Source organism: Pan troglodytes, chromosome X (genome assembly GCF_028858775.2).
Source record: "Pan troglodytes isolate AG18354 chromosome X, NHGRI_mPanTro3-v2.0_pri, whole genome shotgun sequence".
Taxonomy (NCBI): domain Eukaryota; kingdom Metazoa; phylum Chordata; class Mammalia; order Primates; family Hominidae; genus Pan; species Pan troglodytes.
The window spans coordinates 4406556-4478644 of record NC_072421.2 but is presented as its reverse complement, the minus strand read 5'-3'; the positions used below and the strand labels follow the sequence as shown (position 1 = coordinate 4478644).

The window sequence follows — 72089 nt, the reverse complement described above, 5'->3', positions numbered from 1 at the left end:
CTGCTTCCAAGATGGTGCCTTCTTTCTGCATTCTCACATCCAAGAAGAGAGGAACACTGTGTTCTTAAATGGAAGAAGGGCAAAAAGGGCCAAGAAGACTCCCTCAAGCCCTTTTATAAGAGTACTAATCCCATTTGTGAGGGCAGAGCCTTCATGACCTCATCACCTCTACAGGCCCTGCCTCTTAATACTATTGCATTGTGGATTAATGTTCGACATGAATTTTGGAAGACACAAAAACACTCAAACCATAGTAATTGAAAAAGTTGAGTCCCTGCTTTCAAGAAACTCACCATCTAAAAGGAGTGGATGAAACACGGGTCAAAGATTAGTCTAAAATGGATAAAGGATAAAATATATCTATGCAATGGTTATAATAGGAGCCCCTAAACTTCTCCATCAACTTAAAATCTTTCATGGAAGGAGTCATTTTATTGGTGAAAATGTGGGAAAAGGCATTCAGAGTAGTGAAGAACCAGGCAGTTAAGTGTGACCTGTTTGAGAAAACACAAGAATTTTAATTCTTGAAGCAAAATGAGTCATGAAAATATGTCCACAGGTGAAGTCAGAAAGTAAGCTGAAAGTTTTGGTGGCAAGACTAAGAAATTTGACGCTCACTCTAACATTCATAGAAGCCATTGTAGGCTTCCTAAGAAAAAGAGTGACCAGCTTATCTTGGTTTTCCTGGGGCTCTTTAGTTTTAGAACTGAATGTCCACATCCTCAGAACACCTTAGACCTGAGCAACTGAAGATGACTGGTCACTGTAGGCATAAGAAGATGGTGTCTCTCAATCTCAGAAATGTGTTATAATGACAACCAAGAATAGAATTGGGTTCCAGCTCTGGGATTCTATAGTAGCAATTATGGCAATGTAATGTTTGTATGGACATAAATCAATGGCTGTGGAAACATAAAGAATGGAATCAACTCAAGAGAGATCAAGACAAACCCAACAGAAATTGGAAGCTAAATCAGATGTTTTGAGATGTGAGAGGGAAAGAGAAATGTCAATTATGGCTCACTGTTTCTGGTTTGAGGGAAACAGTGGACATTTACTGAGTGTGCCCAGATAGAGATTACAGGGATATACCTCTGCTTCTCCCCAGACAGCAGCATTAAATGCAGTGGATGTGTACATACAAATCCATTATTAGGGGTTCGAACCCAGAGATAGGAGTAAGGAGCAAGAAGAGTAAGACAAAACATGTGGGAGAATCTATGCACTGATGGCCCTGGGTGCTGCTAGTTGGCCAACCTGCAGGAAAACGCCACTAAGATGCATACAACATGCCTTGGAATTGCACCTTTGGAACGGAAGAAAGCAACAATAAATTATTCACTTGCTTCTTCTATTAGTTAAAGATTGGTGCCATAAGGCATTAACTTCTTGGACTTCCTGGTAGCACATATCTAGACAAGGGCAGTACACAAGGCTCTCCGTGCAGTCTCTTGGCATAATGTCCTTTAACATCAGAACTGCAATAAACTTCCAAGCACAGATGACTCCTATTGACCAAAAAAGACAACAAATAGCAATTACAATGCATGTCAATACATGCTTATCATTCACTGGACCAAGACTTTAATCTCACCAATGACCAGGTGATTGGTTGCACTAATTGATGAGCTGTTTTTACAGTGCTGGGTTCTCTGCTGATTATAAATGTTCAATTAATCAACATTGATGCTGTGTGTGGGAATCTGCTCCACAAGCATTTTCTCTGGTCCATGGACCAGGGCTCTGCAACTTTTTAAGTATAGTTAAAACTCCCAATGCATCCTCCAAGGTAGGACAGGTGTAGAAGGACAAAAAGTAGGTGAAGCTTTCACAGGTTTTGTTGTGTTATTGTGAACAGCAGGAGAAGCAAGTCATAACTTAGGGATCCTTTCTTAAACTTTGGAGAACACTTGAGAGATACACTTTTACATTCAGGATTAAATAGCACCCTTAAATGCAAATGACGTTCAAGTGTAAATTACCTGCATCCATCATGGCCATTGTAGCAATCAGTCAAAACCAACTCTAGCTAATTTAAGCTGAAAGGCATGGATGAAATAATAAAGAACAGGGTTCCTGAACGTCAACACTATTGATATTTGGGCTACACAATTCTTTATTGTAAGAGGCTGTTCTATGCATTATAGGACATTTATCCAGAAGAGGACAGTAGAACACTTTTTCTTCCTACCCGACCAGTTGTGACAAACAAAAAAGTCTTCAGATATTGTCAAATGTCCCCTCAGGAGAAAAATCACCCCAGTTGAGAAATACCAATAGCTCAAAAAATTGCCATGAAAAGGGAGAGGAATTAAGATCAACAAATAGCTGAGCCACAGCCAAAATCAGTGCTAGAGCCATCTGGTTGGTACAGTAATCCAGGTACCAGGATTTATTGCCAAATACCATGGACTACAGCATTGCTAATACCCCACAGTCTTATTATTGCCCTACTCTCACACTACCTCTGCATCTGTGGCTACCTCTGGTCACCTCCACCATGGTCTGTCAAGATTCTCCATCATCCCTTCATATTAGAGTCATCCTGTGAGGGAACAAAATGTTGGTGAAGAGATGGTAGCAGAATGCTTAAGGGGTAGAGAGTTGGGGCATTTAATTTAATGTCTATAGGGTGTGTGAGAGTGTGTGTGTGTGTGTGTGTGTGTGTGTGTGTGTGTGTTTGACATACGAAGATGGGTGAAGAAGCAAGAATGACTAGGGTGAAGATAACACTCACCAGTATGACTTCAGATGTAGGAATAACGTCTTCTGGTAGATACTCATTGGGTGACAAAGAAGGTGGACAGTTTATGCTGTCCTCCATTAAGGAAGCTTGAGCAAACTAATTCAAATAATGCATATCTCTCCTGAGAATGGTGAGGCCTTGCTCAACAACCCTAGGCACCTGTATTGTGACTCTCCCAACATGGCTTGCCAAGGACTCTATGTACCATCCTTTCCCTCCACTGACACCTCCAACACCATAGGGTTTGCCAGATTATTTTACCTACGTGACAGGGTTATTTTCATCAAAGACTGGACAATTTCAGAGCTCTTTTCTACTGTGAGTCCCCATAAACTGGCCACCTTCTTTGTCACCCAGTACATGGGTCAAGGCATAAGATTACAACCTCTGTTTCTGTGTTATTTCCAAAACCCAAAAAAGGGCTACCGGGTTTTGTGCTGCCTTTTACATGGTGAGATATACAAGAAGCAACTATTTGTTTTCTACCTCAGATAGGACACCTGAAAGCCTAAAATTTTTTCCTGATATAGGAGACCCCTGAATCCTTACACACTCCACAACACATTTTACACCAAGGTTCCCAGTATGGTGACCACCTCTTGCACATCCTGCCTGATCAATCTGCTGTCATCAATATAATAATTTGATGTGATCTTCCAATGATCCGATTTCTTTTGTCTTTTTAATGGCAGGGTGTCTTCCCAGGGACCCCAGTATCTCTTCAACTATTAGGTTCCAGTCTTGAAAACAAGCTCAGACCTGGGAACAAAAAAGGGCTTGTGGCTATTGTGGAAAAGAGTGCCTGTTCTCAGCCTCTTTGTTTTCTATCATGATTCCTTTCACTGGCATATGCTGAAAAATTCTTCTGTTAGATATCCACACAATTTGCTCCACACACATGTCCATGCCTGTCTGATCTTCATGCATGTGGCCCTCTGATCTTCATGATGTGTGCCCTGAAGATCAAAAGGAGAAGCAGAGACACAGCCTGAGGGGGCACCTGTTGCCTTGTGGGGAAGCAACCTCTACCTTGTCTTCTATCACAGAGGGACATCCAGCTCTTACTGGTGAAATTGGCTCCTTATGCAGGCTCAGAAATTTCAGGCAAGTCTGGGCAGGCATTCACCCAAATGTCTCTATCCCATGGGCCAGAGTCCCAAGTCTTCATAACCAGTGCCCTGACCTTGGTCTTAGAGATGGGCTTTGATTGGGGCATTTAATTTTCCTTGAAGTTCAGCCAGTTGTACTGTTGGATCCTTGAGGTGGTCTTAGCTTTTTTGCCTTCTCCTAGTGAAAAAGAGAACTTATTTGCTTGCCACCAAAGAGCATCTCTTGTTTTGTAGCACCCCTCAACTGACACTATGATGTTGCTAGTCATTGAGATATATGTGACCGACTCACTACAGGCAGATAAAAATGTCCACAGGGTCTCTATGATTTCAGGTCTTATCATCTCCTTTGTTATCAGCAAGACAAATGTTATTACTGCTTCTCCTCCTCTCAGGCCTGGTCCAAGAGAACACCACCTCTGAACCGCTGAGTGATGTTGCCATCCTCTCACCAGCTCTTTGTCATGACCTTCATGCATCCTTGCCCTGATGCATTTTGTTTTCCTTGCTATGGAACAGAAATATCAGGTAGCTCTTCCATGACAGCACATCAGCTTCTCTGAGGTTTTGTTCCCATCTACTACCATCTGCCACAGCAGTGCTGATATTTCTGCTCCACTCAGTGTAAACCATAGTGTTTTCCATGCATCTAATGACCATCTTAGTGGAAGGTCACACCATCTACTTGGGCACTGTCTAAGGTGTTAAATTCTGGGTCTCAGAACACTCTGAGATCAACAAACTCTTCCATAAGGCTATGTTTTAGCCCAAGAATCAAGCCCTGGAGAGATCCACTCTCTGCTGACTCTTTTTGGACATCACACATTGACTTGGTGATACAGCTCCTTCTAGGTAGACCCTCCCCTCCGCTGTCAGTCTCAGCACTATCCCAGCCAGTATGAGACTAAACTCTTGTTATTCCAAAAACCAGAGGACCACATGCATCATGAAGGCCTGAAGATCAAAAGGAGAGGCAGAGACACAGCCTGAGGGGGCACCTGTTGCCTTGTGGGGAAGCAACCTCTACCTTGTCTTCTATCACAGAGGGACATCCAGCTCTTACTGGCAAAATCGGCTCCTTATGCAGTCTCAGAAATTTCAGGCAAGTATGGGCAGGCAAAAGCATTGGGGTAATTCACCCAAATGTCTCTATCTCATGTGCCAGGGTCCCAAGTCTTTACAACCAGTGCCCTGACCTTGGTCTTAGAGATGGGCTTTGATTGGGGCATTTAACTTTCTTTGATGTTCAGCCAGTTGCACTGTTGGATCTTTGAGGTGGTCTTGGCTTTTCTGCCTCCTCCTAGCGAAAAGGAGAACTTATTTGTTTGCCACCGAAAAGCATCTCTTTTTTCGTAGGTGGCTTCCAATTGACCATTAGTCTCTCAGCTGTTCCTTATTTTTCTGTAGCACATCATGGCATTTAATATTATTCATGCAATATCATTATGGCCATAGCTACCATTTTCTCTATCCCTTTCAAACGCCAGATGAATCATGGCCTGCTCATGCAGTCTCTTCCAACATTACACCATCAAAAGTTGCTACCAGTGGGTGTTTTGTCAAAACTGAACCACAACTTTGCACCAGGGACTACCTCTGCACCACCTACCATAGCAGTGGAGTTCTCCTTCCCACCAGGTGTTGAGGAATCCACCTTCTGAGCACCATCCTGTTGCTTTATTTCAGACATCTGCAGGTATCAACTCTCACAGGTGGGCTTCTCCAAAAGTCAATGCTGAGATAGATTTGGGTATGCAAGATAAGTACTAAGGATCGTTCATGTGAAAGGAAGCATGATTGGGCAGAGAAAGAAGTTGAATAGCATTGAATAACATTGCAGATCCATCAAAATTTCTTCTAGCCTGTCATCAAACTCTGAAGTGTGTGGCTATCAGAGTACCTTGGGTTGAACCAAATTGGCCAGTTCCTTTTAGCCTGGATCCTGTCACTTAATGCAGCTGTCCTGGGAAAAGCAGGACCTCAGAAAATGTAGCTCTCTGCAGCTGAAGTCAACCCTGAGTAGCAAGTCCTTCCACAAAGTTAAATCCAGGTGATGCATCTCCATTCTGCTATAGCAGATATTGTGTTTTATTCAGTAGTAAAATCAATATACAGCCTAGTCCCCATTCGTGGCCATTTCTTAAATGAATGAGTTAACATAGGAGCAAACAAAGTTATAAAAATTATACAGGAGTGTTATTTTCACAGTGATAGTACTGTGTGAGCAATTGTTCTCCTTTGTTTCTGTAAGATTTTAGAGGCAGTTAACCTAAGTATTGTTATGTGGTTTAATTTGTTCCACTATCTAGTCTCATTGTGATTTATTAAACATGGTGTGGTGCGTGGAGTGCAACCACACCTACCAAAGTATGTTAAAGTTTAACTTGGGGAAATGTCAGTTTAAAAAAACAATACTGCATTGTTAAGGCATTTTGCTTAACAAATACTCCTATCACTGAGGAATCACCCTTGTCATTTATCTTCTGTCTCACTGAGACAAAAATAACATCATAAAGTGCTAATCCTTTTCGATGTCACATGCCCTTGAGTATCTGTTGTTCATTAACTTCCTTTAGTTGTTTGAATAACCCAGTCGCTCCTGAAATCTTTATTAATCACATGAGCAATGAAAGTCATCATGCAAACAAATAAAATCTGTGCTCATCTTTCAAGTTTATTTTTCTTCCAGGGAGCCTCATTAGAGTGGCCTCTAAAATACTTGAAATTTGGTTTCCTAATTTACGAAGGGTGTGATTGTCAATAATTTATATCCACTCTGGGTTTAGCCAGGAGCCTTGCAATAAGAAATCAGTAGGACAACTATTTGGTAAACAAAATCCTGCTCTCAGGAAATTGCCCTCATCCCAAGACATGAACAGACATTTCTCAAATGAAGACAAGCAAGCGGCCAACAAATATATGAAAAATGCTCCACATCACTAATCATCATCATTTGCAGAAATGCAAATTAAAACCACAACGAGATACCATCGCACACCAGTCAGTATGGCTATTATTAAAAATTCAAAAAACAACCAATGTTAGCATGGACACAGAGAAAAGGGAACATTTATACACTGTTGGTGGGAATATAAATTCGTACTACCTCTGTGGAAAACAGTATGGAGATTTCTCAAATAGCTAAAATAGTAATCCCACTACTGGGTATTTCTCTAAAGGAAGGGAAATCAGTATATCAAACAGATACCTGCACCCCATGTTCAACGCAGCACTATTCACAATGGCAACGATATGGAATCAACCTAAGTGTCCATCAACAGTGGATGGGGTATAGAAAATGTGGTACATCTACAACATGGAATACTATGCAGCCACAAAAAAGAACAAAATCATGTCCTTTGCAGCAACATGGATGCAGCTGGAAGCCGTTATCATAAGTGAACTAACTCAGAAACAGAAAGTCAAATATTGCATGTTCTCACTCATAAGTAAGAGCTAAACATTGGGTACTCATGGACATAAAGATGAAAACAATAGACACTGGGGACTCCAAAAAGGGGTAGGGTTAGAGGGGGGCAAGAGTTGAAAAATTACCTATTAGGTACAATGTTCACTATTTGGGTAATGGATACACTAGAAGCCCAAATCCCCCATCATTAGGCAATATACCCATGTAACAAACCTACACATGTAGCCCCTGAATCTAAAATAAAATTAAATTTAAAAAAAGAGATTGTCCTAATCCCTTCCTAAGGGTATGCTATAGGTCCATGTTCTGGAGGCTGTCTGATTTTATATAGATATCCATTTAAGGCTGATTTTATATAGATATCTATTTAAATAATATAGACATTAAATATATATTATATATTAAATATATATTAAATATACATACCATGTATTTTAATATATAATATATATTTAAAATATATAATATATTAAATATATACTATGTATTTTAATATATACTATATATTTAAAGTATATAATGTATATTATATATAAAATATGTAATATAACAAAAATATACAATGTATATTATATAAAATATATAATCTATTTAAATATGTATAATGCATATTGTATATAAAATTTTATTTCATATGTAATATACATTATACATTATATATTATATATTATACATGTATATTATAATATATGTTATACTTTTTTTTTTTTTGAGACAGAGTCTCGCTCTGTCGCCCAGGCTGGAGTGCAATGGCGCAATCTCAGCTCACTGCAACCTCTGCCTCCTGGGTTCAAGTGATTCTCCTGCCTCAGCCTCCTAAGTAGCTAGGACTACAGGCATGTGCCACCACACCCAGCTAATTTTTGTATTTTTCGTAGAGATGGGGTTTCACCATGTTGGCCAGGCTGGTCTCGACCTCCTGACCTTGTGATTCACATGCCTTGGCCTCCCAAAGTGCTGGGATTACAGGCATGAGCCACCATGCCCAGCCAATATTTTTATACTTTGTATACTTATTTTTATATATCAGTATATAATAGAATATAATATGTGTTATATATTATATAACATTCTAATAGAATGTATTATATAATATTCTATATTATATAATATAGAATATATATTATTATATAACATAGAATATATATAATATAGAATATTATATATTATTATATGATATAGAATATTATATATTATTATATGATATAGAATATTCTATATTATTATATGATATAGAATATTCTATATATTATATAATATAATATATAGAATATTCTATATATTATATTATACAATATATAGAATATTCTATATATTATATTATACAATATATAGAATATTCTATATATTATATTATACAATATATAGAATATATTATATATTATATAGAATATATAATATAATATATAGAATATATTATATATTATATAGAATATATAATATAATATATAGAATATATTATATATTGTATAGAATATAGAATATATTATATATTGTATAGAATATAGAATATATTATATATTATATAGAATATAGAATATAATATATAATATATAGAATATAGAATATAATATAGAATATAGAATATAGAATATATTATATAGAATATAGAATATAATATAGAATATAGAATATATTATATAGAATATAATATAGAATATAGAATATATTATATAGAATATAGAATATAATATAGAATATAGAATATAATATAGAATATATAATATTATATAATAATATAATATAGAATATATAATATTATATAATATAATATAGAATATATAATATTATATAATATAATATAGAATATATAATATTATATAATAATATAATATAGAATATATAATATTATATAATAATATAATATAGAATATATATTATATGATAATATAATAATATATAATATTCTATATTATATAATATAGAATATTCTAATATATTCTATCTAATAATGTATTATACATAATATAATATATTCTAATATATTCTATTATATGTATTTTCACATAAATTCTATTCTAATAGAATTCTAATAGGGAATGTATATACTATTCTCTATGTATTATAATATATTCTATTCTATAGATTATCATATATATCCTATTCTATATATTCTATATGTATTCCATACATTGTATAATTATGTAAATATGTAATCAGAGTTAGTAAAATAATTACTGATTAATTATTATAATAAACAATATAAATATTATTTATCTTTATATAATAATAATAATTTAGATATTGCAAATATTTTCCTCACTGCATTGGTAGGAGATATGTAGCATGGTACAGAAAGCAAGAAAGGTCATCCTGCCTAGGCACATACCTAATTTCTTCCCTCCACTGTGGCCTAGCAGATTACAATTGCTATTTTAGATGTTTCCTTCACCACCTGGGGTAGGTGAGAGATTATTTTTATCCCATCCAAAGGTCTGCTTACAAATACCATGTACCTCTGTGCTGTTTATGGGCGCATTCAGTAAAGCATCATATTTTCAAGTATTGTAGAACATTACTGCTGGAATAGGTGTCTAAGCTCTTTTGCCTTTTTTTAATCTAGCAGAAACTTTCTGCTTGCTTTCTATTCATGATACAATCGCTGTTACTTCCACTCTTTTTAGTTCTGATTAAATGATTTGTGTGTGCAATGCTGGCATATAACTCTCTAAGTGACACGTTGTCTACATATCTCATGTTATTGAAAAGGCAGAAACCAGAAAGGAAGTATCCTATAGAGGAGAACTCTATTTTGGCCGGGTGTCTGATATGATGGGGCACAACCAAATACAGGCAAAGGACAGAAAAAAGCAGGAGTGGTCCAAGCAATCTATCACAAGCCTATGACTTTTATCTTGGAGGAAATGGGGCTGTTAGCCTCACACCTTTATCGGGCAATAACACATAAAATCAGAACAAAGATGAACTATGGTGGGGAGGCTTGACAGTCGTGAAATTTAATGACTAAGAAAAGAATGAGGAGAAAGAGGGAACACAGTCATCCAAAAAATTATTAAAACAATGAGGTCTGAAAGCATTCGGGTTTGCTGAAACAGCCCTTAGGTGCCACAAAGACTGTTGCTGTAATGACACCTACTTCAGTCTTCTCACTTTGTAATCACAGCCACAAAGAGAAACAGGTTAAGCAATGTTGTATTATTTTTAAGAATGTAGAGAAGGTATCTTTTTTTTTTTAACTTTTAAGTTCAGGGGTACCTGCACAGGTTCGTTATTTCGGTAGACTCGTGTCATGGGGGTTTGTTACATGGATTATTTTATCACCCAAGTATTAAGCCTAGTACACATTAATTATTTTTCCTGACCCTCTCCCTCCCCCCACCTTCCACTCTCAAGTAGACCCCAGTGTGTATTGTTCTCCTCTATGTGTCCATGTGTTCTCATCTTTTAGCTCCCACTTATAAGTGACAACATGTGGTATTTGGTTTTCTGTTCCCATCTTAATTTGCTAAAGATAATGGCCTCCAGCTCCATCCATGACCTGGCAAAGGACATGATCTCATTTTTTATGGCTGCATAATATTCCATGATGTATATGTACCACATTTTCATTATCCACTCCACCATTAATGGGAATTTGGCTTGATTCCATGTCTTTGCCACTGTGAATAGTACTGCAATGAACATTCACGTGCATGTGCCTTTATAATAGAATGATTTAAATTATCACATGTATCTCCAAAATACATACATTGATTGTGTATCTTTTTTTAATTGTGTAAATTCAACCAGGTATAAATAACACTTATATTTATCTCATTTTTTAAAAAAGAATGTAGAGAAGGAAAGACACATTGGGAGCTTGGAAGAGCTCCCAATGTCCTAATCTGGGAAAACTGGAACAAGAAAATAAATACTAATAGTTAGAAATTATACTCATAAAATTATTCCTCAGTCCATGGTGATGTGAGTAATTAATTGAATGGATAAATGAATGAGGAAGAAGGTAAACCTCTCCATGAAAGTAGACTTCCAGTGGATAAATGCAGAAGGAATGGTGGAACCAGAAAATCATAATCATTATTTCAGGCAAGAGTTGCCCTCAGAGGCTAAAAGAAACAGTTAGCTATATGAGGGGAAACAACATACTTGCATAGTCTCAAAGTAACCGCAGGGTACCTACTAGTTGCAAATGAGAAAATAGTGGCTTCAATGAAGCAGCTGAGAAGGTACCACATTTAACCGGATAATCAAAGTTATCACCAATAATGAAACATATCAACATCATTGGTATGATGCTCTGAGAAGACCTCAACATCGCCTCTGTGGTATTCCAGCCAAATATGTGTAACCTCAACCTAATCTGATGGGTAAACATCAGACAAAGATGAATTGGATGCTATTCTGCAAAATAACTGGTCTGTATCCTTCCAAAAGTTCAAGGTCATCAGAGACAAAAACTAAGGACATGACCCAGATGGAAGTCCACTGTGGAGGCATGGTAGTGAATGCAAGGTGGGTCCTGGAAGGACATTAAAACAGAAAAACCACATTAGCGGGACAATCAGAGAAATTTGAACGTCTGTGGATTAGTTGACAGTGTGACAACAGTGTTAATTTCCTGGTTTCAATAGTTTTCCTGTAGTTATTTGAAACACCAATGTTAGGGGACGCTGTGCAAAGGGAATACTAGAATTCTCTGTGCCATTTTTGTAACTTTTTTGTAAATCTAAAGTGATTTCAAAATGAATAAAAATTAAAAATAATAAAAAAGAACACAAATACATATGACAAAAAATAATGAGAAGGAATTAATGCATTTTAAAAATACTCATGTCATTTCCAATCAATAGTAAATATTCAAGAAACGTTGCTGATATTTAAGAAAAGAAAAAAATGTGAACTAAAGATGTTCTACTAATGTTACTATCTATTTATGCCATTTTCTAAAACATAGCTATAATTTAACAGATCCTAACTTCATGTATTTCTTGCTTTGCCAAAAATATATCTACTTTTTTATCAGTCAAAATTCTAGTCATCATCCTACAGAATGGGAGAAGATATTCACAAACTATGCCTCCAACAAAGACCTAATATCCAGAATCTATAGGGAATTTAAATCAAGAAGCACAAAACAAATAACTCCATTTAAAAATGTGCAAAGGACATGAACAGACACTTCTCCAAAGAAGACATACAAGTGGACAACAAACATATGAAAAAAATGCTTGGCATCACTAAACATTAGAGAAACGCAAATCAAAAACCACAAAGAGATGCCATCTCACACCAGTCAGGATGGCTATTATCAAAAAGTCAAAAAGCAACAGATGCTGGTGAGGCGATGGTGAAAAGAGAATGCTTATACAATGTTAGTGTGAATGCAAATTAGTTCAGCCACTGTGGAAAGCAGTTTGGAGATTTCTCAAAGATGTTAAAACAGAGCTACCATTCAACTAGGCAATTCCATTACTGGGTATCTACCCAAAAGAAAATAAATCATTCTACCAAAAACACACATGCATTTGTATGTTCATTGCTGCAATATTCACAATAACAAAGACATGGAACCAGCCCAGGTACCCATCAATGGTAGATTGGATTAAAAAATATGGTACATATACGTCATGGAATACTACACAGCCATAAAAAAAGAATGAAATCATGCCCTTTGCAGCAACATAGATACAGCTGGAAGCTATTTTCCTAAGCGAATTAATGCAGGAACAGAAAACCAAATACTGCATGTTCTTTCTTATAAGTGGGAAGTAAGCATTGAGCACACATTAACATAACTATGGAAAAAATAGATACTGTGGAATACTAGAGTGTGACTGGGGGGCGGAAATGAAAAAATGACTTATCAGGTACCATGCTCACTACCAGGGTATCGGGATCCTTACTCCAAACCTCAGCATCACTCAATATTCCCATGTAACAAATCTGCATATGTACTCCCTGCATCTAAAAAGTTGAAATTTAAAACAAAAACAAAAAAGAATACAATTTCTTAGAGAAGAGAAAGCGTTATTAACAAAAAAAGTAAAATCCTGGTGATACTTCTACACTCATTTCAAGCTTTGTGTACTTCGTAAAATCTTTCAGATTTTCCCCAACTAATAGGGCATTTGTGTCTTTCATCACTCTGTGTTGCACTCTGAGGACAAAACTATCATATTCCATTTCAGTATCTTGGGATAGAAGGAAGATGTGAAGTCTTCCAAATGCTAGTCCATCTGTGGGCTTACAGGTGGAATCCCTCATGCCATATCTCCTATCCTAGGAATGTTTTGGAGACCCTGGGTGGGGTTTTTACAGTGGATGGAGAGTAGGACCTTGGACAGCTCCATGGTTTCAATCCTGGTTGATACCTACGCTACTCATGAACTATCAGCAAATCCCTTACTCAGAGAGCCATCTTCTTTCTGAAGGGCATATCAACAGCAATGCCCTCAGTTGCTACCACCATCTCTCTCACAAATACAGAACAGGGCTTTGGCTCACAACTTTCTTTCAGCAGAAACAGTAGCTAAGGTGACATTAGGCTATGACAAAAGGAGTGAACCAGGTATTCTAGGTGCTTCATGAGTCTATTTTAGGAAATGTTTTCTCCGGCAGGTGCAGCGTCTCATGCCTATAATCTCAGCATCTTGAGGCTGAGGTGGGAGGATCGCTTGAGGCCAGGAGTTCGAGACCAGCCTGGGCCCCATCTCTACAGGGAAAAATAAAATAGCCAGGCATAATGGTGCACACCTGTAATCCCAGCTACTCAAGAGGCTGAGATGGGAGGATCACTTCAGCCTAGGAGGCTGGGGCTGCAGTAAGCCATGATTGCACCACTGCACTCCAACCTGGGTGACAGAGTAAGACCCTGACTCCAAATTCAACAACAAAAAAGGAAATGTTTTCCCTTTGTGTTTATTTTCTACACACTGATGATATGCTCAAGGGAACCCACAGAAAGAAAATCCCTCTTAGCCAACTGGCAAGTGATAATGGGTGTTTTTCTTTCAAAGAGCTAGAGAACAGAGATCACTATCCCTAAAAGGACAACCATCAATCCCCAAGCAGCAGTTCGTCTTTATATTCTTTTATATTCTTACTTCTTCCACTGACCTTTTATTGTTTCCACTTGGCCTGGGCTCATTGACATGATTGGGAATTGAAATAAGTAAGGGAAAAAGAGAAGAAATGCTTCCTCAGCTAGATGATGAAAAGTCAGGGTTGAGGGTGCAGGGATAAACAACCACATTTGCCAAATGGTAATGCATCCTTCTGCTGGGAGGTAGCTTCCAGATTTTCATGTCAGATGTACACCATGTTCAAGGGATTACGCTCAATATCCCAAAATGCATCCAGCAAGGTCTCTGATGTGTTTACATTGTTGACACTGCTTCCCTATGGGGGCAGGATGTGAATGGGTTTTACGGCATCCCACGCAATTCCTCACTCCTTCCCCAGTGATCAGTCTAATTGTGATAAACACCCTCACACTCTGTGCAGAACGTGTGAATCAAGCACTCTATGTTTTATAGCACTGTGATTCCGTGTTGCTGCATGAAGATATAAACACTTCCACTCTGGGAGCAGGGGTAGCCAAATTTTGCTGTACTGCATTTTTCTGTTTTAATCCTATTCCGAAAGTAGTACCATATCCCCTGGCAATGCTCTCCTCTAAGTTGGCAGCCTACCTGCTTGCCATTTGGAATTAAGATCTAAATGGTGCTGGAGGTTTTTACACTGTTGGTGGGAGCGTAAATTAGTTCAACCATTGTGGAAGACAGTGTGGTGATTACTCAAGGATCTAGAACCGGAAATACCATTTGACCTAGCAATCCCATTACTGGGTATAGACTCAAAGGATTATAAATCACTTTACTGTAAAGACGCATGCACACATAAGTTTATTGCACCACTATTTACAATAGCAAAGACTTGGAACCAACCCAAATGCCCATCAATGATGATAGACTGGATAAAGAAAATGTGGCACATACACAGCATGGAATACCATGCAGCCATAAAAAAGAATGAGTTTATGTCTTTTGCAGGGACATGGATGAAGCTGGAAGCCATCATTCTCAGCAAACGAACACAGGAACAGAAAATCAAACACCCCATGTTCTCACTCATAAGTGGGAGTTGAACAATGAGAACACATGGACACAGGGAGGGGAACATCACACACTGAGGTCTGTCAGGGGGTGGGGGGTAAGGGGAGGGAGAGCATTAGGACAAATAGCTAATGTATGCAGGGCTTAAAACCTAGATGACGGGTTCCTAGGTGCAGCAAACCACCATGGCACATGCATACCTGTGCAACAAACCTGCATGTTCTGCACATGTACCACAGAACTTTAAGTAAAATATATCTATATTTCTCTAAAAAAGATTAAATCACAAATTGACACAGAGGTGATTTGTAAACATTTTAAAGATTTCTATGAATATTCATTTGTACTATTCTTACACTAGTGAGGCTGGTTTCCATTGTAGTGGATCAGAGAAAAAACAGACCAGAATTTATTTTCTATTTATTGCCTTTCCATCTTATTCTTTCTGACATCTGTCGCTCATTGCCTCAAGTTCAACCATACCTGATGTATAGTCAGCCCTTTGTATTCATGGGTTCCATATCTGTGAATTCGACCAACCGGGGATCAAAAATATTCAGAAAGAAAAAAGGGTCTGTAATGAATATGTATAGACTTTTCTTTTTCTTGTCATTAATCCCTAAACAACACAGTAGCTTTTACATTGCGTTTGGTATTTTAAGGAATCTAGAGATGACTTAAAGTATACAAGACAATGTGCATAGGTTATATGCAAATATCATGTCATTTTATAAAAGAAACTTGAGCATCCTCAAATTTTGATATTCATGAGGAGTCCTAGAACCAATTTTCCATGGAGACTGAGAAATGATGGTATAAAAGAAATAGGACATAAATAAGTAAATTATGTTTCAACTGCATGACAAGATTGGAACATAGCCCATAGATATGTGATATGGATAATGCTTTTTATTGCTATTGATAGTCATGATTGGCCCCATAATACCAAAATATTTAGTTTCATACAAGCGAGTTTTATTTTCTCAGATGTATTTTAAGTTCTTTGGTTTCTTAAACCTGTCTTCCACAATTCCCTGTAAAGTATTGGTACACAAAAATACTGAATAGGCTGGGCACAATGGCTCACGCCTGTAGTCCCAGCACTTTGGGGGCCAAGGTGGGAGGATTGCTTGAGGCTAGGAGTTCAAGACTAGCCTGGTCAATATAGCAATACCTATTCTCTACTGAAAATTTCAAAATTAGCCGGCTGTGGTGTTGCATGCCTGTGGTCTCAGCTACTTGGGAGGCTGAAGCAGGAGGATCACTTAAGCCCAGGAGTTTGAAGATGCAGTAAGCTATGACCACGTCATTGCACTCCAGCCTGGGTGACAGAGCAAGACCCTGTCTCAAAAAAAAAAAAAAACACTGAACAAATACTTTCTGGACTCTACTGAACATAGACTACTTAACAATATATGAGATAGACCAAGTAAAACTGGGAAATAAGTTACTTGGATTCAAATTAAAGAGGAGTTAATTCTGCTATTTGTTTTGCCTGTAAAACCACAATGTGGGGGTGTGTGGCTATTTTGAAAAGTAAATAATAGAATGCAATTAAAAATACAGGAGGGTGTTGGGGGTTGGTTATCAAAAGGCAAAATGAGAGACCCTTGTAATGCGACTGCCCTGTTTCTTGATTGTAATGGTAATTATATGAGCCTCTAAGTAGTAAAACTGTAAAGACATAAAGACACACAAACACATAAAAATTATTATCAGTGAAACTGATGGAATATGAATAAGGTCAGTGGATTGTATCAGTGTCCCTTTTCTGGTTGTGACAGTGTACAACAGTTATGCAAAATGTTACCATTTGGGAATTAGGATGGAAGGTACAGGCAACCTCTATGTATCATTTCCTACCACTGAATGTGAACGTACCATTCCCTCAAAATTTTTAAAAATAAATTTCATTTTTTTAAAAAAACAATGCTTAAAACAAAGTAAAATGAAACAAATGAACCTAATTTTGCATACAGGTCTTAACCACACAGAGGATAAAAAATCCATGGGTCTTTAACACATAATCATTCGACTCTACATCCCTAATGAGGTAGACCTAATGACCAAAACAACTTGAACAGTCAAAACAGGAAAGTAAAGCAGTCCTCAGGAGGGAACCTTAATGTCATTATCTCCATTGTGCCTAATTGATACTCTAGTTGTGATCTATAAGTTATTTTATAATATTACCTATTTATGTGGATTTTTTTAGAGGCAGGGTCTCACACTGTCACCCAGGCTAGAGTGCAGTGCAGCAGGCATAGCTCACTGCACCCTTGTACTCTTGGGCTCAAGTGATTCTCCCACCTCAGCCTCCCAAATAGCTGGGACTAAAGACAGATGCCACCACACCATGTGGCAGCTAAGGCTTTTAATTTTTTGTAGGGATGGGGTCTGGTTATGTTGCCCAGTCTGGTCTTGAACTGCTGGTCTGAAGCTATCCTCCTGCCTTGACCTCCCAAAGCATTGGGATTACAGGTGTAAGCCACAACACTTGGCCCTCAGGTGGACGTTACACCTTTACACAGGAGGCATTGTTCATTCTCCCTGATGCAATTTAATTATCCCCAAAATCTAAAGCTTAGAATCCCTGAAACATCACTGTGTACCCTAGACACTCTGCTGTTTCCTTCCTTCCTTCCTGGAAGTGGGTGCCAGTGTCTGTTAATAGTTAAAGCATTCCACAGACACTGACTATGACCATCAACCCTTCCCCAAGTGCAGCTAGACATTTCTTGTGCCAGTATCATCTTTGTCCAATCAATGCATCTTATTAAGGGGATGGGATGATGCCTATAGCCTTTGTATTCATTGCTCTGGCCATATGTATGAGGTGTTATGCTGGAGTTTTCTGTGACCAACCCCTTCCAGGAAACCACAATAATATTCCTCTTCAGAGGTCATTTCTCTTCTGTGAATTACTTCAGCCTTAGAAAACTAGAGAAGTCACGAAGGAAAGGGAAATTCTTCTACTCCAATCACAGAGTAATCTTTGCCTCTCAAGAGTTAAGGAATATATGAAGATTTGAAAATATATTTTATTTCAAATACATTGTCTTTTGTTTCCTTGTTAATTGTTTGATGGGAAGACACCATAAACATACAGCTTAGTTTCTCGAATTTCCTTCCAGAAGAACTTCATATTTTGAGCTGAACCTGTTTTATACTGAGCAGTTCACAAGGAAAACAACTATTCTTTGTGGCTCATGCCTGTAATCTCAGTGCTTTGGAGGCTAAGGTGGGAGGATTGCTTGAAGCCAGGAGTTCGAGATCAGCCTGGGCAAGATCACAGGACCCTGTCTCTACAAAAACTGGGAAAATAAAATAATTTTTTAAACAAACAGCTATTTCTTTATAGCCAAAGAATTCCCCACTTCACATTTCCAGGTGTAGGATACCTATGACCCTCTCTTGTCTAATTAATAGCTGTTTCCTCAGAGAATGAAAAAAAAAAATATTACTTATAAAGTAAAATTAATTAAATTAAAGGGAAAATATTCCATGAGGAACAAATCATTAATTGAAGTATTAATAAAGATAAAATCAAACTAATGTTTAATTAACCATGCGGTAACATCTGCAGCTCCATTTCTCTTCATTAGCATAAAGAATAGTTGTCTATATTTGAATACGTATTTTCATGTTGCAATTTTACCTACAGAGGCTGGGTGCCATGGCTCACACCTGTAATCCTAGCACTTTGAGAGGCTGAGGCAGGCAGATTGCTTGAGCCCAGGAGTTCAAAACCAGCCTGGGCAACATATCGAGACCCCATCTCTACAAAAAATTAGCTGGACATTGTAGTGTGCGCCTATAATCCCAGCTACTCAGGAAGCTGAGTGGGGAGCATCACTTGAGCCCGGGAGTTTCAAGGCTGCAGTGAATTGTGATCTCAAGATTCTTCCCTTAATGACATCTGCAAAGACCCTATTTCCAAATAAGGTCCCATTCCCAGGTTCTGGGGGCTAGGATGCAGATATAGCGTTTGAGGGGACTATAGTTCAATCCACTACAATTGTAACCAGTTTCCTCTGGAAGGAGCCTTCCCTACAGCCTCCAGAAAGAACTGGATACAACTTCAATGGGTTGAATTGTGACCCCAAAACATATTCATATCCTACAACTCCGAACCTGTAAATGGGAACTTATTGAGATGGAGTCTTACTCTGTCGCCCAGGCTGGAGTGCAGTGGCACAATCTTGGTTCACTGCAACCTCCGTCTCCCGGGTTCAAGTGATTCTCCTGCCTCAGCCTCCTGAGTAGCTGGGACTACAGGTGGCCACCACCATGCCCGGCTAACTATTTGTAGTTTTAGTAAAGACGGGGTTTCACCATATTGGCCAGGCTGGTCTCGAACTCCTGACCTCAGGTGATTCACCCACCTTGGCCTCCCAAAGTGCTGGGATTACAGGTGTGAGTCACTGAGCCTGGCCCTAGACTTCTGTTTTAATAATGAATGATGACCATTACGTGTGACCAGAGTTGGATTCGAAGGGGATAACAAGAAAGCGTGTGGAGAGATGAATTGCAGACAGGCAATCCTTCCTAATTGGTCATGGGCTTCCCCTCTGCCTTGCATGAAGGTGCACTTACTGACAATACTCTCAAAGGCTTGAGGGGTCTTGTAATCCACTTAGAATCTGTGCAAGATCCTGCAGAGGCAATGCATTCTATTTCTCTACATTTTAAACTTTTAATAGAAAGGCACTTTGTGGTTTAAAACAATGAGTTGCATTGGCTTCGTTTCTCAAAGCTGAAAATGCACAGTGTGTTGCCCCGTGGTCTTGCTTCTGTAATTGGATCTGTCTCAAAACAAACAGAGCTGAGCAGCATCAAATGTTACTACAACTGAGTGGGTTTCCCTTTACAGGTACACGCTTATCGTTTATTTTCCTCTCAAAATATTTCTCCATCTCTGTTATTTGTCAAAAATACATACAGAAAAGGATCAGTGGAGAATTGAACTTCAAAAGAACAAACAAGGTAGATCTGAGTTTTTCTGGCGTCTGCCACCCTGGAGGCGCTGGAGAAGGATTGTGGCCACAGGTAGTGTCACGCTGGTATTCTCTGAGGTCGTTTTGTCACAGCATAGGGGCACCATTTCTTCTTTAATGCATTTGTCAAAACTGCATCCAATTGTTTCACCAATGCAGCCAATAAACCAACTCTTTCTTTTCTCCTCTTATTTGTACCTATTTTAAGTACTTTTCTGAATAAATAACTTGATGGAGAAATTCACAGCAGGAGACGGCTATTTAAACATAAAACAGAGAGATGCAGGTAATTCTATATGAATTTTTGGCAACACCTAATTTAATAGTCTAGAAGATTTAATACATTCACATGATTTGAAAGTATTATTTTAAAAGTTAAGGCACTCATTTATGAGTAAATTTTCCTTCCTTCCTTCCTTCCTTCCTTCCTCCCTCCCTCTTTCCTTTCTCTTTCTTTCATTCTTTCTTTTGTTCATTCATTCATTCATTCTTTCTTCTTTCTTTCCCATATTTCTTGGAGGCTTTGTTCGTTCCTTTTTGTTCTTTTTTCTCTAATCTTGTCCTCTCACTTTATTTCATTAAGTTGATCTTCAATCACTGATATCCTTTCTTCCGCTTGATGGATTTGGCTATTGTTACTTGTGTATGCTTCATGAAGTTCTCGTGCTGTGTTTTTCAGCTCCATCAGGTCATTTATGTTCTTCTCTAAGCTGGTTATTCTAGTTAGCAATTCCTCCAACCTTTTTTCAAGGTTCTTAGCTTCCTTGCATTGGGTTAGAACATGCTCCTTTAGCTCAGAGGAGTTTGTTATTACCCAACTTCTGAAGCCTACTTCCGTCAATTCGTCAAATTCATTCTCCATCCAGTTTTGTTCCCTTGCTGGCGAGGAGTTGTGATCCTTTGAAGGAGAAGAGGCATTCTGGTTTCTGCAATTTGCAGCCTGTTTGCACTGGTTTCTCCCCATCTCTGTGGATTTATCTACCTTTGGTCTTCGATGTTGGTGACCTTCAGATGGGGTCCTTGAGTGGACATGCTATTCCTTTCTGTTTGTTAGTTTTCCTTCTAACAGTCAGGCCCCTCTGCTGCAGGTCTGCTGGAGTTTGCTGGAGGTTCACTCCCAATCCTATTTGCTTGGGTATCACCAGCAGAGGCTGCAGAACAGTAAAGATTGCTGCCTGTTCTTTCCTCTGGAAGCTTCATCCCAGAGGGGCACCTGACACATGCCAGCCAGAGCCCTCCTGTATGAGATGCCTGTCGGCCCCTACTGGGAGGTGTCACCCAGTCAGGATACACGGGGTTAAGGACCCACTTGAAGAGGCAGTCTGACCCTTAGCAGAGCTCGAATGCTGTGCTTGGTGGTCCGCTGCTCTCTTCAGGGCTGTCAGGCAGGGACATTTTAGTCTGCTGAAGCTGTGCCCATGGCTGCCCCTTCCCCCCAGGTGTTCTGTCCCAGGGAGATGGGGGTTTTATCTATAAGTCCCTGACTGGGGTTGCTGCCTTTTTTCAGAGGTTCCCTGCCCAGAGAGGAGAAATCTGGCAGTCCGGCCACAGCAACCTTGCTGAGCTGCAGTGGGCTCCGCCCAGTTTGAACTTCCTGGCAGCTTTGTTTATACTGTGAGCGTAAAACCGCCTACTCAAGCCTCAGAAATGATGGATGCCCCTCGCCTCACCAACCTCGAGTGTCCCGGGTCCATCTCAGACTGCTGCTGTGCTGGCAGCAAGAATTTCAAGCCAGTGGATCTTAGTTTGCTGGACTCCATGGGGGTGGGACCCGCCAAACCAGACCACTTGGCTCCCTGGCTTCAGCACCCCTTTCCAGGGGAGTAAGTGGTTCTGTCTCGCTGGTGTTCCAGCTGCCACTGGAGTATGGAAAAAACAAACAAACAAACAAACAAAAAAACTCCTGCAGCTAGTTCGTTGTCTGCCCAAATGGCCACCCAGTTTTGTGCTTGAAACCCAGGGCCCTGGTGGGTTAGGCACCTCAGGGTATCTCCTGGTTTGCGACTTGCGAAGACCATGGGACAAGCACAGTATCTGGACCCCGGTTCCTCAGGCTTGGTCCCTCACAACTTCCCTTGGGTAGGGGAGAAAATTCCCTGACCCCTTGTGCTTCCCAGGTGAGGCGACGCCCCACCCTGCTTCAGCTCGCCCTCCGTGGGCTGCACCCACTGTCTAACCAGTCCCAATGAGATGAACCAGGTACCTCAGTTGGAAATGCAGAAATCACCTGCCTTCTGTGTCCATCTTGCTGGGAACTGCAGACCAGAGCTGTTCCTATTTGGTCATCTTGATCAGGATCTCTGGAAGCTCTTCCTTTTAAGCTGGAAATTGAATCACGTATTCTAAAATTAGACTTCTGGCCGGGTGTGGTGGCTCATGCCTATAATCCTAGCACTTTGGGAGGCCAAGGTGGGCAGATCACTTAAGGCCAGGAGTTTGAGACCAGCCTGACCAACATGGTGAAACCCTGTCTCTACTAAAAAAAAAAAAAAAAAAAAAAAAAAAAAAAAAAAAAATTGGTCTTCTGCTCATTTAGGCCTCATAAAGAGAACATACTTTGGGATTGCAAAGTCAGAACAAAAACTTTGTGTTCTGAGTCATGGCTGTGCTCAGCTTTATTCTACTGCTGGAAGTCTGGTTACAAATAGCCCTTTGTCACCTAACATTAGTGAGAAGCAAGAGCTTTTTCATCACTAAACCAAACCCTAGGGTCAACATTGACACCCACACTTCAGATTTCACATGCATGACAAGGCCAGCCTTAGAAAGAAAGTTCAAGAAAAAGTAATAGAATTTTTACGTATTTAGCTTGAAAATGAGGAGTTTAAAGATTATTAGCTGAATTACTTTCAAAATATTTTAATTGCATAAAGAAGAGAATAATACATTATCTTAAGTGTAAAATGGAGAAATAAACAGGAAGCTAAAACATGTCCAGAAAGTATTTGGGTGTTTTGGTTTTTTTGATTAAGGAACTATTTAATGACTTCTAAGTCAATATAATTACAAATTCATGATATATTAGGCAAGGCTAATAAGAAAGATTGATTTCACAATCTTCAGGTATAGGAATAAGTTTTTTTTGTTTTTGGTTTTGTTTTCTTTTGTTTTTGAGACAGAGCCTCACTCTATCACCCAGGCTGGGGTGTACTGGTGTGATCATGGCTCACTGTGGCCTCCACCTCCCAGGTGCAAGCAATCCTCCCACCTCAGCCTCCTGAGTAGCTAGGACTACAGGTGCACACCACCACACTCAGCTGATTTTTATGTCTTTTGTAGAGACAAGTTATCCCTATGTTTCCCAGGCTGGTCTCAAACTCCTGGCCTCAGCCAACTCTCCTGCCTTGGCCTCCCAAAGTGCTGGGATTACAGATGTGAAGCACCGTGCCCTGCCTGGAATAAGTTTAAAAAAAAAAAAAAAAGAAAGAAAAGAAAAGAAAATGTTATCTGTCCTGAAAAACTTAGATGTCCAGCCACCTACAAAAAAAAGAAATTAGACTAGATGACCTATTTAGGTTTTATACATGTATGTGTGTGCATGTATAGATATATGTTACTGTAAACAAATATTTGAGTTCCTACAAGAATATGGCATGTTTCTATGAAACACAATTAGTTTCACAGCATTTTTTCCATGAAAGAGTTGACTAATCATCTATGAGATCTTCTTTTCCATATTTTACTTGGCTTTCCAAAAATAGAAGAGAACAAAACAGAGAGTGGTAACTTGAGAGCATCAAGTCTGAGACCCAGCCTACACACCCGTGTGGATGAACTATGACAGCCAGGTAAAGGTGATGCACACCTGTCTTTAGAAGAAGGATCTACACTTGGCCTTTGAACTGCATTGGGGATCCACTTACACATGAATTTTCTTCCACCTCTGCCATCCCTTAGATAGAGAAACCAACCTCTCCTCCTCCTTCTCCTCCTCAGCCTCCTCAACGTGAAGACAATGAGATGAAGACATTTATGACGATGCACTTCTACTTGATGAATGGTAAATAGATTTCCTCTTCTTTATGATTTTTCTTAATAGTATTTCCTTTTCTCTAGCTTACTTTATTGTAACAACACAGTATATAATACATATAACATACAAAATATGTGTTAGTTGACTGTTTATGTCACCATAAGGCTTCTGGTCTTCAGCAGTTTATTAGCAGTTAAGTTTTGGGGGAGTTAAAAGTAATACATGGATTTTTGACTGAGTGGGGGGGTCAGTGCCCCTAATCCCCACATTGTTCAAGGGTCATCCATATATTGAAAATATAGGGCCAGGCACAGTGGCTCATGCCTGTAATCCCAGCACTTTGGGAGGCCGAGGTTGGCAGATCACGAGGTCAGGAGATCGAGACTATCCTGGCTAACACTGTGAAACCCGATCTCTACTAAACATACAAAAAAATCGCTGGGCGTGGTGGCACACACCTGTAGTCCCAGCTACTCGGGAGGCTGAGACAGGAGAATCACTTGAATCCGGGAGGCGGAAGTTGCAGTGAGCCGAGATAGCGCCACTGCACTCCAGCCTGGGCGACAGAGTGAGACTCTGTCTCAAAAAAAAAAGAAAAAAGAAAATATAAACTAGTCTTCTTGCCAATTAAAATCACTTTCGGGTACTGATGCAAGATGAATGTGCTTTAACTATGTTTTACTCCTTAAACCAAGACATATATAGACTTGGAAATTGTCAGTATATGGTATTGCAATACCTAACCCACAATATATTGGCTCTTATAAAAAGTTTCTCCTGCCTGGCATGGTGGGCTGATGCCTGCAACTGCAACACTTTAGGAGACCCAGGTGGGAGTATCCCTTGAAGCCAGGAGTTTGAGACCAGCCTGGGCAACATACGGAGACCCCATCTCTACAAAAAGATTTAAAAATTAGCCAGGCTTGGTGGTGCACTCCTGTAGTCCCAGCTACTTGGGAGGCTGAAATGGGAGGATCACTTGAGGCCAGGAGTTCAAGGCTGCAGTGAGCTATGATCACACCACTGCACTCCAGCTTGGGTGACAGTGGAAGACAAAAGAAAGAAGAAAAAGAAAGAAGAAAGAAAGGAAGAAAGAAAGAAAGAAAGAAAGAAAGAAAGAAAGAAAGAAAGAAAGAAAGAAAGAAAAGAAAGAAAGAAAGAAAGAAAGAAAGAAAGAAAAAGGAAATTTTCTCCTGAATAATTATTTTTACTATAGCCCAAATAGAGAGACCAACTATAAAGAGAAGACAGAAAATGGTATCAAGACTTTTTCTCCCCTTTAGAGATAAAATACCCATGTTGGCACAGCCTGTTCTTTGTTTAAGTGTGTTGTCATTTTGTATTAGAAAGAGAAATTTAACGTGTGGAGTTTTTCCTGGAAATTTCCTTTGACCTGGCCTTGCTTGGGTTCATTTGATAAATCCACATCTGTTTATTTTTTTATGCCTCCAAATATAGACACACAAATACCAATTTAAACCGTAGGTTCTGTCTCCGTGGTAGTCTGAGGTGCCTCAAATCCTTATTTTTCACATGAATAGCTTTTGCTGTAGCCAATTTCCTACCTTTCCACAGTAAACAGCCAAGACACATGATCAGTCTTTGAAAGTTTTATCGTGTTTCTTTAATACTAAATGACACAATTTAACACCACCCAGGCCTGCAGCTCTCAAAAAAATTGAATGTGATTTTGTTTGAAATGAAAGGATCCACCATTGCCTTCAGCAGCCTTCTATGTGTCCGAGGTCAGGAAGTTGTCTTAAAGAGGATAAATCCCACCTAAGGGAAAAAAATAAAATAAACGTTTTTGAGTTTTATATCTACACAGCTGTACTATCAAAGAGAAACATGAAGGATAAAGGGGAAAAAATCTACCAGCTTCTACACACCAGATGACGAAAATCTGAGAGATTCTGAATATTCAGCTACTACAGGACAAAAACGCAGCTAAAATACAATGAAGTGTGCTCCTTTTCATTTAAAAGACATAAAACCACTCTCGTAAAAGGTTAAGGCTTTACAACTATCTATTAATGTTCAAAGCTTTTAAATAGCATCTTGAGTTGTTGAAAAGCATCTCAAGGGATTTTTGCTTTCTACCACAATTTTTCCTTGCAAGGTCAAAAGCATGATCAGTCACTTCTTCGGAGTTGCTCAAGAGTGCATAAAACCTTATTGTTAACTCTAGGCACTGTGACGTACAGCAGATCTCTAGAACTTACTCATCTCCAATAACTGAACTGTCGATCAACATCTCCCTTTTCCCTCTCCTCGCCTTTCCTAGCAACGACCATTCTGTTTCCTGCTTCTCTAAGTTTGACTGTTTTAGATACCTCATATGAATGGCGTATAGGCAAAAACTCACCTCAAACTGTGTCTTCCCTCTGCTGTCACACCACAAAAAATCATCAACACAGAAGACTTCTGTGACCAAATGTGTGGGGGGTTTTCCCCCAAACACCAAGCAGTGGACACCATCCAGGTGTCCTCCAATTCGGTTCCAACACCATCTACCCAAAGATAGAGAGCATCAGAACTCACAGGGTGAGGGCTCTGTTCCCAAGACTGCCCCCCTACACACATTAGTCACAAGTCCGGGCTTCTAGAACTTCTGACTGACCACTTTCGAGTTGGGGTTCCTGCAAACCCCTCTTTGGGTTCGATTAATTTGCTGGAGCAGCTCACAGAACTCAAGGAAATGCTTAATTACACTTACTGGTTTATTTTAAACGATATTGCAAAGGATATAGATGAGGATGTGTAGGGCAAGATTTGGGAATGGGAACCAAAAATAAAATTCTGAGGCCCCCCACCCATCTGAATGGACTTTCTCCTGGGTCAGGGGACTCTAAAATTTAACCCGAAAGACTATTTCAGACCATGATGGGAAGTGGGGGTTGGACATGCCTAATTCTATCCCTCCAGCTTTAACATCAACACAGACAGACCTTACATCTGATAAGAAACATTTACAATCTATTCTGTCTGAAGTCTGCTACTTGGAGGTTTCACCTGCATGATAAAACTTAGGTCTCCGCAGCCCCTTATTTTAACCCAGACATTTCTTTTTATTGATAATAACTCTTTCAACAAATTGCCAATCAGAAAAAATTTAAATCTACCTATGACGCAGAAGGTCTTCTCCCTCTTTGAGCTATCCTGCTCTTCCAGATGAAACCAAAGTGTTTCTTAAATTTATTTGATTGAAGTGTCATGCCTCCCTAAAATATATAAAACCAAGCTGTATCTCAACCACCTTGGGCACATGTTCTGTTGATATCCTGGGGCTGTGTCACAGGCCATGGTCACACATATTTGGCTCAGAATAAATCTCTTCAAATATTTTACAGATTTGGACTCTTCTTGATGGCAGGGGAACAGGCACAGAGCTTCCATGCCCTTCCTGCAGCACCACCCTCCAGGAATCTACAAGTGTTCAGCTCTCTGGAAGCTCCCTGAACCTTGTCGTCTTGGGGTTTTATTGAAGCTTCATGACATCAACATTTTCTCCCTCAAGGAATAGAGTGGGACTCTCTCATGAGAGGGAAATGGACAGTTTCCTGACCCCCATTCACAGGACATGTGACAGGTGTGTGGCTCATCTGTTCAGTCACTGCTGCTGCTCAAACCCCTTACAGGAGAGGGAGCACACAGATGGACAGGTGCAGGGGCCCAAGTGGGCATGTGTTACAGTGTGCTCCTTTAGCCTTGCCATCTGCGGACGGCTTAGGTTAACCTGTTAACCAGCTCAGTGGACCCTCTGCCTTTTTGCAAGGATGGAAGGCCAGTGTGACAACTTTCTGTATCCCTGTAGCAGGACAAGGTGCAGACAAAACCCCTCAGACACTGAGTTAAAGAAGGAAGGGCTTTATTCGGCCAGGAACTTCGGCAAGACTCACGTCTCCAACAGCCGAGCTCCCTGAGTGAGCAATTCCTGTCCCTTTTAAGGGCTCACAGCTCTAAGGGGGTCTGCATGAGAGGGTTGTGATTGATTGAGCAAATAGGGGGTACATGAATGGGGGCTGCATGCACCAGTAATTAGAACAGAACAGAACAGGACAGGGATTTTCACAGTGCTTTTCTATACAATGTCTGTAATCCATAGATAACATAACCCATTAGGTCAGGGGTCGATCTTTAACTACCAGGCCCAGGATGTGGTGCTGGGCTGTCTGCTTGTGGATTTCATTTCTGCCTTTTAGTTTTTACTTCTCTCTTTGGAGGCAGAAACTGGGCATAAGACAATATGAGGGGTGATCCCCTCCCTTATTCCCCCTCTTTCAGAATCTCACTTAATAGTGGGAGTTCTCACTTTCATTCTCGCTACCCATGTCTTCTTGCAAGACACGTCGATAGTGATTCATATAGTACACTTGTGCTGAAGCATTTTGGTGAACTAAGGTAGCAATGAAGCTTTTTATCATTTGAAGAAGTACAGTTAGCAAACAAGGGAGCAGTAAGCAGGTTCCTATTACTATTATAACTCCTATTATAAGAGTTTTAAATCCTCCTAGCACTGGGAACCATTTTCCAAACATGGCCCCAGGATCAAATCCATGCCACACTTGCATGGGCACATGTGCCAGTTTTGTCATATCTCTAACTATGTCTTCAACTACTTGCCCTTGATAATCGATGTGTAGACAGCAATTACTAAGGTTAAATTTCCCACAGATGCCTCCTTCAGCTGCTAGCAAGTAGTCAAAAGCCAATCTATTTTGATAGATAGAATTTCTCATCTGAGTTTCTTGCCGGGCCAGAATAGTCAAGGCTCTGACAGTTTTATTAGTGATGATTTCTAAGACAGCTTGTAACCATATGATTTGGTTGATCATGTAAATGGGGATCCAGTATCCCCATGAGCCGTCTTGCGTCCAAGTAGCAGGCCCATAATAGTGTATGATTCTCTGAGGGGGCCATTCATCATCTTTCCAATTTCCTACAACTATGCTTCTCTTTTCATGGGAAGCATAGACAGGGAAGCCCAGGAGTTCGCCTGTCTTTATGGGCAGTGGGAAGAAAGATGGTTTAATAGTGCCAATAACACAACTACCTGCCCGCTGGTCGGGTAATTTGGTGTAAGTTCTATGCCCACATATCCAGTATAATCCAGTGGGGGCTGTCCAGTCCTGGTGGGACTCCGGGTGGGTCCACACGGTTTGCAACTTTGGGAATTTACTAAATGGAGTACTCCGTGTGATTTGAACTCCACCAAGTGACTGTTTTTGTGGTACCATTATACAGTTTCTGTCCCAGACAAGTAAGTCATCCTATGGGGTGAGTGAATTCTTTTCCTTCTCTAGCTATGCAATATTGTCCAATAATTGAGGCTTTTAGGACCCAGAAATTATCAGGGTGATTCTTTTGAGCCAGGAATTCATCAGGAACTCGTCTGTAGGTACTCATTCTCGGGCTTCTCATGGCCATTGATCTCCCATTACAGTTCCTCCACATACATAATGTGAAGTGACATTGAGAGACTGGGCCACATGCTCAGCTAATTGCAAAAACAAATTTCTTGTTTTTCCTGGAATTTCTGGTACTGGCACATTTAGTTCATCATAGAAAGTTGGAAACACTGGCTCAGGAGAGCGTCTGTAAACTTCTCCTCGAACTAAGATATTTACTCAAGGATCCAGTACGGCCCCATCAATTCCTAAGGTCACACGCTCCCCTTTTTTCCAGCAAGGATCAAGGGGATTGGTTATTACTAGCTCTAAGGGGTTACATTTTCCCTTAGTATAGGAAGGGCCATTTTTTCCTTTCTGAAGGTGGACTGGATCCTTTTCATTTTTTATCCAAGTGGCGCAAATGACGCAAGACCGGTATCCACATTCATTTCCACACAGTCCTAATTCATGACAAATGTACTTATTTTCGGTCATATAGCCTTTTTCCCAACTAAAACAGCCACATCCCCTTTCTAACTTACTGCTGTTAATGACAGTACAGGCATCAATTTTCAAGGTTATGTGTTTGGCCACCCCTTTTTCCTCTGTTCTGACTAACACTTTATTTGTATCATTTATGAGTCCCCACCAGCCTTCAGTCCTTAATCTCATTTCAAAAACTGTGGACATGGGAGGCTCAGAGGGGTCATAACACACATCTGGCCAGTCGTTTCCTGGGCTACTGAGTGTCATTACATAAACATGTTCCTTTTAAAGTTCCTAGGTATTCATAGCAACTATAGAACAGAAAGATTGTTTTAACTTGTTGCCCTACCTCGGTAACCTGATATATACACTGAGAGCAGTCCTCTATGCGGGGAAAATCAGTGGAAGTTTTTACTATACAAGTCCAAATTATAAGGAAAATGAGTCCCGTGATGATCCTCCTCATGCTTCAGCCACGTGTAGACCAGTCAGTTTCCGGGTGTGACTGGAACAGGGCTTGTCGTCCTCCTCAGAGTCACTTTGCAGGGGTTGTCCGGGCTCGGTTTTGCCTCCCAGGTTTCAGTGGCTGCAGGTTTCACATGGCTGTGGTGGATCCAGGCTGGGATTCCTTCTACCTTTACAGCCGTGGGGGTGGTCAGGATGATGGTCTGAGGTCCTTTCCATCGTGGCCGCAAAGGGGCTACGTTCCAGTCCTTGATCCACATGCAATCACTTGGAGAGAAAGGGTGAACTGGGGAGAATAAGCAGATGGGACACCTCTCATTTGCCCAAGTTGAGATTGTCTGTGTAATTTTTCCCAAAGCCTGTAGCTGTCACTGTAATTCAATTCCACCTAACTCTCAGGGAGTGCCTAGAAGTCCCCATAGTATAGGAGGAGGCCTATGATACAGTATTTCATAAGGGCAGTATCCTGTTTTCTTATAAGGAATGCATCTAATTTTAAACAATACCATAGGAAGGGCCTGTATCCACTTTAATCCTGTTTCCTGACATACTTTCCCTAAACTATTTTTGATAGTCCGATTCATTCGCTCCACCTTTCCGGAACTCTGAGCTTGGTAGGTGGCATGTAGCTTCCAAGTGATTCCTAATGCCTTTGCTGTCTTCTGTACCAAGTCAGCCACAAACGCCAGCCCGTTATCTGAGTCGATTCTTAAGGGCAGTCCAAACCTAGGAATAAGATCTCAGAGAAGCACACGGGTTACCTCGTAGGCCTTTTCAGTTCGTGTTGGATAAGCCTCCACCCATCCAGAGTAAGTACACACACGAACCAGCAAATATTTGTTACCTCCACATTTTGGCATTTCTGTGAAATCCACCTGAAGATCCTCAAAAGGAGCCACTCCATAAGCTTGTATGCCAGGTGGAACAGTGGGGCCTTGCCTCGCATTGTGCTGTTAGCAAGTAACGCACTGTTGTGCTACTGCTTTAGCAAGGGCTGGCAAGTGTGAGATGTAGAAGTACTGGCCTAACAATTTTTCAAGTGACTCTTGACCTAGATAAGTGGTTTCGTGCATGGCCAATATGAATGTGGCTCCCAGCAACTGCGGCACAGCTACTCTCCCATCTGGCAGTCTGATCCATCCTCCTTTTATTACTTACCTCCCTCCTGCATGGAAAAAGTCTTTTTCTTCCTTAGAATAGGTAGGTACCAGGTCAGGTGTTTAAGGGAGTAAGGGGGCTGCTACCAATGCCCGGTAAGGGGTAGACGCTGCTTTTTGAGCTTCTGAATCAGCTCGAGAGTTTCCTAAGGCCACTGAGATGGAGGCTCACTGGTGTCCCCTGCAGTGCAAGACTGCCACCTTCTGAGGTTTCCACACTGCCTCTAGTAATTGTAGAATTTCTTGTTGATATTTTATGTCCTTTCCCCCAGAGTTTAACAGACTCTTTTCCTTATATAATGCTTCATGCACTTGAAGGATTAGAAAGGCATATCAAGAGTCAGTGTAGATGTTTACAGTCTTACCTTCACTGAGTTCTACAGCCCGAGTTAAAGCAATGAGCTCAGCCTTCTGGGCTGAAGTGCCCTGTGGCAATGGTTTGGCTTCAATGACAGCATTCAAAGTTACCACTGCATATCCTGCACATCTTTCTCCTTGTAGGTTGATGAAGCTGCTCCCATCCATGTATAACTCCCAGTCTACTGATGCCCATGGCTGGTCCCGAAGGTCAGGACTGCTGGAATAAACTGAGTCCAACACCTCTACACAGTTATGCTCTACCGGGCTCTCTGATACTGGGAGCAGGGTGGCGGGATTTAGGGTGTTACAGACTTCAATGGTTATGCGGGGATTTTCACATAGCAAGCTTTGGTACTTGGTTAATCTAGCATTTGTTAGCCAATGATGTCCTTTGGTATTCATCAAAGTCACCACAGCATGGAGGGCCTTTATATTCAGGTTTTGCCCAAGGGTTAGTTTATCTGCTTCTTGTGCTCAAAGGGCTGTTGCTGCCAGGGCCCTTAGACATGGGGGCCAGCCTTTGGAAACCCCACCTAGTTGTTTTCAGAGATAGGCCACTGGCCTTGGCCAGGGCCCCACAGTCTGGGTTAAAACTCCAACTGACATTTTTTCTCTTTCTGACACATAGAGTGAAAAGGGCTTTGTCAAATCTGGTAGTCCTAGGACTGGGGCCAACATAAGTTTTTCCTTTAACTTACAAAAGGCTTGCTGTTGTAGAGGCCTCCATTCAAAGAGGCTCATAGAGGCTCTCGGTCATCCCCCTTTGTAACCCTGTACAAAGGTTTGGCTAGCACTGCAAATTTTGGAATCCATAATCTGCAAAACCCCACAGCTCCTAGGAATTCCCTTACTTGCCTTCTGGTTTTAGGTTCTGGTAGGCTGCAGATGACCTGCTTTCTTTCTGACCCCAGGCTGCGCTCCCCTTTCCGAATAGTGAATCCCAAGTAGCTTACCTGCTGTCTGCAGATCTGAGCTTTCTTCTTGGACACCTTATACCCACAGTCCTCCAGGTGCCGAAGCAGGGCATCCGTCCCTTTTGCGCACCCAACTGCCGTGGAGTGTCCCAGCAGAAGGTTGTCCACGTACAGGAGCAAGACGCAGCCTAGGTCTTTAGCAGGAAACTTTTGCAGGTCTCGAGCCAGGGCCTCCCCAAAGCTAGCAGGGGAGTTCTTGAACCCTTGGGGAAGCCGGGTCCAAGTGTACTGAGTAGTGACACCTGACTCCGGATCTTCCCACTGAAAGGCAAACAGCTTCTGGCTCTCAGGAGCTATTCTGATGCTAAAGAAGGCATCTTTTAAGTCCAGACAGGTAAACCAGCTGTCCTCAGCCGGCAGCAGCCCTAACAATGTGTAAGGGTTAGGAACTGTCGGGTGCAGAGTCACTGTAGCTTGGTTGACCAAGCGCAAGTCCTGTACGGATCGATAGTCCTTGGTCCCTGGCTTAGGGACAGGGAGGAGGGGGGTGTTCCATAGAGACTGGCAAGGAACTATAATTCCAAAGGCTTTCAAGCACCTGAGATGAACCTGTATTCCTTCGAGAGCTTCCCTGGAAACCGGATACTGCTTTTGTCTAATTGGTTGGGCCCCAGGCTTAACTTCTATGAGTACGGTGGCTTGGTTGACTGCCAGTCCCGGAGGATTATCCTCCACCCATACTCGGGGCCATCACTTAGCTAGAGCTGGTTTTATCTCTTGGCCTGGCTTAGTTAGAAAAAGTCTCCATTCTTCTTCCCGAGGGACCATAAGGGCCATAATTCCTGTTCCCGGTAACTTTAGCTGTAAAGAGCCCTGTTTTGTAAAGGAGATGATGGCTGTCATCTTGCTAAGCAAGTCTCTTCCCAGCAAGGGCAAAGGACAGTCAGGCATGTACAAGAACTGAACTATTTCATGTCCCCCCATCAAGCAGGTCCACAGTAGACAGAAAGCCTGCTTAGTGGAAACTCCTGTTGCTCCTATTATATCAATGGTTTTCTTGGATAAGGGGGCGACCGGAGTGGTCACTACTGAATGTTTGGCACCAGTATCCACCAAAAACTTAATGTCCTTGCTCCCAGTTGTAATCCTGACCATGGGCTCCTTGGGAGCGCTTGAGCCCGGTCCTCTTCAGTCCAATAGCCCTTCAGCCAGATTGAACAAAGCTCCCTCATCTTTATCTGAGGTCTTTTGTTCTAAATCACCTTGCTTTTCCTTCAGTTGGGGACACTTATCTTTCCAATGTCCTATTTCCTTACAGTAGGTGCATTGGTTGCGTTGCAAGCGTGGGCGATTAGACTGGGTATTCTTCCCGGAACCTCCCTTTCCCACTCCCTTCGGGGGAATTCCCCTAATGGCCGTGGCCAGTAAGTCGGCGTTCTCGCCTGGCCTGGCGTTCGCCTTCCTTACGGCTTTCTCTGCGGCTTGTTGCATCTCTATTCACAAACACTTAATTGGCTATTTCCAGTAACTATGAGGTATTCATACCCACAAACCCAGGCTGTTTCTGCAATTTTCTCCTGATATCTTCTGCGCTTTGACTAACTATGGCCATGTTGATCATGCGCTGATTTTCAGGGCTATCTGGATCAAAAGGAGTGTACATACGGTAAGCCTCACACAGTCTTTCATAGAATTGCGCTGGACTCTCCTCTTTTCCTTGGATGACCTCAGAAACCTTATTTACATTTGTAGCCTTTTGAGCCCCTTTCTTTAGACCTTCTATTAATGCCTCACTGTACCGTCTTAGCTTCTCCATGTCTGGTCCCTCGTTTGGGTCCCATTGGGAGTCTGTTCCTGGCAGCTGAATTCTTATATATTCTTGGGGGTTTCGGTAATTGGTTGGGACGTGCTCCTCTAGCCACTTATTGCCGCCTGGAGCACCCTTCGCTTTTCATCTGTATTAAAGAGGTACATGAGTAGCTGGTGGTGATCAGCCCAAGCAGGATTATGAGTCTGTATAATAGTTTGCAGCAAGTCAATTAAAGCTTGAGGCTTTTCGGTGTAAGATGGAGTACTAGTTTTCCATTTGAGGAGGTCAGCAGAGGTGAAAGGTTGATACACAAAGGCAAGCCTTTCCACCATGTGTCCCTCCTCATCTACCCCAGTATATTGCTGCTCTCTCAGGTGCATTTGGATTCCAGTCTTGGGCTGTAAGTGAGCCACCAAGGCAGGAGTTTCTCCCATGGCTTCACTTCCTCTTTTGTCTACTCTGGATGGTCTAGGAGTGTGGCTATCTAGTGGAGGTGGAGATGCTGTGGGCTCAGGGGTGGGGAGCCCTTCCTCTCGATAAGGAGGGGGTACTGCTGGTACCAATTCCTGCCATGATTCTTCTGGTGTTGGCTCGGACAAGACTTATGGTGCTGATTTCCCTCGGCGGGTGGGGCGAGAACCTTCCTTAACTAACTCTCCCTTTGCTACTAGTACTGCTGCTGCCTGTCCTCTTAACCACTGTGGGGGGTCCAAAACTAGCTATAACCAAGAATCTATATATGGAAACTGATCTGGGTTTCCTGGCTTACAGGTTACCCTGTGCCATACCTTTGAGACAGGGGACCTGTCCAGGTTTCCTTCTGATGGCCAACCCACCTCTAATGCTGGCCAGTCTACCTCACACAAAGTTCTAAGTTTTCCTGGTGTCATGGTGACTCCATAGTCTCCCTTAAATCCCTTTTTGAAATTTTTCAACATAGTTCCTAGTGGGATGGGCTTACTTTGTGCCTGATCCATGTTTCCTCGAGACAAAACACCACGCTCACACCACACGCACACCACAAAACAAAGACCGGGTAAAAAGGGCACACACACATTTTTTCAGTTTATACCAAACCAGAATCAGAACCAAAATCAGAGTATCAAGAGATCCAAGCCAGGTCAAAACCAAAACCAAAGTATCAAGCAATCCAAGTCAAGTCAAAAACAAAAACCTGAAGTGCTGGTACAGGCACACTGTGGGTGATCAGGCCACACTTCCACTCAGATGGTGTGGGGCAAGTTCCAAAGACTAGTCTTACCAAGTTTCAGATGTCCGGACTCCAAGTGCCAGTTCCTTCCCAGTGTTCAACTGCTGTGTTGATCCTCCACGGGGGCCTGCCACGCACTGCTCTGGCAAGGCATTCCACCGGGGCAATTGCCTACCTGGGAGCACACTCAGGATCTGCGTCGCTCAAGCTGGCCGCAGTCTCCCACAGGGATGCTCCACAGGGCAGGCCTAAGCCGCCTAAGGGGCTGCCTCAACCGTCCGTTAATCACCTCACTTCCCGGTCAGGGAACCAAGAAATGTAGCAGGACAAGCCACAGACAAAACCTCTCAGACACTGAGTTAAAGAAGGAAGGGCTTTATTTGGCCAGGAGCTTCGGCAAGACTCACGTCTCCAACAGCCGAGCTCCCTGAGTGAGCAATTCCTGTCGCTTTTAAGGGCTCACAACTCTAAGGGGGTCTGCACGAGAGGGTCGTGATCAATTGAGCAAGCAGAGGGTATGTGACTGGGGGCTGCATGCACCAGTAATTAGAACGGAACAGAACAGGACAGCGATCTTCACAGTGCTTTTCTTATACAAATAACCGATTAGGTCAGGGGTCGATCTTTAACTACCAGGCCCAGGGTGTGGTGCGGGGCTGTCTGCTTGTGGATTTCATTTCTGCCTTTTAGTTTTTACTTCTTCTTTCTTTGGAGGCAGAAATTGGGCATAAGACAATATGAGGGGTGGTCTCCTCCCTTATCCCGAGCTCTTGTCCAGCATCCCGGAACAATTAGGTCACACAAGGACTTAAAAGATGAGTGTGGGGGTTGTATTGAGTGGTGGAGGTGGTTCTCAGCAAGATGGATGGGGAGCTGGAAGGGGGGATGGAGTGGGAAGATGGTCTTCCCCTGGAGTTTGGCTGCCCAGTGGCCTATCTCCTCTCCGACCATCCCCAGCTGAACTCCTCTCAGCGTTCAGATGCTTCTTTTCTTCTCTCTGCCATACCGTTCTACCACTCCTCTGCTCTTCTGTTCGTCTCTCATCTCCTTCTGGAACCAGGGGTTTGGGATTTATATGGGTACAGGATAGATGGGTGTGGTGGGCCAAAAGGCAACTTTTGGGTGCAAAAATGGGAATGCCTGTTCCCAGTTAGGGTCACAGGTTTCCAGGCTTGAGGGTGACGCCTTTGCCGGGGAACTGCCCTCTTCTACCTGATATTTCCCTGTTTCCTGTCTGTATCAGGAGGGTCTTGAAACCCACACTCAGAAAGGCAGGGGAACATTAGAATGAAAGGAATGCAGGAGAAGGTGAAAGACCTGCCCCTGAGGCCTGAAAACACCCAATATTATGAAAAAAGACTGTAACCAGGGCTATGGGAGTTATGGGCCAGGACCAATGAACAAAAACCAACATATATCATAACAAAAAAAATGGAATCATGCAGTATTTTTACACTTAAAAACTTGCTAAGAGGGGGGTAAATCTCATGTTGTGTGTTCTTATCACACACGTTGTCAACAAAAAGAGTCAAACTCTGTAAAGTATTTGAAAATATTTATTCTGAGCCAAATATAAGTGACCGTGGCCCATGACACAGCCCTCAGGAGGTCCTGAGAACATGTGCCCAAGGTGGCTGGGGCGCAGCTTGGTTTTATACATTTTAGGGAGGCATGAGACATCAATCAGATACATTTGAGAAATACATTGGTTTGGTCCAGAAAGGCAGGACAATTCAAAGTAGGGGGCTTCCAGGCTATAGGTAAGTTTAAACATTTTCTGGTTGACAATTGGTTGAGTTCATCTAAAGACCTGGGATCAATAGAAAGGAAATGTTCAGGTTAAGATAAAAGACTGTGAAGACCAAGGTTCTTTTGAAGTCTCATAGTGGCTGCCCTTAGAGATAATAGATGACAAATATTTCCTATTCAGACCCTTTAAAAGGTGCTAGACTCTCAGTTAATCTCTTCAGGATTAGGAGGGCCTGGAAGAAAAAGATGTAGCTACGTGAATAGAGATTCTTTACAGATGCACATTTTCCCCCGCAAAGGATGGCTTTGCAAAGCCATTTCAAAATATGGCAAAGAAACATGTTTTGGGGTAAAATATTTTTATTTTCTTCTTTGTCATGTAACATTATGCCAGAGTCATATTGGAAGGTAAGTCACAATATATAGGGTTAAATGAAACCATCTGATGAGAATTTATGGTTTGTAGGGCATGGATCCCCAGACTCTTGAGATAGGAATTTGGGCAAGATAAGAAATCAGTCCTCACATATACACACACACACTCAAGAAAAATCCAAAAAAGAAAAAGGGACAGAAAAAGCTTTTGGAGGTAATGGGTATGTTTCTTATCTTGATAGTGACGATAGTATTAAAGAAAGTGACCGTGTCCTCGGGACACAGCAACTCTGGTGACTGTACAGTCAACACAATAAACCTCAGCGTTTGCATTGTTATTGAGCTCATTCAAGCTAAGCTATCTTCAGTAGGGACTTTCCCTTCTAGAGACCACGTGCATTTTTATTTTACCTGTCCTCAAACTGACCCTTTGCTCATTTTAATAGTTAAAAAATACCCCTCGGTAGAGATATAAGATGCTAATGAGACCTGCAGTCCATGAACAAGCATGTACAGCTACTGGGCATGTGCACCCAGAGGACCACCCAGAACATGCTTACTAGCAACACCTCTCCCATCCCCTTATGAATCATCATGTAAGACTCCCATAAAGGGAGTTTCTCCAGCAATAATCAATACTGTCTCACCCTTATGAGAAGCCTGCCCTGAAATTTCTCTCTCTCAGGGTGTACTGTCTATTCTGCACCAAACTTTCAAAATATTCTTTTTCCTTTACAAGAAATTGTTCTATGCTGCATGCCCTTTGCTGTGTGTCTCTTGTTTAAATTCTTTGAAACTAAGAAGACAAGAACTGAGGTTTCACAACAGCAGTCCCAACAGTAAAATGGGTGCACACATGTGTCCAAACTCATCAAATTGTATACATTAAATATGTGCCTCTTTTGCAGATCAATTATACCTCAATAAAACTTTAAAAAAAAAAAGAGCTACTCAAGAAAATTTCCCACCAGATGTAAGGATAAAAACACAAAGAACAAACAAAAACAGTTCATTTATATGCACTTGCTAGAGTTTTGAACACTTGGCTAGAACTAATATTTTCTATCAAGTGTCTGACGGCAATGATGTCCTTTTCCCCAAAGTGCGGGGAAGACCATGCCTTCATTTTGATGCACGGGTGCACACATTCTACAATCTATCAGCAAACGAATGTTGGTGCAGCGTGCAGAAAATTTGAATAGATAAGACGTATTGATTGGAAGGTGGTGAAACAGGTCTGCCAGGTTTGTTTTGCCTTTGATGATGGATGTCCAAGTTCTTTTCCTTCCTCATCTCACTCTCTGACACATGCAGACCCATGCACTTACCCCTGTTTGCTCTGCCCTCATTTTGCCTCAGCGTGAACACATGCGTCTGGCTTCACCCTTGCAGCTAATGAATAAACCCAAAGGTTCCCACTGAGCCTGCGAGATTAATTAGGCTGCTGACTTGGGCAGCTCAGCCCTGCACTGCTTGCTCCCTGAACACTAATGGCTCCAGCAAAGCAAACCCACAGAGCCTTTCCCAACCTCAGCAGGGTAGGCTGTGATCATCAAGTCACCGAGAATAAAAGTAGCCCTTCTTTTCTAACTGTCGGGGTTTGTTTTCATTCTTATTTATTTTTGTCCAAGTGGGAAAGAACCATGCAGGACTGCTTTGGTATCTATCTTCCACAGGGCAAGAGCTCCCTCTATCGCTCCCAATTTTTTTTTTCCTTCCCAACCTCAGCAGGGTAGGCTGTGATCATCAAGTCACTGAGAATAAAAGTAGCTCTTCTTTTCTAACTGTCGGGGTTTGTTTTCATTCTTATTCATTTATTTTTGTCGAAGCGGGAAAGAATCATGCAGGACTGCTTTGGTATCTATCTTCCACAGCGCAAGAGCTCCCTCTAGCGCTCCCATTTTTTTTTTCTTTTTATCGAAGGCAGACGCTAATCAACCCTGTGAAATATTTGTTTGCTTTTTGGCTGTTTGAGAATGCACATGCATTAAAACAATCTGGCGATGCCACAGAGAGGAGTGTAGAGTTTCTAATTCACACTTTTGCAGAATTTTTCTCTGTATCAAAGATTTTAACGCTCCATCCCCAAGAGACTTTTTAAAAATGTATCTCCCTATTGGATTACCTCAACTATGAAGTTGCTGATGCTTGAAGAACATCTCACATAGCTCACAATTTTCCCTCACCTTGATATCATTAATATATCTATTAATCTCAATATCATAATGAGATCATTAATATACATATTAGAATTTTTTAGACTGTATTAGGATAATATAATATCCTAAGTATTTCAGCCATCGTGAATTACTTGAGAATTCAGTTTTCATGGCTCTTTCTTACATATTTGTTCCATCTCTTAAGTTTATTATTTTTAGGGGCCCTTAATTTTCGCAGTCTCACCCTGCAAAATTGTCCAGTCAATGAACAAGTATTTGTGAGTTGTACACAATTTTTCTGAGCTACATTTTAGCTTCTGTGATCTGCCAAAGAAACACAAGGAATGTTTCTACCCTCAAAGTAGCAAGGGAGAAAAACAAACATACGTGACTCAATTTATTGTGAAAAATAAACTTTTAAATAATTGAAGCCAGTGTAAGTTGGGGACTCAAGAACAGCTTAGAGATAGAGGGTGACATCCTTTCAAGAAGAGTAGGGGGAGACTCCTGGGAGCATTGAAGAATGTGAATGCATTTTGTGTTTGGAAAGGATGTATATCATTAGTGGTCAGAGGTGGACAGTGGTCGGAAGAGTTTTTAAGATGCTCCCCATGATTTCTACTTCCTGCTGTGGATGCTAAGAATATAATGGGCTAGTCAATCCTTTGATTAAGGTATATTATATGGCAAAGGTAAAGAGATTTTATTGGGGTTTTTTGGTCGGGGATGGCATATGGTAATAGTATGTTTGTTATTTTTTTTTAACTTTTATTTTAGGTTCAGGGGCATATGTGAAGGTTTGTTATATAGGTAAACTTGTGTCATGGGGTTTGTTATACAGATTATTTCATCGCCCAGGTTCTAAACCTACTATCCATTAGTTATTTGTCCTGATCCCATTCTTCCTCCAACCCTCCACCCTCAAGTAGGCCCCAGTGTGTGTGTTGTTCCTCACTATGCATCCACGTGTTCTCATCATTTAGTTCCTACATATAAGTGAGAACATGCAGTATTTGGCTTTCTGTTCCTATGTTAATTTGCTAAGGATAATGGCCTCCAGTTCCATCCATGTTCCTGCAAAAGCCATGATCTCGATCTTTTTTATGGCTGCATAGTATTCCATGGTGTATATATACCACATTTTCTTTCATCAGCCTACCATTGATGGGCAAGTAAAGAGATTCTGAACATGTAATTAAGGTCTCTAATCAAACTGACTTTGAGTCATGACTTTAAGATGATTTTGAGTGGACCACACCTAATCAGGTGAGTCTTTAAAAACAGTTTCAAGCCTTCCCTGAGGGAGAGATTCAAATTAATTAAGATTCTCTTGCTGGTCTTTCTCTTGCTGACTTTGAAAAAGCAAACAGCCATGCTTAGAACTGCCTGTGAAGGGGTCCACAGGGCAAGGACCCGGGGGCAGCCTCTAGGGAGGAACTGAGTGTGGTCCCCGGCCAACAGTCAGCAAGAAAACAGAGACCTCAGTCTTGTGCTTTCTTGCTGACTGTTGGTGGGGGACCACACTAAGCTCCTAGAGTGGACTTTTCCCAGTAAACGGACTTTTCCGACTACCTAAGGGAGCTTGAATGCAATCCTTTCTTCAGTTGGGTTTCCATAAAAGACATAGCCTGGCGGGGCATGGTGGCCCACACCTGTAATCCCAACACTTTGGGAGGCTGAAGCGGATGAATTGCTTGAGTCCAGGAGTTTGAGACCAGCCTGGGCGACATTGCAAAACCCCATCTTTACAAAAAATACGAAAATTAGCCAGGCGTGGTGCCACATGCCTGTAGTCCCAGGCCTGAGTAGCTACTCAGGCGGCTAAGGCAGGAAGATCACGTGAGTTCGGGAGGTCAAGGCTGCAGTGAGCTGTAATCTTGCCACTGCACTCCAGCCTAATTGACAGATCAAGACCCTGTCTCAAAAAAAAAAAAGCTTGTACATTTCCAGATATTTGACATACAGCAACAGAAGAGCAATACAATGTAAAGATATCACAGTAGAAGATAGAGGATATATATGCCTAAGATAGTATTAGGGTGGATAGTAAGAAGGGTGGGATGGCTCAGTAGGGTTTCAGTTTACAGAAGGTTTTGAAAGACCAGAACAAAACTTTAATTTACATCTTCTGCCTTTTCTAACCATTTAAACTAGCTCAAACCATCAATGGCACTTGGTCTTCTCTGTTTAAACAATAGTGGTGATGAGTTTGAATCAAATTCCCCACTCACTCTGTTTTGACCAACAAAACACAGCGGGATGGGGATATCTAGTCTTGTATCTAACACCATTGTCTTTGAGTGGAGAAAGTAACTGTACACATTTGTTTTTAGCTCTATCTTGGCTACTATTACACATAAAAGGCTTCACATAAATGCCTCCCACTCCATTATAGGCATTTGTTTCCAAAAAGATCTCATGTTCTATTTTATATTTTGGCACATCTCAAGATCTCATAGCACTATGTTAGCACCATGATTGCATTTGAATGGGAATAAGCCTAAATGCCCATCAACATGGACTAGATAAAGAAAATGTGGTACATATACACCACAGAATACTCTGCAGCCATAAAAAAGAACAAGATCATGTCCTTTGCAGGAACATGAATGGAGCTGGAGGCCATTATCCTCAGCCAACTAATGCAGGAACAGAAAACCAAATATCACATGTTCCCACTTATAAGTGGGAGCTAAACTATGAGAACACATGGACACATAGAAGGGAGCAACACACACTGTGGCCTTTCAGAGAGTGGAGGGAGGGAGGAGGGAGAGGATCAGGAAAAATAACTAATGGGGACTAAGCTCAATACCCAGGTGATGAAATAATCTGTGCAACACACCCACAAGACACAAGTTTACCTATGGAACATTCACATGCACCCGTGAACTTAAAAGTTTTCAATAAAATAATTTTTTTGTTTTGTTTTTTTGCCACAGCAAATTATTTGATGTTCACCATTGCTGAGTTTATTGAATGTTGTGCTTTCTCTATAGCTCTGAATTAAGTGGCTTTTTGAGGTTTCTTTTAAACAAGCTTGGTTTGACATAGAAAATGAAACCCCATAACCCTTGTGTTCTGTAACACAAGGTTATTCTATTTACTCAAAAAAAAAATTCTTTGATATAAGCTCCTTGTCCATTCAGATTTGGGAATATTTGGGTGTTTTGTTCTGTTTTGTTTTGTTTTGTTTTGTTTTGTTTTGTTTTTGACAGGGTTTTTCTCTGTCTCTCAGGCTGGAGTGCAGTAGCGTGATCTTGGCTCACTGCAACCTTGACCTCCTGAACTCTAGCTATCCTCCCACTTCAGCCTCCCGAGTAACTGGGACTACAAGTGTGTACCACCACCCTTGGCTAATTTTTGTATTTTTCTTTAGAGAGAAGGTCTCAGTATGTTGCCAAGGCTTTTCTCAAACTCCTGGGCTCAAGCAATCCTCCTGCCTGGGCCTCCCAAAGTGCTGGGATTAAAGGTGTGAGCCACCATGTTTGGCCCAGAGGTGTGATTTTTGAAGGCAGTGGATTGGCTCCATTTTAAAGAGACTAGATTGAGATTTCCAATGTATTCTGTTGGAGCCCAGATATTAGCAGGACTGACATTGGCCACCTACCATATCTTGTAGCAAGACTGAGAGAATGACTGCTTCACTTGATTTGTCTATAGATATGTATGTTGTGTGGGCCCACCCATCAACCCTGCTTGGTAATGTCTTCAGTGCCTTCCATTTGTGGCTTTTGGACCATAGCTTTTATTCAATATTTCATTTGCTACCTACCAACCCACCCCCTGATAACAAGCCTGCCGTCCAGTTTGCTCATGAAGTTGACCGCTCCGATTTTTAGTTTTATTCAGTTGCTATTGTTGGCTGTTGAACTGCTAGGTTTTATAGTAAAGATGGAAAAATTAACATCATCTTCCAATTTTGGGTTAGCAGGTCCCAAAGTTCTTATATATTTCATAACACCCAAGATCTACGTTTTGGAGATTTCAGGGGATGATAAGTCAAGGGGTCACATTGCCCTTACACACACATACACACACACATATGCACATACACACACACACATACACATATACACATACACACACACACACACACACACACAAACACCTAGACAGACCTAGACAGATGAAGAAATGATTAATGTCTCCTCACACCAAGAATGGGAAAACTTCTGGCCAGGCACGGTGTCTCACGCTTGTAATCCCAGCACTTTGGGAGGCCGAGGCGGGCGGATCACGAGGTCAGGAGATCGAGACCATCCCGGCTATCACGGTGAAACCCCGTCTCTACTAAAATTACAAAAAATTAGCCGGGCATGGTGGCGGGCGCCACCTAGGAGGCGGAGCTTGCAGTGAGCCGAGATCGCGCCACTGCACTGCAACCTGGGCGACAGAGCGCGACTCCGTCTCAAAAAAAAAAAAAAAAAAAAAAAGAATGGGAAAACTTCCAGTGGAAATAACACTAATCTATGTGTCAGGAGATCCAAGTTAGTCCCGACTTAGACACTTTCTAGATATATGACCTTGAGCAAGTCAGTCACCCTTAATTATGTTAAGGTTTTACATTTGTGGAAAAAAAAAATTATAATATTAATATGGCCAGGCATGGTGGCTCACGCCTTTGAACCCAGCAAGTTGGGAGGCCCAGGTAAGAGGATCACTTGAGCCAGAGGTGGAGACCAGCCTGGGCAACATGGTGAGATACTGTCTCCACAAAAAATAAAAAAATAAAAAAATTAGCTGGGCCTGATGATGCACCTGTAGTTCCAGCCACTTGGAAGGCTGTGGCAGGAGGATCACTTGAACCCAGGAGGTAGAGGCTGAAGACAGCTATGACTGCACCACTGCACTCCAGCCTGAGCAACAGAGCAAGACCCTGTCTCAAAAAATATATAGATAGTTAGATATGATGATGAAGAAGGAGCAAGTGGTCATGTGGACAAATTACATATCAATTAAATGGGTAAACAGATTCAACATGTCAACACATTTTGTACAATGCTAAGCCATATAAAAATGTAAGATTGTGGCATCATTATTAAATAATGGCATTTTATTACCCATATTAAAGCTCACAAAATGTTGCCAATCTGGAGAAAAGACGTACTATGATGTGTCTGTCAGTTAAAATATTAAGAGATTGAATGAAGGGATATCTCAGTCATTCTCACAACAGAGTTTAGCCTTGTAATCTTTCCAAAGTAGAACATAATTTTCTGGTCTCATGAATTTCCCATGAAACTATTTTACTACTTTCACTGAAAAACAACATATCCTCTAAATGTATTAGCAGGATCTGTTTTGAGTCATTTATTATGCTTCAAGCTAGAAATGATGTGTAGGTTGATCATTCAAATTTCTGGCAGTCTGTTCACCAATTAAGATGCTTAACATATAATTACTTTCTACTTTGAGTAATGAAATATTTCAATTGCACAGAGTTGAGTCAATGTAATAAGAAATTTGTTTGAATGTCATCCTTAAAACAATACATACTCTTCCAATTTTTTTTAATCTACTGAAATTTGCCTTTTTCCCCCTGCTATTCTAAGATGTTCAGTTTACCTTTATCTGTTAGTTTTAGCTCCCTGTTTGTATTTAATATTGTTTACTGGTCTCAGCATTCTTATATTCTTGCTGAATCTTGCCAGAGTTTTCTATTTCATTGGTAATTTTTTAAAATGGCTTTTGGTTTAATTATCCGCTCTATTTTTTCAAGTTTTAATTTCCTGTTACTTTTGTCTGTATATCTTTTTTTAAACTTTTATTTTAGGTTCAGGGGGTACGGATGCAGATTTGTTACATGGGTAAATCGCATGTCACTAAGGTTTGGAGTACAAATGATCCCATCACCCAGGAAGTGAGCATTGTACCCAATAGGTAGTTTTTCAACACCCCCTAACCCCTCCCCCTCCAGTAGCCCCCAGTGTCTATAATTCCCATCTTTGTGTCCCTGAGTACCCAATGTTTAGCTCCCACTTGCAGGTGAGCCCATGTGGTATTTGGTTTTCTGTTCCTGTGTTATTAATTTTCTGTTTTTTGTGTTGTATTTTATTCATTTCTGTTTTTATTAATTTGCTTTGTTGTGATATCTTTTGTGGATTTTCTTCTTCACTGCTGTAAAAATTCTTGAGTTGAATATTTAATTCATTAACTTTCAGCAGTTCTTATTTTCTAGAATATGCATTTAAAGTTATACATTCCTTCCCACTATCAAGTTATCTATTTGGGTACAAGGTACTGTCACGTGATGCTATGCTAAACAGTTTGTCATTTTGTTTGTAGTTTTAAGTATTGAATGAGTGAATTACTTATAATTTTGATTTTACTTTCCAAATGTGTGGGTGGAAAAGGCTACTTCTTATAACTTAATTCTATTTTTGCATTTTAATTAAAGAATGCTATCTCAATCACATTTAAAATTTGTAAAAGAAAAACCCTATTTAACATAGTGTGGTAGTCACTTAAAGGATATGTGCCATATATACTTGGAAAGATATATATTCTCAATGCTTGGTAGTTTTAATTGTTCAAATCCTATACCATTTGTCTCTGTGCTTGGAAAGAACCTGATTATCTATGTGTTGATATCAGTGTTATTCTTTTTTAAAAAATCCGTTCGACATATTTCAAGAGAGCATTAAATTTTTTACACAGTTGTGATTTTTAATTTCTCTCTATAATTACGACAATTTGCTTTCTACTTTTAGGGCAATTTTGTTAGATTCATCTAGGTTAAAGATATTTTAAGGTTATTATATTTTCCTAGTAAATTGTTTCTTTTTTTAAGCAGTGAATCCTGTAATCCCCAATAATGATTTCTGCCTGGAAGTTGTTTTTCTAATACATTATTATGCCAGCTTTATTTGTGTTATTTTCTCTGTTTTTAATATTTATTTTCAAACTTTTGTTTTTTATGCTTCACTTGTGTCTCCTTAAATTTTTAATTTTTTGTTCACTCTTAGAAAAAATCTGTCTCTTAAGAGGTGAGTTTAATCCATTCACATTTATTTATTTATTTATTTATTTATTTATTTATTTATTTTTAAGGGGACATTTTAGTACCCAAAAGTTATCAAGCATAGCTCTACATTCAAGTTGGGTATGATTTTATTTTCCCAGTAATTTCCTAAATATAGCATAATATTGTCTATACGAAAAAAGAGAGCTTTTCCCCCAAGCAAAATCTTAACATTTTGCTTTTATGAGCAAAAGTCTGTATTACCTTGCTTTTTTTTTTTTTTTTTTTTTTGAGATGGAGTCTTCCATTGTCGCCCAGGCTGGAGTGCAGTGGCATGATCTCAGCTCACTGCAACCTCGGTCTCCCTTGTTCAAGTGATTCTCCTGCCTCAGCCTCTCGAGTAGCTGGGATTAAGCCATGTGCCACCACATCCAGCTAATTTTTGTATTTTTAGTAGAGAAGGGGTTTCACCATGTTGGCCACGCTGGTCTTAAACTCCTGACCTCAAGCGATCCACCTGCCTCAGCCTCCCAAAGTGCTGGTATTACAGGCATGAGCCACTGCACCCAGCCTTACATATTTCTTATGTTGATTTTATATACGGTTTCCATTTTCAGGTTCCCAAAGGGACTTACTCATTTTATCTGCAACACTTAGATGTCTGAATGTAACATGCACTAGAATGAAAAATTAATTCTATCACCTTGGAAAGAATGGGGATGGAGGAAAATGTTGACATTGACTATACCCTCACCTAGTGTTCTGATGTTTCCTGAAAGAGCACTGTGATTTGTCCACTGTTGTATCCTTGCAACTTGGCACAGGCTGGCAGGTTAAAAACGATCTACTTTCTGTAGAAGGACAAGCCTATGCTTTACACGTAAGTCATGATTACTACTATTTTATCACATCTTCAATATACATATCTCTTGAATATCAGCAGTTTATTCAGACATTTTTGCAATTTAGCATGGCTCTGGCAAACCCCCAGCTCAACAAACTACTCCAGGAGTCTAGCTAAGGATACTCTTTACTCAAGCAGCCATGCTTTTCATTTAGGCGTATTTTCGGTAAGCAAGAGCAGATTAATACAGCTGATAGTTTTAAGCACCTTCAACTCACCTATTAGCAAATGATAGGCAAGATACCAATGGCTACAAGGCAAACCCAATATAAAGTAAATTTGTCTATCATGGGAAAAAGTAATTTAACTATAAAATAGTCTAAAAAGTACACCCTTTTTTTTTTTCATTTTTGAGACAGGGTCTCGCTGTCACCCAGGCTGGAGTGCAGTGGTGCAACCTTGACTCACTGTAGCCTCGACCTCCTGGGCTCATGTGATCCTCCCACCTCCGCCTCCTAAATAGCTGAAACTACAGGTGCATGCCACCATGCACCTGCAGTTCATTTTTATATTTTTTGTATTTTTTGTAGAAACAGGGTTTGTATTTTTTGTAGAGACAGCGTTTTGCCATGTTGCCCAGGCTGGTCTTGAACTCCTGAGGTCAGGCGATCTGCCTGCCTAGGCCTCCCAAATGTTGGGACTACAGGCATTTGTCACCGAGCCAGGCAAATCCATGTAACATCCTAGTACTTACAGCCATGGAACATCCTAGTACTTACAGCCATGTAACCAAAAAGTTAAGACAAAGAAGTTTTTGTAATGTGCCCGACACACCCCAGCTAAGCAAATAGACTTTTTAATAAAATACCTACCTCTTGCATTCTTAACTTTATTAGTTCACCTATGACCGTGTAAGGCCCAACATGCCTATTATGAGAATAAAATCTCCAGCACAACCTAGAGTTATAGTCCAATCTTTACTTTAAAATCTGATCTGTCGGCTTAGCGTTTTCCACCAACTTGGGGAGCTGAAACTTCCACAGGCTTTGCAATTGTCTGCCTAGGTGCTGCCTTTGGCAAAAACGCAATTTCTTTTGCACCAACCTAATAGGTGTCTTAGCAGCAGCCATTGCAGTCTTTTTAGCTGCTTGCTTAGCCTTTTTTGCTTCTTTATGAGCCCTGATAGCTTGTTCTCATTGAGCCTTTCTAATGTCAAGTTTCTCATTCCTCTTGGCCATTATGTCAACGAGAGATTGCACCAGTAAGGGCCCTCTGCAATTTGCTCAGCAGCTTCTTTTCTGTTGAATTTCTTCCAATTGTCCTTTTTTGTGCTTCCTTCTGTAGAGGACAGTCCAGTTTACCTGCCAAGGATTCCTCTTGGCAAGGAACGCCAACTCGCATTTTGCATTAAGACACTGGAAAACCTTCTCGTCATTGGTCCTGGCATAGCGCCTCCCGTGTCCGGGGTAGATCTTGTACCCTCTGAAACTGCAAACCTCGACATTCATGGCAGCAGCTCCATGGAAGGAGAAAAGATGGCAAAGAGAACTCCATTTATTCTTATATCTGATATATCGGATGTTATTTTCTCCTGCTTATTTTGTGTTTTCCATTTACCAAACGCTCTTCATTTTCTTCTTTGCTGCCTACTCTTGAATTGATTGAGTTAAAATCTATTTCTATATTCCCCCTCTCCTTATATGAAAGTTACATGCTCTATTTTATTTCACTCTTTTCCCTTAAAAACGTGAGTGTGCATTATTAAAGGGCTAGAGTTAAGTGATACTTTAGTGACACATCTCTATGGCTCTCAGTTAAAGTGCTTCTGTTTGACAATCCCTACTATCTGTTCCTGGATTTAAATACTTTATATAATGAATAATGGAAGCGCACCATTAAAAAGCTATACTGTGCTTTTTTTGTTAATTTCCAAGTTAATCCAACAGTTTAATTTTTTGGTATCATCATAATCAATATGAAAGCCTAAAAATCTAGCTATAAGGTCTTTTCTAGAGAGATTTCAACACTACTCTTAGATTGTTTATTTTTTTAGATGAAATATAATATACTTTTAGAGAGCTCAACAATAGTATGTTTTACTATTTGTGGTTCATTGCAAACTGGCCACCTGCCATAGCCCCTCCCTGTCCACACCCTATGTAAGACGACTTTGTCACTCCTCCCGTTAACAAGTGAAGTGCATTAGCTCTCCCCGTGAATCTGCATTGTCTTTCTTTAGTCAACAGCATGCAGTGGAAGGGATAGCATGATAGTTTTAAACCTGGGCTTCACAAGGTCTTTCATGTTTCAGCTCTTGGACCTCGACCCAAGTCCCACGTATACAAATCAGAGCCAAACTACTGGAGTTCATTCAAATCACTAGGAGATGAAATGAGTTGTCACCTTGCCTGAGTCTGTCCTAGACCCTCCAGCCCCCAGCCAACCTGTGAACTGACCACAGATACATGAGGGAGCCCAGGCAAGAAAAGAAGAGCCCCCCAGCTGAGCCCAGTCCAAATTACAAAACCAGAGACACTCTTGTGCTAAACAATGAGTAGTTGTTTTTTTTAGCCACTAAGTTTCGGAGCAGTGTGTCACGTCCTCATGCTTGCTTGCTTTCATCATTGTGGCCTGAATTTTAAAAATTCATAAATGTGAAATAATCCCCATATCTCTTCCATTTAAATAACAAAAGATACACATGCAGAAAATCACACTTCTCTGTATTAGAAATTGCAATGCATTTCTCCATAATGAAGTATTATCCTAGAAAGTTGACAAAGCCCTCATCCATCCCATCTCAATTACAAATTTGTCCCCTTTCCTTCAAATAAATTGTTTTGGACCATAAAAATGGAAACTGCATTCTGCAAATGTATTTTGAATCATACTATGTTCATAGCCAGTTTTTGAGAGTCTAGCTGAGAAATTTTGTGACATTGCAAATCAATATCAAAAAAGGTCCAGAAATAACAAATTCTATGACTCTGAATTATGAAAGATGATCTGATTATTACTATAAGTTGAAAAACAGATGGAAAAGAAATGTAAAAGACCCCAAAGTGATACATCATTGGTTTCATAGGAAAAATATATATATATATATATATATTCTCAGTGTTTTGGCGTTTCAATTTTTTTGGTTGGGTTTGGGGTTTTTTTGTTTTGTTTGTTTGTTTGTTTGTTTAGATAGAGTCTTGTTCTGTTGCCCAGGGTGGAGTGCAGTAGTGTGATCTCAGTTCACTGCAATCTCTGCCTCCTGGGTTCAAATGATTCTCCTGCCTCAGCCTCCCGAGTAGCTAGGATTACAGGTGTCTGCCACCACCTCCAGCTAATTTTTGTATTTTTAGTAGAGATGGGGTTTTACCATGTTGGCCAGGCTGGTCTTGAACTTCTGACCTCAAATGATCCTTCAGCCTCGGCCTCCCAAAATGCTGGGATTACAGGCATGAGCCACATTGTATGGATTTCAAATTTCCAGAAATTTACAATGTAGAACATTTGTTATCTATGTAACCACCTCTGATTTTTTTTTTCCCTGCTTACAGCATGCTTTTAAACAAAATGTACCTTACATCATTAATTTCAATGTATTTAAAGAGCTTAATGAAGTGGCATGTGAACACCACATTTCAAATCTGAACTTGGGCTGACAGGGTCTGGACTCACTCAATTTCATAATTTCCACTTCCTAAGAAATTGTCCTGTCCCCACTCTTTCTATAAGCACTTGCACACACAATTCCAGCAGCCGCATTAAAATATTACAACCTCATGTTTCCTTCAGAAAAGAGAATTGGCTTTAGTTTTGATGTCTTTTAAAACACCATCGTTTTGGCTGTTCTGTAAGTATATTTATCATTTAAGCAATGAAATTTCCATCTCAGGAAAAGAAAGTGTCTATATTTTTTTCTGTCTCTCTGACTCATAGTTTCTCATGCTGAACTCTTTATGAACCAGAAAAGGGGACGCATGGCCAGTGTCTTTCCATGAAACATTCTCTGCTGATAGATGTTATTGCCAAGGCAGCTTTCAGAAGGCTAGGACTCATTGTCAATGCCAAGTGTGCAGTCATCCATCATTTGGAACCATTTCTACCTTGCTAGCGCACCCGCTTCTCTTCGGGGAAGTTCTATTGTTGGTAGAATGAGAAAACCTTCTTTGTTCTCCTGAAAAACTGGGATGTTTTTCAGAAAGGCCCAGGCGGGCTGGGCATGGTGGCTCATGCCTGGTATCCCAGCACTTTGGGAGGCTGAGGCAGGAGGATCACTTGAGCCCAGAAGTTCAAGAGCAGCCTGGGTAACATAGCAAGACTCTATCTCTACAAAAAAAAAAAAAAAAAAAAAAAAATTAAATTGGCCGGGTGTGGTGGTGCATGCCTGTGGTCACAGCTACTTGAGAGGCTAAGGCAGAAGGATCAATTCAGCCCAGAAGGTTGAGGCTGCAGTGAGCCATACTCATGCCACTGCATTCAAGCCTGGGTGACAAAGAGAAGACCTGTCTCAAAAAAAAAAAAAAATTGCTCAGGTGCATTGATGTTTAATAATGGAAGAAAAAGATTAACTCTTTTTCTGTTTTGTTTTGTTTTGTTTTGTTTTGAGACGGAGTCTCGCTCTGTCGCCCAGGCTGGAGTGCAGTGGGGCGATCTCGGCTCACTGCAAGCTCCACCTCCCAGGTTCACGCCATTCTCCCGCCTCAGCCTCCGGAGTAGCTGGCACTACAGGCGCCCGCCACCACGCCGGCTAATTTTTTGTATTTTTAGTAGAGATGGGGTTTCACCATGTTAGCCAGGATGATCTCCATCTCCTGACCTCGTGATCCACCCACCTCGGCCTCCCAAAGTGCTGGGATTACAGGCGTGAGCCACTGCGCCCGGCCATTAACTCTTAAAAGATTAAGCATATGTGGATTTTAAGTTTGCTGTGAGAAATAATTTACAACGTTAGACTTTCTCCCTTTAACAATAAATCATGTGTTAACTGCTCAAATTATGGTTTTTGACCTCTTTTCATGTCAAGATTAAACACCAACAAATAAATACTTTTGTTTCTCATAGCAAATAGTTGGAGTCTAATTATTGCCATATATTGTTATATGTCTGGTAAAGTATTCTGAGGGACAAACAGAAGAATCAGGTAATCAAAAGGCGAAACGATATGTTAATTTTTTTAATACATGGCTCTGGAATAAGGGAAAACAGAACTTTAAAATGAAGAAGGATTCCTCCCTGAAGGAACTCTGGATCTAACTTCTTCCAGGCAGGGCATGGTGACTCATGCCTGTAATCCCAGCACTGGGAGGCTGAGGTTGGAGAAGCACTTAAGCCTGGGAGTTTGAGACCAGTCTGGACAACATAGAAAGATCCCACCTCTACAAAAAATAAAATAAAATAAAATAAAATAAGATAAAATAAAATAAAATAAATTAGCCAGGCATGGTAGCACAGTCTGCAGGCCCAGCTACTCAGGAGGCTAAGGCAGGAGGATCGTTTGAGCCCAGGAGGTGGAGGCTGCAGTGAGCTGTGATTGCCCTGCTGCTCTCCAGCCTGAGCAACAGAGCAAGACCCTGTCTAAAAAAAAAACAAAAAAACTTCTCCCTCATAAGGGGCACGTCTTTAAAGGTCAATATAGTGCAAGTATTTAACAAGTTGTTCTCAAGAAGTAGGAAAATGAGAAAATATCAAGGCCTTCTATGCATGCACTCTATCTAAATTTCTTTGAATGTCTTTTAAATTCAAAGAGAAAAATTATTGATCTATGAGTATACACTCATTCTATTTGGCAAAACAACCAAAATATTGTTGGAGATAATATTGTATTGCCTAGTTATGCTTCTCACCCAGTTATTTATGTACTACAGATATACAGTTGCTCAAATTTGTGGAATGAGAAAGCAAGCCAGGTGTACAGGCTAAAAAATGAAAATTTAATCATCAATTAAACATTCATAATTGGCTTTTTTCACTTAGTGACTTTTGATACTTTATAGATACAGCTTAATTTTGTCTTCTGTTGACTTCTTGTGCTATTTTCTCTGTAGAAAGTTTATGTGATCCTTGAACCTGAGTTATTATTTATTTATAAGTATATAACTTTATCTTCCCCAGGAGATCACCAATTCTAAAGGGCGCTCATGTTATTTTCATAATAAAGAAAACATAAAAATATTCTTAAAACTTTTGAATTTTTAGGGGGCCAGAAAAAAATTATACTACCTAGCTTAGACCTATGATCAACATATTTGTACATAAAAAAAGCAAGTCATTAATTCAGAATAATTCAAGCAAATTCAATACGTAAAATACTCTTGGGCAATGAAAATAAAGAATGCTTTATTTATCCCCAAATAAAAATCAACGACAAACACAAAGGCATCTGATTCTCCAGCATATTTTTATTGAAGGATTGAGTAAAGAAAATGAAGTGTCTTCATTTGCCATTTGGTAGTATGAGATGAAAAAAAGAATGCAGAAATATATTCGTTTAAACTTCCTTTTTTTGAGACAGGGTCTTGCTCTATCGCTCTGTCTGGGGGGCAGTGGTACGATCATGGCTCACTTCAGCCTCAACCTCCTGGACTCAAGCAATCCTCCCATCTCAGCCTCCATGTAGTTGTAGCTGAGACTACAGGTGTGCACCACCACATGCAGCTAATTTTTTAAATGTTTTTTGTAGAGACAGGATCTCCCTATATTGCCCAGGCTGGTCTCGAGCTCCTGGGCTCAAGTCATCCTGCTGCTTCAGCCTCCCAGAGTGCTGGGATTAAGGGTGTGAGCCACTGCACCTGGCCCCAAAACTTTCATTTTAAAGACCTGTGTTTTCTGCACATAGAGCCGCAGAAACTATTAGTACTGGGGAGTACCAAGCATGATATTTAAGGGCAACACTGACTATTCTAAAATGCATGTGTTTTATTTAAGTCTGTGAAAGTACACAGATAAAGAATCTTACTCTTTCAAAGTAATCTCCTTAGAGCTATCCATATACTCATAGGTGCTCTTCTTGATCGAACACAATTGTGACTTCTGGAAACACTTTCAGAACCTAGAGTGTGTTCTTTCATGCCTGAGCTTCTTTCCACGAGACTGTTGCTTCACTAAATGCATTACTGAACATCTCCACAGATACAAATCGTCACTCTTTCCAAACTGATTTGGAATTTGGCAACATATTGAGTGAGTTTTGTTTGTTTGTTTGGTTTGGTTTTTTAGGTACGGGGTCTCACACTGTCACCCAGGCTGGAGTGCAGCAGTGCAATCTTAGCTCACTGCAGCCCTGGACTCCCAGGCTCAAGGGATCCTCCCACCTCAGCCTCCTGAGTAGCTGGGACTACAGGCACACACCACCATATCTGGCTAATTTTTTAAATTTTTTTTGTAGAGATAGGATCTCACTATGTGGCCCAGGCTGGTCTTGAGCTCCTGGCCTAAAGCCATCCTCCTGCCTCAGCCTCCCAAAGTGCTGGGAGTACAGGCATGAGTCACCATGCCTGGACATGAGTGGCTGTTATACAAGATACAGTAAGTAAGATTTATGATGCTGTTAGGGAATTGAAAAATGATTTTCAAAAGATAATTTTTAACCAATGGATCAGAAAGAATAAGAAAATGAAGCTTTCACATTGTCCTTTTATGTTCTTCCTCATAGCAACAAAAACTTCAGTTGACCATTTTCAAACTCCATCTGCATACTCTAAAAAGATATTCTCAAAAGGCAATTGAAAGGGTCAGTTGAATGACTTATATTTACACTTCACTAATCGATTGTTTGAGAAGACACTTGGCTAGGGCCAGCCAGGAAAGAAGAAATAGAGAAGACACTTAACCAGTTAACCCAATTGACAGGTGGCTTTGGGATGGTATACGGAGAGCCTTCTGTGTTTTAGAAAATTTGAGTTGTTCCAAGAACAGAATAACAGCTGATCTCTCAAATGATAAATGTGGATTCCCTGGCTAATGGCAGAGGAGTGATTTGCCCATTAAATTGCTGAGGGCTATTGTTTGATTTAATACTGGCCAGGCAGAAAGAGGAAGTTTTCCTTGGAGTGGAGCAGGTCACCCCGTCTAAGGCTTGAAATCATTGGCTGTTGTTGCTGGTCAAAAAGCATAGGCCAAGCCGGGCAGTGGCTCACGCCTATAATCCTAGTAGTTTGGGAGGCTGAGGCAGGTGGATCACCCGAAGTCAGGAGTTTGAGACGAGTCTGGTCAACATGGTGAAACCCCATCTCTACTAAAAATACAAAACTAGCCAGGTATGGTGGCTCATGCCTGTAGTCCCAGCTATTCTGGAGACTGAGGCAGGAGGATTGCTTGAACCCAGGAGGTAGAGGTTGCAGTGAGCCGAGATCGTGCCACTGCACTCCAGCCTGGGCAACAGAATGAGACTTCATATCCAACAAAAATAATAATAAAAAAATAAAATAAATAAAATAAATCTATAAGAATAAAAAAATTGAAAAAGAAAATGTGGTATATCTACACAGTGGACTACTATTCAGCCATAAAAATAAATGAAACCATGACTTTTGCAATAACATGGATGGAACTGAAGGCTATTATCTTAAGTAAAATAACTTAGAAAGTGAAATGCCAGACATGCTCATTTGTAAGTGGGAGCTAAAGAATGCACACTCATGGATATAGAGAGTGGAAAAACAGACATTGGAGACTCCAAAGGGTGGGAGAGTGGGAGGGGGTGAGGGATGAGAATTTCTGTCATGAGTACAATGTGCATTATTCAGGTGATGGATACATTGAAAGCCCAGAAGGCAGTAGGTAATATATCTATAACAAAATTGCACCTGTACCTCTTAAACTTATACAAATTATTAAAAAGCATAATGATATATCTCTTGACCACTTAAGGAAGCAGAAATGTTAAAAAGTATCTGTACGAGTTATAAATTGCTTTTTCATAACATCCACAAACTTGAAAAGAACACACCCACTTATTGAGAGACTGAATAAACAGTGGCCAGACTATCTATAAAACAATGCTTAACCTCAATAATAATGAGAGAAATGCAAATTTTTAAAAAAATTGCTTGCCAACAGATGGCAAAAATTAATAGTCTGGCTGCACCAAGTATTGGTATGAATAGAAAGCAGTCAAGTTCTCATATACATTTTTTTGGTGAGAATAAAATAGTCCCGCAACCACCTTGGAATCAGTGAGAATTTTCTAGTAAACTTGAATATGCTCATTCTCTAGGGCCTTGCAATTAAAAAAAAATGCCAAAGCCCATGAGCAAATATTCATACCCACGTTGTCCATGACCAGAGAATACTGAAAACAACCGATGCACTCATCAACATTGGACTTGATGAATAAAATAGGGTAGATTCACACAATAAAACTGCAGTGAATATGAATAAACTCCGTGTACATGTATCGACATGAATGCATTTCAAAATCATAATAGTGAGAGAACCAAGTCAGACAAAACTATATGCCCTATGATACCATTTATGTGAAGTTCAAAAACAGGCAAAACTGTAACAATGTAAATATCCCTCAAAACAATGTATTGTTGAGGGATATTTACATAGACAATAAAATAATACAAAAGATAGAATGACTGGACATCTCATTATTGGGTTGGCGTTTTTTGTTTTGTTTTTCAACCTGGGTAATGGATATTAATTTTATAAATTATTATTTAAACTCAATCCATTATATGTTTTATGCATGCTTCCCTATGTGTATGTACAAAGATAGACAAGGGGTGGGGGAGAGAGAGAGAGAGAAAGGCATGGAGGGAGCAAGGAGGGGAGGGAGGGAGGAAGGAATGAAAAGGAGAGAGTGCAATAAGCAAAATCATGAAGGAGAGAGTATTGGAAATACCGAAGAAATAAACAACATGTAAAAAATAAAGAAAACGCGTGACTCCATTTCACAGGTCCTTTTATTTCTATGGGCTTTCTGGGTATTGCATGCAAATCTCCATGGTCTGAAAGCAATCACACATCACATGTGTGCTTTACACACATCACCATTCAGCCATTGCTGACTTTTCATTTGTCTGTCTGCCTGCTGTGTTCTTTAGTTTCGAAATCTCGTAATGGAAGACTCTATTCAATTTTGCATCCTCGGCACCTCGCATGGTGCCTGGCAAACAGAAGAATAAATATAATTAAATTTAAAAATGCATAAAAACGTTAAAAATGGACCAAAATAATGGGAGGAAATGTTGCCTTATTTTTAAACTCTAAATTAGTCCATGGGGAGTGTCCCACCCCACACCACCCACCGCACTCCCCACACACACTTATAATAGCCTCTCTTCAAGACACAATCTTAATTTGCACATAACCAAACTAAAAGAAAACACAACTCTGAAAACGTGAAAAAACTATGCCCCCTCTTCTAGGTCTTATTATGTTCTTTTCAATGTTCAAACACAAATTGATTTGGCAACCCACGTTTTCTTAAAATTCCTAAGGGCGTTTATTTAACCGAACTACAATAGCATGCCACTTGCATATATTTGTATATTTGGATTCAGATAATGTTTTCCATTTACTTTTAAATGATCCCATATAATGTGCATTATTCAACTGTACCCCCACTGAATATAAATAATTTAATGTTCACATTTCTAATGCTTGCCAGCGGAAGCAATTTTTTCCCTCTAAATGTGTAAGACAGAGTAGGTTCTCATGCTTAATGCAAACAAAAATGCCCTGAAACTATTTATTTTTCATTTTAGAAATATTATTGCAACACAGACAGAACATAAACTCAGTACTTAACAGAAAATTAATATAATTTTAATGTCCTGTTATGATGATTTCTATTCTCCATTGCTTTTGCACTTACGAAGAGTTTGGAATAGACTTTCCATAAAATGTAAGTTCTCAATTTGATCCTAAAAACTATTCAAAGAATCGACGAGCATTATATAATAGCACAGATGTGACAGTCCAATTTTTTAAAGTTACAAAAAGAGACCAGAAATCACTGAAAAGAGGCAAAAATAATACTATTTTAGTTTTAAATCGCTGATTTTTCTTTTTTTCTTTTTTGATTTAGACAAAGGTTCCCATTCCATAAATAGATGATTTTTACTACAATTCAGGAAGAAAGCTAGTTCTAAAATTCCTGATACTTAAAATAGCTACATTTTATGCTTAAACATTAACATACATTACTAAAAGTTACAAAGAGCTGGTTAACATATGAAATTCACAAATATAACCTTTCTGATTTTCTTCTTCTTTATCAAGAAATCCTCTTATGTCACCAATTCAGCCCCATTGCTAAATGCAAACAGTGTAAGTATTTTTACATCTTTACCCACTATTCCTAGCTGACTCAAGACCTTGTTACTAAAATGCTTATTTAAGAGAAATATTTCTGGTTAGAAATGGTGTAATAAAGTCCATCTTGAACTCTCCTCTACTTGGAAATCATTTCAAAAAACACAATAAAGGTGAAAAACAGAAACACTGCCTTCCTTTTTATGAGAATAAGAGATAGAAGACATTCAGAATCACAAGCAGTAGAAGCCACACAAGGCTGTGGAAAAAGACAGAGAAAATAACCCTGGCTGCAAATTCTAATATCCAGGAAAAATCAGTTCTCCATGGAAGGAGAAACCAGAAGTCCAAGACAAATATTTCTTGTTGGCAATAATGAGGAAAGTGTGCTATGGACTCATGGTAAGAGCTCCTCTGCGACCAGTCTAAATTCAACATTTAGAGAAAATGGTGTTGAATGAGAAATCACAGAGACAGCCATATTTGTAGGAAGCACCTCATGACTGAGGCAGACCAAGGATGAAACACGAATGCAGGGTGCAGCTGCCTAGCTTTTTGGGTAAAACAAAAAGGTTAAAGATAGTACTGGGAATCCTATTCAGTGGAAGGAAGGAAGGAAGGAAGGAAGGAAGGAAGGAAGGAAGGAAGGCAAGCAAGCAAGCAAGCAGAGAGGGAGGGACGGAGGGAGGGAGGGAAGGAAAGGCATATATTGGAATGAAGTAAAATAGTTTTTATTCATAATGACATGATCTTGCATGTAGAAAATTCTCTAGCATCTGCAGAAAAGCTACCAGAATAATAAATGGATTTAGAAGGTCACAGAATACATGGCTAATTTTAAAAATTAAATTAGGCTGGATGCGATGGCTCAAGCCTGTAATCCCAGCACTTTGGGAGGCCAAGGCGGGCAGATAATGAGGTCAGGAGATCAAGACCATCCTGGCTAACACGGTGAAACCCCATCTCTACTGAAAATACAAAAAAATTAGCCGGGCATGGTCGTGGGCACCTGTAGTCCCAGCTACTCAGGATGCTGAGGCAGGAGAATGGCGTGAACCTGGGAAGCAGAGCTTGCAGTGAGCCAAGATTGCGCCACTGCACTCCAGCCTGGGCAACAGAGCAAGACTCCATCTCAAAAAAAAAAAAAAAAATTAAATTATATCAGTAACAAAAAGTTGGAAAACAAATTATTTTAAATGTCATTTACAATAGCAAGTAGTACTGAGAGACAGATTTAGCAAATTTATGCAACACCTGAACACTGAAAGTTTTTAAATATATATGTTGATGAGAGAAATTTATGAAGACCAATACATAGAGAGATATATCATCTCTATTATTTGAAAGTATTGGCATTGTTAAGCTGATAATTTCCTCTTACTTGATCTACTGATTCAATGAAATGTCAATCAATGTTTCATTAGGATTTTTTTTATATTGACAAGCTAACTCCAAAATTTACCTGCAAATGCCAAGGACCTAGAATAGCAAAGTAATTTAGATAAAGAACAACAAAATTAGAGCACATATGCTTCTTAAGTTCAAGATTTACTAGAAGGCAACAGTATCAATGTCATGTGTCACAGGCAGTAGGACAGACAGGGAAAACAATGATATAAGATAGAACCACACATCCATGGTCAATTGACTCAACGTGGAAATAATAAGCTTTTCAAGAAATGGTGTAAGAATAACTGAGTATTCTTTTAGGAATTTTAAAAAAAAAACCCTTTTTTCACACTATTTAGAAGGTTTTATCAAAATGTATCATAGACGTAAATGAAAAAGCTGAACTATTAAGCATCTAGGTGAAAACACATGAACAACTCTTCTTGAACTTGGTATAGAAAAGATTTTTTAGGGCTGGGCATGGTGGCTCATGCTTGTAATCCCAGCAATCTGGGAGGCCGAGGCAGGCAGATTACTTGAGGTCAGGAGTTTGAGAACAGCCTGGCCAACAATGATGAAACCCCATCTCTACAAAAAAAATGCAAAAAAAAAAAAAAAAATTAGCCTGGCTTGGTGGCGTGCACCTGTAATCCCAGCTCCTTGGGAGGCTGAGGCAGGAGAATTGCTTGAACCCAGGAGGTGGAGGTTGCAATAAAAAGAAAAGAAAAGAAAAGGTTGTTTAGATAGGACACAAAAAGCATGAATCATAATATTTTTAAAAATGGATGAAGTGGACTTTATCAAAATTCAAAATTATCTTTAAACAACATCATTAATAAAAGAAAAGATAAGCTGCATACTGGGAAAAAACATTACATAAAATATATTTATTATATATTCAGAATATATAAACAACTCAATTACAAAAGACAAGCAACTCAACAGACTACTGACAAAATATATGAACAAATACTTCACAGAAAAATAACACACACACACACACGGAGCCAATAGGTATATAAACAAAGATACCACCATTATTAGTGATCAGAGCACTGCAAATTAAAGACACAATGAGATATCCCTACATGACCACGAGCATAAATAACATTTTCAAGCTTGACAATAACAAGCACTAAATATAAAGTAACTACAACCCTCCTACATTCTCAGGTGCAAAGTGAAAAGACAACTTTTGAAAAACAGTGCAGCATATGAACCTAAACATGTAACCAAGAAAAAAAAAATAGAAATAGCCTATAGACAAAGACGTGTCCACTGATACCATGCATTTTTATTCATAATAGCTCAGACAGGTAAATACCTCCATTGTAAAAATAAATAAATAAATAAGCTATTCCACTGGGATTATGAAATTTTTTAAAAATTTGCATAGTCTCATTATCCCTGTGTATTTAATTTTCTCCTCTGGGAGCCTGCAGCATTTACCTTGGAAGTGCCCCAAGCAGGTGACTGAGCCAGTTTCACTCACCTTTGGTTGACCTCACCTGGAAATGATGGGGAAATTGTATTTTTCTCACATTCTAAGCACATCTGGTTGACCTATGATGCAATAATAATTACATAGTTGGGTTCTCTGCACCAGATAGCTCCTTCCACTGCAAAAACATTGCCATTCATGCATTTTCACCCCCCAGCTAAACCTCACATGAAGGTCTAAGAAAGAACAGTAGATTGTGTCAAAAATCATTGATTTCTGAGTTGTTGGGTTTTTTTTTAAATGCTAGTGTTTGGTGCCATCTAGTGGGTTCAATTTACTATTTAAGCCACACAAAAAAATCACCATAACAGAGGGAAGAGAGAGGATCCTTTTAAAATAAATGAAATCAAGAATTGCTTTTCAAAAATAAGTGTGGGCCGGGCGTGGTGGCTCATGTCTGTAATCTTAGCACTTTGGGAGGCCGAGGCGGGTGGGTCACTTCAGGTCAGGAGTTCAAGAACAGCCTGGCCAACATGGTAAAACCCAGTATCTACTGAAAATACAAAAATTAGCCGGGATGTTGGCGGGCGCCTGTAGTCCCAGCTACTCAGGAGGCTGAGGCACGAGAATCGCTTGAACCCGGGAGGTGGAGGTTGGAGGGAGCCGAGATCACGCCACTGCACCCCAGCCTGGATGAGAGAGCGACACTCTGTCTCAAAAAATAAAAAACAAAAAACAAACAAAACAAAAAGTGTGGACTAGGGCTCAAAATTCTGATGCCTTTTTTTTTTAATAATTTAAATTAACTTGCTTGATGAATATGGGGGTGATATTCTTTTTTGAGGGTGATAAAAAAGTTCAGGGAGATGGAGATGATGGTTGTACAATATTATGCATGCTGTGTACTAAATGCCACCGAATTCTATGCTTTGAAATAGTTAAATATATGTTAGAATAATAACATTCTAAGAAAACATGAATTTAAAGTGGGAGGCATGGTAGATAACATGACTGCCCACACATAATCTTTAAATCTGCCCAATATAGTCCAACATTGTTTCTTCAGATGGCTGTACTTTATTTTACCTTGTATTTTATCTACTATGTCACTTTTTCCCCCACTTTCTCACCTCAGCTATTCAAACAGCCCCCTGCCCAGCTTTCTAGCACTCAATCCTGTCTCCCGGGATAAACGGCATCCCTCCTAAGCCATCCAAGACATGGTGTCACTGCACTTCTGAATGTTCCTGGGTTTTCCCCAACTTTTCCCAATGGAAAAGCCCTGTAAGGGTCTCTATGGAAGTTTAGTAGGGTTAGGGGCTAGCACCAGCTGTCCCCACTGTTGTAAGCTCTCTCATCCCTCTGGGTGGCAATTGGGAGGTGGGTGATGGTCTGTGGACCAGCCGTGGGGAGCTACCCCTGGAGTGCAGAACTTACGGATGCAGAGAAGAGGTACCTCCTTCTTGTACAGAATGGGTGTGCAGGGATGCCTGAAATGGGGAGAGGGCAGAGTGCCGGGAAGGAAATCCAGCACTCTTATGGGTTACACTGTAGGGATGGCAGGGAAGGAGGTGGGAAAGATGATTTCAGCAGGGGACAGGAGTTAGTGGGGGAGGCTTGCACCCTTCCACGCTTTTGAGAGTGCACTCACACAGGCACATGCACTCACTCCCATGCACACACTCCCACTCATTCATGTACACACACTTGCATTCTCATGCCCTTTACACTTGCCCTTGCACACTAGCACACTCAGGTCCACACCCAATACACATACACAGTCATATACTGAAAAACACAGCCACACTCACACTCATGCATCACAACCCTACACTTACACCATCACACGCACACTCATACACTTACATGTATGCACCCACATACACATGCATACTTTCACATTCTGTCATTCATAAACACTGACACGCAGCCACACAATGTCACAGTACACACACACTGTCACACTACACACACACTTTTACATGCTCTCACACTCATACCCACTGGCACACACTCATAAACACACCCACAAGCAGTCACACTAACTCACACGCTCACCCTTCCACACACATGCACTGCACACTCACATACTGACATACTACATGCCTTCATAGTTTACACACACACTTCCATGCACATTCAGTCCATACCTTTTTGCACACTCATACACTCATTCACACTTCCATCATCACAACACTGACACACTTCTGCCTGTCCTCACACACTTGCCACACACACACTGACAGTGTTCCATGCACACTCACACATCCTGCGCATTCAGTCACTAACTTGCCCTCATGACCACACACACACACACACAGGCTTTCAAATGCACTCATCCACAGACACATATTCTCATATGCATACATACTTGCACACACACCCTCACACGCTTGTTCACACTCCCTTACATGCAGTCACACTAGCCATCACACTCACATGTGCTCACACACATACACACTCACACCCCCTTTGCACACACACTCCCCCCACCCGCTCACCCCAAGCCCACCTGACAGGTGACACACTTTACCTGTGCGACTGGGATGGCTGGTCCTCTGCCTGGGCTTCGAGGTTCCTTGGGGGCAGCGGCTTATGCTGGTTTTCCCACTGCGGTGTCTTCTGTGGCTTCAGCGTTGCCTAGTGCAGGCTGCCATTCAACAAACGCATTGTCAACAGTCAACCAAAAGAAACCCATTGGCCACCATGCCCTGAGGACTAACCCTGACGCAGATGCCCTTCCAGATGCCCTCAATAGTCTGTTTCCATCACCCCAGCCTTGGAAGAGAAGCACTGCTGCCTATGCACTCCATTTACAGGTGAGACTGGGAGAGGTTTAGGGAGTGGCCAAGTCCCCTGCCTACACAGCTGCCTCCCAATCTATCTTCTCATCCTCCCCCTTCTCAGGCTAAAATCACACTCAGTGTTTCTGTGGGATCATTTGATCTGGACATTGTCAGAAAAAATTGCACCAGACAAGTTAAACCTTCAAGGAAGGACTCAGTCAGGACTATTGCAATATGGAAGAGAGAAGGAGCTTAACTTTGTTGAAACAAAAGGCTGGAGAGTTTTTAAGTGCCGGGGTGGGATGCTGAGAAGGAACTGGAGACATCAGGAAGAGGTTAGGAAATGCTGTAAAGCTATCTGCGTTGGCTCATTGGAATTTTTCAAAACTGGGAATCTGCCCTTCTACAAAAACTGAGACACAGATGTATCATCTCCTTCAATAATTGCATTTTAAAGGGATGGCTCTGAAGTCTTTCCTGGGTTGCAAAACTAGGAAGAGGCTAGAAGAAAATTTGGGAGAAGATTTGCATCTCAAAGAGGTAGAGAAAGAACTCACAATTGCAAGTTTCCTAAAATAAATCCTCCGTGAAAAAAGGAGGCCTGATGGATGGAACTGGAGGTCATTATGTTAAGTGAAATAAGCCAGGCACAGAAGAAAAATACTGCGTGTTCTCATTCACATGTGGGAGCTTAAAACCTGGATCTCATGGAGATAGAGAGTAGATTGGTGGCTACCAGAGGCTGGGAAGGGAGCAGAGAAGGGAGATAAAAATAGTTTGATTAATGGATGCAAATATCTTAGGTTCTTTTGGTTTTTTGTTTTGTTTTTTTGGAGACAGGATTCTGCTCTGTTGCCAGACTGAAGTACAGTGGTGCGATCATAGCTCACAGTAACCTTGAACTCCTGGGCTCAAGCAATCCTCCTACCTCAGCCTCCCCAGTAGCTAGGACTACAGGTGCATGCCACCATGCCAGGCTGGCTTTTGTGTTTTTTTTGTAGAGACAGGGTCTCACTAGGTTGCCCAGGCAGGTCTCGAGCTCCTGAGCTCAAGAAATCCTCCCGCTTTGCAAATATACACTTCGATAAGAGAAAAAAGACATAGTGTTCAATAGATCAGCAAGTGACTGTAGTTTACAATAATCTATTGTACATTTCTTTTCTTCTTCTTTTTATTTTTATTTTTATTTTTATTTTTTGAGACAGAGTCTCGCTCAGTCACCCAGGCTGGAGTGCAGTGGCATGATCTCCACTCACTGCAGCCTTGACTTCCCAGGCTCCAGAGATCCACCCACCTTAGCCTCTTGAGTATGGGACTACAGGTACACAACACAACACCTGGCTAATTTTTGTATTTTTTGTAGAGACAGGGTTTTGCCATGTTGGCCAGGCTAGTCTCAAACTCCTGGACTCAAGTGATCCACCCACCTTGTAGCAGGATGAGCCGCAGACAAAACCTCTCAGACCCCGAGTTGTAGAAGGAAGGGCTTTATTCAGCTGGGAGCATCGGCAAGCTACTGCCTTAAAATCCGAGCTCCCCGAGTGCACAATTTCTATCCCTTTTAAGGGCTCACAACACTGAAGATTTCACATGAAAGGGTCGTGATTGATTTGAGCAAGCAGGCGGTACGTGACAGGGGCTGCATGCACCAGTGGTCAGAGAGAAACAGAACAGGGCAGGGAGTTTCACAGTGTTCTTCTATACAATGTCTGGAATCTATGAATAATACCGGTTTCTAAGTCATGAGTTGATTTTTAACTACTGGGTGTAGGCCAGGCAGGCCCAGGCCTGGTTTCAGGCCTGGCACCAAGCTGCCTGTCTTTGGTTTTACTTCTTTGCTGTTTTTGCTTAAAACAGGTACTGAGTATAAAACAATATAAAATAATATGAGAGGGTCTTTTCCTTCAACCTCGGCCTCCCAAAGTGCTGGGATTACAGGCTTGAGCCACCGCACCCAGCTATCTTGGTGTTTTTAACCTTAATAACGACCAAGTGCATCCTCGATATGGTCTCATCCCCCTTGCTGTAAGCACGTTAAAATGCTGTTATGACGTGCATTCGAGTGATCGAATGGTGCTAACATCAATGCCTTTGCCTGCAGAATTAATTCAGGGGTTTATTTGAAACTCAATAAAAAAGGCCTAATGTGCAACATTCGGCAGACAAGAAGCCATACGCAGATACTTTCTTTTAAAATAACAGGTCATTATTTGGTTCTTTCTCATGTGAGAGTCAGATGACTCAGAGCCAACATAAATTCCAAGTGGTATGCAGAAAACCAGTGCATAGCTGGAGAGGGGAATGAAGGTTAGTATCTGCAGTAAGGCTGAGTCGATGCAAACGGCCACACGGTCATGGATTCACAATGATCTGGGTCTCCATCATCCTGCAAACCAACACCTTGCACAGCCTTCAAACACCAGCTGGGAAATCAAAAGTAGCATGTGCAGTAGCAGGAGATCTGTTCACCCTCTATTTCCTCTCATCTCCATGCAGCAATCTGTGAACAGAGAGAAGCCTTTAAGCTCTGGGGTCTGCTGCTCTGCAGAGACAATTTGCATTTCTCTCAACAACCCTGGAATTCTTACTGGGAAACCCAGGGTACCTGGGAGCTCAGGCCATCCTGTGTCCTTTGGGATGTTAGGAGGAAGCAGAATAGCCAGCTCCCAAATGGAATACTGCAAAATGCTCACTTCTCAAGGGTCTGTTTTGGGTTTTGTGTTTTTTTTTTTTTTTTGAGACAGGGTCTCTGTCACACAGTCTGGAGTGCAGTGGCATGATCCCGGCTCACTGTAACCTCCACCTCCCAGGTTCAAGGGATTCTCCCACCTCAACCTCCCAAGTAGCTGGGGCTACAGGCACGCACCACCACACTCAGTTAATTTTTGTATTTTCATTTTTGGGGGTTTTTTGGTAGAGACAGAGTTTCACCATGTTGGCCAGGCTGGTCTCAAACGCCTGACCTCAAGTGATCTGCCCACCTCAGCCTCCCAAAGTGCTGGGATTACAGGCATGAGCCACCGCGCCTGGCCTCCTTCAAGGGTCTGAATCCAGCCAGTGAGCTTGCCCTACATCATGCCTGCTTCATCCTATGCAATGGAGAGAGGCTGAGATTTTATTTTAATGAGAAAATCTATTGAATTGCATTACATTAAACTAAAATGGAGAGACACAAACATAAAAAATGAAATAAAAATCCAGAAATTGCAATAGTAGGTAACCCTCCAAAATGTGGCAAAGCTCTGTGTATATTAAAAGTGTACTGAGGTCGGGCATGGTGGCTCACACCTGTAATCTCAGCACTTTAGGAGGCCAAGGCAGATGGATTGCCTGAGTTCAGGGGTTCAAGACTAGCCTGGGCAAAACAGTGAAACCCCATCTTTACTGAAGTACAAAAAATTAGCCAGGCATGGCGGCATGCACCTGTAATCTCAGCTACTCGGGAGGCTGAGACAGGAGAATTGCTTGAACCCAGGAGGCGGAGGTTGCAGTGAGCTGAGACCTCGCCATTGCACTCCAGCCTGGGCAACACAGCGAGAGTCCATCTCAAAAACAAAACAAAACAAAAAATATACTGAAACATGCAACATCCACCTTTTCGTAATAGTTCCCATGGCCTACACAAGTGAGTATGAAATGCTTAATATTTTGCTTGCCCTACATTCTCTTTTGCTGGAAGGGTGGTTCTGAATAAAAACTTTTTATTTTCCCGTTCTTTGCTTTTTCATTAATGCTATTTTCTTTGCCCCAAAGTTATAGAGTGGAAAAACTCCCAATCTCTTTTTCTTCTCTCTTGTATTTTCAGGTAGATGCATTCTATTACAATATTCTATCTATCCGTTCATTCCATCTATAATCTATCATCTATTCCATATATCTATCCACCATCTATCTATCTATTCCATCTATCATCTATCTAACTACCTATTATTGTCTATCTGTCTATCTTTCTATCATCTATTCATTATCTATCTATTCTATCTACCTATCATTAATCTGTCATCTATTCCATCTAACATCTATCTACCTATTGTCTATCTTTCTATCATCTATCGTCTATCTACATTTACCTATATTGTTCTCTCTGTCAATCATCTATCTATCCATCTATGTATATATGTATTTATGAATGTATGTGTGTAATTTTCTATCTTCTAGTTATCCATCTGTCTATCTATCCATCCGTCCATCTATTTCTCTTATGTATACAGATAAATATATAATCTATATATCTTACATCTGTAACATGTTCTTTTTACTTTTATACATCAGTGACATTAATTAAATCCCACCTAATAAAAATTGTATTCTAAAATTTGGTGTAGTAGGAGGCTGAATAACCTGACCCTAGATCAAGGTACACATTGTGTGGCTGAAAATCACCTGGCTTTGTTAGACTTCATCTTTCTCCTACATAGGACTTGGTAGCCAGCCTAGAAAATCTCAAAGGTGCCTTACAACCTTTGAATGCATTGGTTCCATGGAAGCAGGAGGCTTGAGCTCTAGACCCATGGCTGTTGTAATTACACATAACTCAGGCATTGCCATAAGGGACCCTTAGGATGGCAGTACGACACTTGTTCCTCAGAATACCCTACATGCAAATTTGCCCTCCCAAGAGCCATATTTTACAAAGTGATAATCTTGGGAACATGGTCCACCCAAATGCCTCTGCCTGCAGTGGATTTCTGCAGACTTCAGACAATCTGGGCACCATCAAAGCCAAGCACTCCCTGGTGTAGTGTCTAATAGGGACCATGTAATTAGGGCATGTTTTATGTGAGATTCTGCTCAAGAGATGTAAGTACAAGAAAAAGACAGCTTTTCACGGCAGAGATAAGATAATTGAGCTGTCTGGCATAGTGACTCAAAGCCATTGAAGGTTCTAGTTAAATGATTCCTCTGGTTTTGACTTTTTAAATGGCTCTTTCACTGTTATTGCCTCTGGCAACTACCATTACAATTGGAGGAAATTTTGTTCCGCTAAGAGGCTACTCCATTTACGGACTCAAGCCAGACCAAAATAATGAAGCTCTCTTATAATCCCGGTATGTTTCCTGATCGTTCCCATTTCCCTCTCTGGCTGTCCAGAAATAGACTCTCTTCCAAGGTATCACTTCTATTTATAGCCAATATGAAGGTCTTGTAGAAAAACACTGACTTCCAAAAACAACAGACGCATGTTGGCAAGAGTACAGAGAGAAGGGAATGCTTATACACTGTTGGTGAGAAGTAAATTGTACAACCTCTATAGGAAACAGTATGTAGATTTCCCAAAGAACTAAAAATAGATCTACCCTTTGAGCCAGCAACTCCACTAATGATTATCTATGCAAAGGAAAAGAAATTATCAAAAAAGATGCTTATGCTTACATTTTTATTGCACCTCAATTCACAATAGCAAAATTGTGGAATGAACCTAAATGTTCACTGGATGAAGAAAATGTGGTATACACACACCAAGGAATACTATGCATCTATAAAAAAGAATGAAACTGTATCTTTCGCAGCAACATAAATGGAGCTGCGGGTCAATATCCTAAGTGAGATAACTCAGAAACAGAAAATCAAATACCACATGTTTTCACTTATAAGTGGGAGCTAAAAATGGGTACACATGGACCTATAGAATGGAATAACAGGCACTGGACACCTTTAAAAGGGGGAAGGTGGGAGAGGATGAGGGTTGAAAAATTACCTATCTGGTATTATGTTCACTGTTTAGGGGACAGAAGGCCAATCCCCACCACTAGGCAACATATCCATGTAACAAACCTGCACCCTTATGCCCTGAATCTATTTGTTTTTTCAACATTGACTTCCATGGTCACTATTTGTGAAATCACTCCTCATGAACCAGGACTTGCATGTTTTTTTGTTTCTCAGGTGAACTGTCACCCCTACAACTCAGCTTGCAACCAGCCCTGGCCACCACCAGTTTCCCCACACTGAGCTGAATATTGGACATGCCCATCTTAGACATTCCAGCCCATTCTGAAATTCCACATCGATTCACCCGACAAAGTCTGAAGTTCCAGGGCAATTTATCTGGAAAAGCTCACCTGGAATCACGTGTCATTTCAACCAACAACTGTTGAAGAGGACGTGGCATCAAAACCAAGGTTATCAATTATTTATAAGGGCTGTGTGCTGGTTGGTCCAAGCATCTCTCCTTCATGCCATCACTCCTTTCAAGAGCTGCCTCTGTTTTCTAATTTAGCACAGGAATTTAGATGCCCCTAAATAAGTAGGCATCCAGTATCTGCCCACACCAGTTTTTGTAAGAGTACATATGGAGACACTACCTCCACCCCTGCTCTCCTACTGCATACCCCACCATGCCAAAGCATGGTGGCTCACACCTGTAATCCCAGTGCTTTGGGAGGCCAAAGAGGAGGAACACTTGAGGCCAGAAGTATGAGACCAGCCTGGGCAACATAGTGAGACCTCATTTCTATAAATAAGTAAAAAAAACAAAAAAATAGGGCATAGTGGTGCACATGTGTGGTCCCAGTTACTCAGCAGGCTGAGGCTGGAAGATCACTTGAGCCCAGGAGTTTCAGGCTGCAGTGAGCTAGGATTATGCCACTGCACTCTAGCCTGGGCAACAGAGAGAGATCCCATCTCTAAAAAGAGGGAGAAGAAGGAAGGAGGAGGAAGAAGAGGAAGAGGAGGAGGAGGAGAAATACTGCTCTTTCTCAGGCCCAAGGTAAAAAGGTTTTTGGTCTCATGTTGACCAGAAAGACATTGATATTTAATTAAGCAATATAAAAAGGCTCATTGTTAGGATTAAAGAGTAAGTAAAATCAATATTGAGATAGGAGGATGGAGGACACCAACTGAGTTCCAATCCCAATGAAGAGGAGAAAAAGCTACAACTATCTAGGTGAAATATCTACTTATCCTAGAAGAAGCCTTTTGACAGCAACATAAAATTCATACCTATAGGTTTTTAATTCCTATGGATGCCGTAGCAAATAACAAAAACTTGGATGGCATAAAGT

The 72089-nt window shown here is 40.7% G+C and overlaps 1 long non-coding RNA gene and 1 pseudogene across 2 annotated transcripts; one reads left to right on the top strand and one right to left on the bottom strand.

Moving 5' to 3' along the window:
* Positions 1 to 49215: 49215 nt before the first annotated feature.
* LOC100608751 (large ribosomal subunit protein eL24-like) lies at positions 49216 to 49721 on the bottom strand (annotated as a pseudogene).
* Positions 49722 to 64895: 15174 nt separating this feature from the next.
* On the top strand, positions 64896 to 71225 carry LOC134809327 (uncharacterized). 2 transcript variants are annotated; one of them, XR_010154775.1, is made up of 2 exons: positions 64896 to 65118; positions 70972 to 71225. It is a non-coding gene; the product is annotated as an uncharacterized LOC134809327 (long non-coding RNA). The 2 variants fall into 2 exon arrangements; XR_010154776.1 differs by lacking the exon at positions 64896 to 65118 and adding an exon at positions 65338 to 65420.
* The last annotated feature ends 864 nt before the right edge of the window (positions 71226 to 72089 follow it).